At 40.2% G+C, this 70,000-nt stretch overlaps 2 protein-coding genes, 1 non-coding gene and 1 pseudogene across 3 annotated transcripts; 1 reads left to right on the forward strand and 3 right to left on the reverse strand.

The window, feature by feature from the left end:
* Positions 1-1,188: 1,188 nt before the first annotated feature.
* Positions 1,189-29,840, forward strand: LOC127628903 (zinc finger and BTB domain-containing protein 7C-like). The gene is made up of 3 exons (XM_052105869.1): positions 1,189-1,375; positions 16,162-17,506; positions 28,349-29,840. The coding sequence occupies exons 2-3, from the start codon at positions 16,176-16,178 to the stop codon at positions 28,935-28,937; spliced, it is 1,920 nt and encodes a 639-aa protein (XP_051961829.1). The 5' UTR covers positions 1,189-1,375; positions 16,162-16,175; the 3' UTR covers positions 28,938-29,840.
* Positions 29,841-34,676: 4,836 nt separating this feature from the next.
* LOC127628915 (heterogeneous nuclear ribonucleoprotein A/B-like) lies at positions 34,677-41,580 on the reverse strand. The gene is made up of 9 exons (XM_052105896.1): positions 41,499-41,580; positions 40,924-41,082; positions 37,733-37,901; positions 37,494-37,652; positions 37,278-37,409; positions 37,045-37,138; positions 36,728-36,880; positions 36,567-36,652; positions 34,677-34,998 (listed from the first exon to the last, which is right to left on the reverse strand). Exons 2-8 carry the CDS (start codon positions 41,061-41,063, stop codon positions 36,582-36,584), a joined length of 918 nt encoding a protein of 305 aa, XP_051961856.1. The 5' UTR covers positions 41,064-41,082; positions 41,499-41,580; the 3' UTR covers positions 34,677-34,998; positions 36,567-36,581.
* Positions 41,581-43,056: 1,476 nt separating this feature from the next.
* Positions 43,057-60,564, reverse strand: LOC127628598 (guanine nucleotide-binding protein subunit beta-2-like 1; annotated as a pseudogene).
* trnav-cac (transfer RNA valine (anticodon CAC)) lies at positions 50,211-50,283 on the reverse strand. Its single transcript has one exon. It is a non-coding gene; the product is annotated as a tRNA-Val (tRNA).
* Positions 60,565-70,000: the final 9,436 nt, after the last annotated feature.

Consider the following 70,000-nt stretch of genomic DNA (forward strand, 5'->3'; position numbering starts at 1 on the left):
AAGAGTCGAGAAAGTAATTATCACTTGTTATCCTGCACATGCTGCACATTTTGGAAATCCTCCAGGTTTTCTATGCATGAGAATTTACCTCATTATCCGTATAATGCATGAGACTTTACTAAATGCATGTGTAAAATAAACTATGAGAAATGAAACGTTGATGTTGAGTTATGTCCGCTAGTTAATGTTGCCATTTGTTCATTAAGGTGTAATTAACATGATCATACTTCAAAGAACATTTAAACAGCGTTATTCTGATTCTTGTAGATTTATTCTGCATGCAGTTTTATAATGACATCATATTTAATTGAGACAGTATGTAGTATGTTGACAGAAGTATATTAGCATGCTAATCTGAACATAAGTGATGCAGACACATAATAGCGCCGGTACTTTTCTCTCTCTATCGAAACTGTCTCTTCCTCTACTTGTCCCCAAGTTCAAGCTGCAAATCCGTCAGGAATAAAACTAAAAATTCATTTTGTCTGACCCCAAATCAGAGGGTTTGTGCAGCATGAGCTTTATTACATACTGAGCTTAAACTGTGTTGTGGAGGAGGATGGGTATTATTATCCTGAGCTACCCACCCAGCTATAAACTACATCTCTGTACCACCACTCGAGAGTGCGTCCACCTCCTCTCTCTCTCTCTCTCTCTCTCTCTCTCTCTCTCTCTCTCTCTCTCCCTCTCTCTCTCTCTCTCTCTCTCTCTCTCTCTCTCTCTCTCCCTCCATCTCTCTCTCCTCTCTCTCTCTCTCTCTCTCTCTCTCTCTCCCTCCCTCTCTCTCTCTCTCTCTCTCTCTCTCTCTCTCTCTCTCTCTCTCTCTCTCTCTCTCCCTCCCTCTCTCTCTCTCTCCTCTCTCTCTCTCTCTCTCTCTCTCTCCCTCTCTCTCTCTCTCTCTCTCTCTCTCTCTCTCTCTCTCTCTCTCTCTCTCTCTCTCTCTCTCTCTCTCTCTCTCTCTCTCTCTCCCTCCCTGTCTCTCTCTCTCTCTCTCTCTCTCTCTCCCTCTCTCTCTCTCTCCCTCTCTCTCTCTCTCTCTCCCTCTCCCTCCATCTCTCCCTCCCTCTCTCTCTCTCTCTCTCTCTCTCTCTCCCTCCCTGTCTCTCTCTCTCTCTCTCTCTCTCTCTCCTCCCTCCCTCTCTCTCTCTCTCTCTCTCCTCCCTCTGTCAGCTTCCACACAAACCTCTCGGTCTCTTCGTGTGTGTTTGTGTTTTGGGCTTGTAGTTGGATGCTACGGCTTTTTGTGAATGGAGGAGAGACGCTCGGGCTGACAGGATGGACAGACGTCTTTATGTCCCTTAGGGATGGAGATGAGACCGGCTCAGATTTGAGACGACACTCAGGCACACTAGCAGACACCTGCAGATCAGGAGGGGTGAGTGACTTGAGTGAGTTTGTGTGTGTGCGACGCTGAGGTCAAAGTGTGCGTGCGAGCGTTTGGGTTTAATGGCGCGCTTCTGCGTTGAGTTGGCTTTTGTGTTTCAGGTATAGAACAGCACGTTTGTGGGCAGAGATTTGATGAGTCACGTAATTATTTGGGCCGTTCTGTTGATGTCGTCTCCAGAAAATGAGCGTGTGTGAACACAAACTAACAACACAAACAACTAATGACACAGCAACATTAAGTTGTTTATGTACAGTAGAAACACGTTTAAACCTCGAGCCAAAGTGTGTTAAAGCATTTGTTTGTTTGTTTGTTCGTTTTTTTAACGTCATGTCAGTGCATCACAAAATCCAGGTTAAAATATAAAAAAACAGTTCAAACAGCTAAAAACCGATATAGGATGTTTAAAATGCATTTAATTCATACTAAATATATTTGGCACTTACTGTAATACAATAGTTCAAATAGTGCGACGTGTGAATTGTTTTATGATTTATGGGAAATCAAGACAGGAATTATGAAGGAACATGAATTTTCAACCTGTCACACTGAAAAAAAACCGAAACATTTCTGATTTATTTAAACCGTTTAAAGCGGGCCAGAAAATCGCTGAAAATGTCGGTTTCGTTGTGATTTTTGCTTCTCACGGTGTCATCCAAAAAAACTGATCCATGTCAAATATTTGGGCAACATTGACGTCTTTAACTGACTTCATCTGAACCACCAAAACATGAGAAACACTCTAAAATTAAACAGAGTGTCGTTTTACAAAGACAGACAATGTTTCTAAAGGGTGTCATGAAGACCGGTGAGTGTGTGTTTGTGTGTGTGTGTGTGTGTGTGTGTGTGTTTGCGCGTGTGTGAGTGAGAGCATGTGTGTGCGAGCGTGTGTGTGTGAGTGTGTGTGTGTATGAGTGTGTGTGTGTGTATGAGTGTGTGTGAGTGAGTATGTATATGTGAGTGTGTGTGTATGAGTGTGTGTGTGTGTGTGTATATGAGTATGTGTATGTGTGTGTGTGTGTATGTGTGTGTGTTTATGTGTAGTGCAGTGCACGCTGTGAGTGAGAGCGTGTGTGTTTGTGAGTGTGTGAGTGAGAGCATGTGTGTGCGAGCGTGTGTGTGTGAGTGTGTGTGAGTGAGTGTGTATATGTGAGTGTGTGTATATGTGAGTGTGTGTGTATGAGTGTGTGTGTGTGTGTGTATATGAGTATGTGTATGTGTGTGTGTGTGTGTATGTGTGTGTGTTTATGTGTGTGCGTGTGCACGCGTGAGTGAGAGCGTGTGTGTTTGTGAGTGTGTGCGCGTGCGTGAGTGTATGTGTGTGTGCGTGCGTGTTTGCGCATGTGTGTGTGTGTGTGTGCGCGCGCATGTGAGTGAGAGCGTGTGTGTGCGAGCGTGTGTGAGTGTGTGTGAGTGCGTGAGTGTGAGTAAGAGTTTGTTTGTGAGTGTGTGTGTGAGTGTGTGTGTGTGTGTGTGTGTGAGTGTGTGTAAGAGTGTGTGTATGTGAGTGTGTGTGTGTGCGTGTTTGCGCATGTGTGTGTGTGTATGTGTGTGTGCGCGCGCATGTGAGTGAGAGCGTGTGTGTGCGAGCGTGTGTGTGTGAGTGTGTGCGTGAGTGTATGTGTGTGCGTGTTTGCGCATGTGTGAGTGTGTGTGTGTGTGTGAGGGCGTGTGTGTGTATGTGAGTGTGTGTGTGTGTGTGAGTGTGTGTGTGAGTGTTTTGTGAGTGTTTTGTGAGTGTGTGTGTGGAGTGTGTGAGTGCGTGTGTGTGTGAGCGCGTGTGTGTGAGTGTGTGTGTGTGTGTGTGTGTGTGTAAGTGTGTGTGTGAGTGCGTGAGTGTGAGTAAGAGTTTGTTTGTGAGTGTGTGAGTGTGTGAGTGAGTGCGTGTGTGAGTGTGTGTGTGTGTGTGTGAGTGCGCGTGTGTGTGAGTGTGTGAGTGAGTGTGTGTAAGTGTGTGAGTGTGAGTAAGAGTTTGTTTGTGAGTGTGTGTGTGTGTGAGTGTGTGTGTGTGTGAGTGCGCGTGTGTGTGAGTGTGTGAGTGAGTGTGTGTAAGTGTGTGAGTGTGTGTGTGTGAGTGCGTGAGTGTGAATAAGAGTTTGTTTGTGAGTGTGTGAGTGCGTGTGTGTGTGTGTGTGTAAGTGTGTGAGTGTGTGTGAGAGTGTGTGAGTGAGCATGTATTTATCACTTTGTGGGGACCAAATGTCCCCATAAGGATAGTAAAACCCGAAATTTTTGACCTTGTGGGGACATTTTGTCGGTCCCCATGAGGAAAACAGCTTATAAATCATACTAAATGATGTTTTTTGAAAATGTAAAAATGCAGAAAGTTTTCTGTGAGGGTTAGGTTTAGGGGTAGGGTTAGGTTTAGGGGATAGAATATAAAGTTTGTACAGTATAAAAACCATTATGTCTATGGAAAGTCCCCATAAAACATGGAAACACAACAAGTGTGTGTGTGAGTTTGTGTGTGTGAGAGAGTGTATGTGTGTGTGAGTGTGTGAGAGAGAGTGTGTGTGTGTGTGTGTGTGAGTGTCTGTGTGTGAGTGTGAGTAAGAGTTTGTTTGTGAGTGTGTGAGTGAGTGCGTGTGTGAGTGTGTGTGTGAGTGCGTGTGTGTGTGTGAGTGAGTGTGTGTAAGTGTGTGAGTGTGAGTGTGTGTGTGTGAGTGCGTGAGTGTGAGTAAGAGTTTGTTTGTGAGTGTGTGTGTGAGTGCGTGTGTGAGTGTGTGTGTGAGCATGTGTGTGAGTGTGAGTAAGAGTTTGTTTGTGAGTGTGTGTGTGAGTGCGTGTGTGAGTGTGTGTGTGAGCATGTGTGTGAGTGTGAGTAAGAGTTTGTTTGTGAGTGTGTGTGTGAGTGCGTGTGTGTGAGTGTGTGAGTGAGTGTGTGTAAGTGTGTGAGTGTGAGTGTGTGTGTGTGAGTGCGTGAGTGTGAGTAAGAGTTTGTTTGTGAGCGTGTGTGTGTGTGAGTGTGTGTGTGTGAGTGCGTGTGTGTGAGTGTGTGAGTGAGTGTGTGTAAGTGTGTGAGTGTGAGTGTGTGTGTGTGAGTGCGTGAGTGTGAGTAAGAGTTTGTTTGTGAGTGTGTGTGTGTGTGAGTGTGTGTGTGTGAGTGTGTGTGTGAGTGTGAGTAAGAGTGTGTGTGTGTGTGTGTGAGTGTGTGTGTGAGTGTGAGTAAGAGTGTGTGTATGTGTGTGTGAGTGTGTGTGTGTGAGTGTGAGTAAGAGTGTGTGTGTGTGTGTGTGTGTGTGTGTGTGTGAGTAAGAGTGTGTGTGTGTGTGTGTGTGTGTGTGTATAGTCATAGGGCTGAACGCAGATTAAATAAGGTGTAAATTACTGTTTGTAACAGGTGAGGCCTGTGATGCAGGTGTCTGTACAGTCTTGCTTCATATATTCACTAAACAGATGAATTACAGCAGACATCACACAATCACCGTGTGTAATCGTCAGAAGCCTCTAACAGTAATCAAGTGACATATTACCTCTGTTATATTCTGATCTTCACTGTAAGAATCAGTATATGGGTGTACATTTCAGGTCAGCATTATGGCAGAAGTGGTGGTGGCGTAGTGGGCAAATGCACATAACTGGTAATCAGAAGGTTGCTGGTTTGATCCCCACAGCTACCACCATTGTGTCCTTGAGTAAGGCACTTAACTCCAGGTTGCTCCGGGGGGATTGTCCCTGTAATAAGTGCTCTGTAAGTCGCTTCGGATAAAAGCATCTGACAAATGCATTAATGTAAATGTAAACTGGAGGACCTAAAATGCAGAAGTTTATTACATTTGATTAACGTTGTTGATGGTCCCAGTTAAAGTTGGTGGTCTGTAGTCAGTTTGTTTGAGGCTGGTGGACAATAAACATAGACATGGACTTTTTTCCAACATCAATTTAGTTTTTGTATATTTTTAATAAATGTACAAGTGTATATTTTATGTGCAGTAACTGGTAACCATTTCTTTTCAATCTTTTAACAATTTTTATAAACATTTGAGCTTTTTAGAGCGACAGTTTTTGAGATTTAAGCATCAACCTTGATGATATCGTTTTCTTTTTTCCTCCTTGAACCTGTTTTTTAGGAAGGCGCTGATTTTAAAACCTTAATTTGGAAGCAGATTTTGTTTTGGGGTGAATTTTGTGACTTTTTGTTGCAATATTTGTATTTATTTTGTCCCATTTTGCTTAGAGCTCACTTATAAGTAAAGAAAGTAAAGGAAAAAATATACATTTTAATAATACAAAAATAAAGAAGGTATTTTTAATTGTCGTTAACAAACGTTTGAAATAAAAACTACATTAAAAAAACTCTCAATAAGGAAATAAAAACTGCATGTAATATAATCATACAAGAATTAGTCACGTAAACTGTCCAAACAAAAAAATAAAAAATTGCCGAATTTACGAAACTAATTTACCATCTTAATTTAATGCCAGAACCTCAAACATAATTATCAAAATTGTAAAAACATTATAAAAATATCTGATTTTCAAGCAACCTAGTAACACTGAATTAACGTTGCTATAACAACATTTTTGCAAACAGAGTTTTACGTGTTACAACGGCTGATTATGACTTAATAAACACGTAAATGTCAAACTTTTAATCACGCGCTTGTTTTTAGACACTATCGGTTAGGTTTAGGTTAAAGTTTTAGGATAGGGCGGTACATTTCACTCATTCAAACCTCCATCGAATAATCACCTTAAAAACCTCGTCCGATCAAGACAGCATTTCACTCGCTTTTGGCGCCCCCCGCTGGACATTCCGCAGGAGAACTGCAGCAAAATGTGTAATGAAGCACGTAACTTTGCGTCACAGAAAGTTTGCCATCGTCACGTGACGCTCATGAGTTCAGGCTGTTTTCAAAATCATTTCTATCAGGTTCACAGCTACTGAAATGCCATTAAACCCGTCTGCGCCTGCATTTATTGTATGCTAATCATCCCATCCGCTGTATCGCTATTCACCTGCTGGTGTCTCATCAGCTACAGTGCCGACGGGAACCGTATTTAAATCCAGCTGCTCTTATTGGATGATTACCTGCCCATCGCTAAAGCACACGAGAGGGAAGCAGTTCTGTCTGTGTACAGTCTTGGCTAAGTGCTAATAGAGTAAAACCTACAGGTGCCCCTGCAGGTGAGGCCCCTAAATGATCTCCCTCAGGACCCAGGAACCCACGGTTGGATGTAGCCAATTTACCAGCAGTCTGAGCAGCCGTAAGTCTGTTCGCAATGACACGCGCTCCCTCCTGTCTTACACGCAAGCCCTGCATCCCTAAAGAGCCCATGATGAAATATCTTGCACAAATGTGAACGGTTTTAACTTTTGGAGATGTTGTAACTTCACCGAATCAAGAGTTGGTCATCTTTGCATCACAGAGTCAGACTATGCATTCGTCGTAGCATGAAATGCATCAACGTTTTAAAGGGACGGTTTCACATTTTGGCATTTGCTCGCAACCTTGTAGGACAAACACGAGTGAGTAAATGAAAAAGTTTATATAATTGGGCGACTTGGATTCAAAACTCAAAACGTTTGTTCTGCTCGGCTTTTGATCTCTGGAAACAATAATTAATAATCTATACATTCATTTTCCTTCAAACCTCTTAGTTTCTGTTAAGACCATCATCAAAGCGAGTGTGTGTGTTCATTTAGTTCAGAGATCAAACACAGGTGTGTTATTTCGGTAGATCAAAAGAACCGAGGGGGTTGTTTGGGTTTTTACTTACAGTAATAGCGTCACATACATTTTGAGACATGACACATAATGACTGATATTGAACTTACGTCATACGTGAACACGGATATACATTAAGAACAAATAAGAGAATACAAACAAGGTTAATATTGATACGGTAACACGGTAACACTTTACAGTACGGGTGCATTAATAAGCATTAATTAATGCTTAACTAATACTTAACTAATGCTTAACTAATGCCCAGATTATACTGAGTTAATGCATGACACATGATTAACTAACCATTAATTAATGACTGCCACATCAGCAACTAATAACGTGTCTGTCTTATTAATATCTAAAGTTAATTAAGCATTAATTAACACTATTAGTTCATATAATAAGTTGTTGTGCCATCATGGATTAATTCCATATTTAATTAATAGCAATTAATATATGACTTAATATATTAATCAGACTCGTTATTAGATGCTGATGTGGCAATCATTAATTAATGGTTAGTTAATCATGAGTCATACATTAACTCAGTATTATCTGGGCATTAGTTAATGAGTATATGGGTGTACATTTAGGTCAGCATTATTGGCAGAAGTGGTGGTGGTGTAGTGGGCTAAAGCACGTAACTGGTAATCAGGAGGTTGCTGGTTCGGCCCCCACAGTCACCAGCATTGTGTCCTTGAGCAAGGCACTTAACTCCAGGTTGCTCCGGGGGGATTGTCCCTGTATTAAGTGCACTGTAAGTCGCTTCGGATAAAAGCATCTGCCAAATGCATTAATGTAAATGTAAACTGGAGGACCTAAAATGCAGAAGTTTATTAGATTTGATTAACGTTGTTGATGGTCCCAGTTAAAGTTGGTGGTCTGCAGTCAGTTTGTTTGAGGCTGGTGGACAATAAACATAGACATGGACTTTTTTCCAACATCAATTTAGTTTTTGTATATTTTTAATAAATGTACAAGTGTATATTTTATGTGCAGTAACTGGTCACCACTTCTTTTCAATCTTTTAACAATTTTTATAAACATTTGAGCTTTTTAGAGCGACAGTTTTTGAGATTTAAGCATCAACCTTGATGATATCGTTTTCTTTTTTCCTCCTTGAACCTGTTTTTTAGGAAGGCGCTGATTTTAAAACCTTAATTTGGAAGCAGATTTTGTTTTGGGGTGAATTTTGTGACTTTTTGCAGCAATATTTGTATTTATTTTGTCCCATTTTGCTTTGAGCTCACTTATAAGTAAAGAAAGTAAAGTTGAAAAATATACATTTCAGAGCATCGGCTAATGTTTTTTCGATTTTTAATAATACAAAAAATAAAGAAGGTATTTTTAATCGTCGTTAACAAAGTTGCAAATAAAAACTAAATTAAAAAACTCTCAATAAGGAAATAAAAACTGCATGTAAAAGAATCATACAAGAATTCATCATACATAAGTTCATTAGTTAAGCATTAATTAAGCATTAGTTAAGCATTAATTAATGATTATTAATGCACCCGTACTGTAAAGTGTTACCGATCAGACTTATAAATCACACAAAAAAGAAAATGAGGTACACAATGAGGCAAAACTATAACAATACTCTTATATTACTTTAAATGCCATTTACCACAATAAAATTCTCAATCTCTGTTGCTGATACTGCGTCTTTAACGATTGCAATTTAAACAGCTATTCAGTATAGACACATGGCAAAAGTGACGATTAAGATGGTTCTTGACCTCTTTCCCCAAATTTAGAAGATTAGGAACTTCACCAGTTGCCTCAGATTATCTCTGACGGTCCTACAACCTCAAAACAGGACATTTGATACGGTCATCAACGGTTCGGCAAGCTGATCCAAAATATGTGTCCACCTTTAATACGTCTAATGCAAGTGTAACTTAAAAACAACACTCAACATAAGATTTGTTTAGTTAGGCTTATTACAAATGTATACTTAAATAAAAAACAAATCAGGATTAGAGATAGAGGATTAGAGATCAGTCAAACAAAAGGTGGATTTGTGATTGACACTTTAAATATAACGAACGGCCGTCATCATTTATCACGGGCAGCATGTGACACTTGAGCTAAAATAACACTTGGTGGAAAATTATGTCTCAACTATTTTCAAACTTTGTTAGAAACTTCAGAAGTCACATGACACATGCCACCTGAAATGAGACAATAAATATTATATATATACACATACAAAACATCACTTTAAAATAAAACGGCATGTCAAAAATGTATATATATATATATATATATATATATATATATATATATACACATATAAATATTATATGTAGAAATGAATAAATCACTTTAAAATAAAACGGCATGTAATTATTTATATATATATATATATATATATATATATATATATATATATATATATATATATATATATTATAAATAGAAACAATTTACATATACATCATTTTTACATATACATAGATTTACATAAATGTACATATATATATATATATATATATACACATATAAATATTATAAGTATATATTATAAGTATTATATATATATATATATATATATATATATATATATATATATATATATATATAAATAGAAACAATTTACATATACATCATTTTACATATACATAGATTTACATAAATGTACATATATATATATATATATATATATACATATAAATATTATAAGTATATATTATAAGTATTATATATATATATATATATATACGTATATATATATATATATATATATATATATATATATATATATAAATATTATAAGTAAACGAATAAATCACTTTACAATAAACGCACGTAAAAATAATATATATATATATATATATAAGTAAACATTTTTATAGTAAACGGGATAGCTCAGCTGAAATTTGTATTCTCTCAAAATGTACTAATTTTCATGCCGTCCCAGATGTGTATGACTTTCTTTCTTCTGCTGAAGACAAATCATGATTATTTAAAAAAAAAAATATATATATATATATACATATATACATTATATATCTATATATATCTCAGCTCTGTGGATGAGAGACAGATCAATATTTAAGTCATTGTCTTTTTTACTCTAAATTTCCACTTGCATGTTCAGATGTGAAAGTGACACTAAAAAGTGGCCGCATGTGACTACAGAAGTGAAAGTGAAATTGGAGATTTATAGTAAAAAAGGACTTAAATATTGATCTGTTTCTCACCCACACCGATCATGTCACTTCTGAAGACATGGATTAAACCACTGGAGTCTTATGGAGGACATTTATGCTGCTTTTATGTGCTTTTTGGAGCTTCAAAGTTCAAAGTTGCATTGCATGGACCAATAGTGCTGAAATATTCTTTAAAAAATCTTAATTTGTGTTGCAGAAGAAAGAAAGTCACACACATCTGGGATGGCATGAGGAGATAGATCAGTTCTGTTGTCACATACACCAGAGATGTAAACAAGTGCGATTTGTTCACATGTAAGACGTGTGCGAGTGTGTTGAGATGCACACAGTTAGACAGTGTCACACGTGTGTGGAGGGACCAGTCCGCCCTATACGACACTTATACATGTATGTTATAATTATGGGAGTGTGTGAGGAGAGGATAAGTGCATGTACTCTCAGGGTGGGTGGGAGACCTCTCGTTCTCTCTCTTCCTTCTTTTTTCTCGCCCTCCCTACTGTTGTTTTTAGCTCTGAACGCCTATTTAACTTGGCTGGATTTTCCAGGGTGGGGCACATTTCTTCTTTTTTCCTTCTCTCGTTTTTTTGCCCAACCTGTCAGGGAGCTTCTTAGGACGTGGGATCTCATCCTCGTCTCCTTTTCTGTATCTGTTGCTGACTTGAATTTTGTGGTTCACTATAAAAATGATAGGGTCTTTTCTGATAGGGTCGTGGACATTGGATTCGAAACTCTTCGGTATTTTGGTGCAAATTCTTCTGCTACTTGGTAGAAGCTGGCCAAATTAGGCAGATGTTAACATTGACAGGTTGTGTGACATCATGTCCTCAGGCTCAAAAACCATGAACAAAACTACCCAAGCTTAAAAAGCAATACGACTCCGACTATGTTAAATACAGGTGACGGGTTTGGTACCTCATCAGTCTCTGCTCCAACTCTCCTGAAAACTAATCACATTCACCTGATCTCCAATTATCATGTCATCACCGAACACTATAAATACTCATCTCGAGCTCTCGTTCTTTGTCTATTCTCATTTGGACTCGAGTAGATATCTCCAGTATTTATACTGCCTTCGTTTGTTAGTTTAGCTTCATGTTTGTTCAGTGTACCCATGTTTTCTCTGTGTCTATTAATAAACCGATTTTGGGTTCATAAACCTTAATTCAGGTTCTCCACTTCTATCTATTTTTACCTGATCTGACCCATGCATGTAACTTACTTTCGTTGGTGTAACCTAATTTGTAAAATGTAAATTTTGTCAGATTATAAAACATACTTGAAGTCAGTTCCTTTAAATGTTGCGACATGAAGCATATATATATATATATGAATATATTAGGGCTGTTGATTTAACATACGTAAAAATATACATAATTAATCACAACGCCCCAGTATCATAATATGGAAGATTCCTGAGAAATGCTTGCAGTACCACCTGTTTACTCCAGGGGGCAGTAAGTGAAACTTCAGCTGTATCGGCAACACACAGTTTATACAATGAAGAAAACGACCATATGCGTTACATTCTTGTGTTCAAAACACTTGATGAAGCGCAAATCAGATCTAAGGGATCTCAAGATGTGTTCTGAGTATTAAACTATATTTAACTTGACACAGTGACCTAAAAATGTGTTTATGACGCAACGCACACGTGACGCTACACAAGCATGTCTGACGCAGGTGTACATTAATGGGTCCTTAAACAAGCCCTCATAATAAATCTCCAACTGATTGACAAATTCACTTGTGCGTGTGGGTGTGTGTGTGTGTGTGTGTGTGTGTGTGTGTGTGTGTGTGTGAGAGTGTGTGTGCATGTGTGTGAGTGTGTGTGTGCGTGTGTGAGTGTGTGTGAGTGTGTGTGTGCATGAGTGTGTGTGTGTGTGCGTGTGCGAGTGTGTGTGTGTGCGTGTGCGAGTGTGTGCATGTGCGAATGTGAGTGTGTGTGTGTGCGTGCGCATGTGTGAGTGTGTGTGTGCGCATGTGGGTGCATGAGTGTGTGTGCGTGCGCGCGTGAGTGTGTTTGTGTGTGAGTGTGTGTGCATGAGTGTGTGTGTGCGTGCGTGTGCGAGTGTGTGTGTGTGCGTGTGCGAGTGTGTGTGAGTGTGTGTGAGAGTGTGTGTGCGTGCGTGTGTGTGTGCGTGCACATGTGTAAGTGTGTGTGTGTGTGTGTGCGTGCACATGTGTAAGTGTGTGTGTGAGTGTGTGTGCGTGCGTGTGTGTGTGCGTGCACATGTGTAAGTGTGTGTGAGTGTGTGTGCGTGTGTGCGTGTGTGAGAGTGTGTGTGTTTGTGTGTGAGTGTGTGCATGAGTGTGTGTGTGCGTGCGTGTGCGAGTGTGTGCATGTGCGAGTGTGAGTGTGTGTATGTGCGATGGCATGTGTGAGGTATGTGTGTGCGCATGTGGGTGCATTGAGTGTGTGATAAGGCGTGGCGCACGTGAGTGTGTTTGTGTGTGAGGTGTGTGTGCATGGAGTGTGTGTATGCGGTCAGCGTAAAGTGTCGCGAGTGTGTGTGAATGTGTGAGTGTGTGTGGAGTGTGTGTGAAGTGCAGTGCACGTGTGTAAGTGTGTGTGTGTGCACATGTGTACAGTGTAAGTGTGTGTGTGTGTGTGTGTGCGTGCACATGTGTAAGTGTGTGTGTGAGTGTGTGTGCGTGCACATGTGTAAGGTGTGTGTGTGAGTGTGTAAAGTGCACATGTGTAAGTGTGTGTGGAGTGTGTGTGCGTGCACATGTGTAAGTGTGTGTGTGGAGTGTGTGTAGCATGTGCACATGTGTGTGTGAGTGTGTGATGCGTGCACATGTGTAAGTGTGTGTGAGTGTGTAAGCGTGCACATGTGTGTGTGTGAGGTGATGTGTGCGTGCACATGTGTAAGGTGATGTGTGAGGTGTGTGCGATACACATGTGTAAGTGTGTGTGTGAGTGTGTAGTGCGTGCACATGTGTAAGTGTGGTGTGATGTGTGTGTGCATAGTGTAAGTGTGTGTGTGAGGTGTGTGCTGCACATGTGTGTGTGTGAGTGTGTGTAGCGTGCACATGTGTAAGTGTGTGTGTGAGCGTGCACATGGTAGCGTGTGTGAAGTGTGTAGTGCATGATGTGTGTGAGTAGTGCACATGTGTAAGTGTGTGTGAGTGTGTGTGCGTGCACATGTGTAAGGTGATGAGTGTGTGTGCCACATGTGTAAGTGTGTGATGATGTGTATGTGCACATGTGTAAGTGTGTGTGTGAGTGTGTGTGCGTGCACATGTGTAAGTGTGTGTGTGAGTGTGTGTGCGTGCACATGTGTAAGTGTGTGTGAGTGTGTGTGCGTGCACATGTGTGAATGTGTGTGTGTGAGTGTGTGTGCGTGCACATGTGTAAGTGTGTGTGTGAGTGTGTGCGTGCACATGTGTAAGTGTGTGTGTGAGTGTGTGTGCGTGCACATGTGTGATGTGTGGAGGGTGTGTGTGACGTGCACATGTGTAAGTGTGTGTGGGTGTGTGCGTGCACGTGGTAAGTGTGTGGTGAGTGTGTGTGCGTGACGTGTAAGTGTGTGTGTGTGTGTGAGTGTGTGTGTGTGTGTGTGTGTGAGTGTGAGCGTGTATTTATCACTTTGTGGGGACCAAATGTCCCCATAAGGATAGTAAAACCCGAAATGTTTGACCTTGTGGGGACATTTTGTCCGTCCCCATGAGGAAAACAGCTTATAAATCATACTAAATTATGTTTTTTGAAAATGTAAAAATGCAGAAAGTTTTCTGTGAGGGTTAGGTTTAGGGGTAGGGTTAGGTTTAGGGGATAGAATATAAAGTTTGTACAGTATAAAAACCATTATGTCTATGGAAAGTCCCCATAAAACATGGAAACACAACATGTGTGTGTGCGTGCGTGTGTGCGTGCACATGTGTAAGTGTGTGTGTGTGTGTGTGAGTGTGTGTGTGTGTGTGTGTGTGTGTGTGTGCGCGTGTTTGTGTATAAATCATTTTTAAATATTTAAAGATAACTATGTTTAATTATTTCATCATTATATATTGAGTTATTGTTATATGAGGGGCTCTCAGCAAATATTTGAATAAATGTGATTATTTAATCAGGATACCTTGTAATTAATTTGATTAAAAATTGTAATGAATTGACAGCCCTAATATATATATATATATATATATATATATATATATATATATATATATATGTGTTTATTTTTTTATTAATATTATTATTATAAAATAAAAAAAAAGCTTTTCCAGGATCATTTAAATAATGACAACTTGACTATTTGTATTGATTAGTTTTTTCCTCGTCAATCATTTTAATGTATTTCATGTAAATATAATGTCTGTAATTACACTGTAGTGAATAAGTCTATTACAAAGGTTTATAAACGTATATAATTATATATTATTGACCTGTAGGAGTATTGTTAGGTACATGTGCTTCTTCGTTTAAAGATATGTTCAAATGTAATTATAGCAACTGTCTCCTAGCAACAGCAGAAGAGACATTCAAATGTTGAGCTTCAAATTAGAGACAATGAAAAGAGAATGTACAATAATAATGTTCACTGTTAATGTTCAAAACTTTAGTTTATTAACTTCCCACGTTTGTGCGCCACTGAAAGCCAGTGGACAGATTCAGCGGTGGCGGGACGTACGAAAGCATCCATCCACATGCCTGTAATGACCACGGGATGAGAAACACTACGATTAAACTCTATTCATAGCCATGAATGAAGGACAATGCTGCCAAAATGGCTCTTTAAAAAGTCACTGTAAATGTTTTAGGGAATCTACAGGTACCGTTCATGCAGGCCTGAAGTTTAAAACCGTTTGAATGGAGATTCGCTGCCCACATTTACAGAAAAATACAGTGTTTTAACAGTCATTACCTTCTTCAGGAAGAGTTACAAAAATCAATTATTCGCCCTCATGCTCTTTCTAAAACCATATGACTTTATTCCAACACCTTAGAAGATATAATATGTCACATACTGTATACATAATGAATTCTGATTGTTAAGCTATTCATGCAATGCAAGTAAAACTGGGGGCGGTGGGTTACGTTTTTCATGCATTGACATTTTTTCCCCCGCTTAACACAGGAAGGCAAAAGGGGTCAGGCTCTAGTTTCTGCTTTGTCTTCTTTTCTTTCCGAAAGTGACAGATGTGTTTCAGCGTTTTCACCATGCAAAAGATCAGATTTAATTCACTATCTTTGAAAGCCAAAACAACATACTGGCCGCTGCTATCAATATACAGTGCAGAAAGCAGAAATCAGTGGAGCTGCTGAGTGATCACAATCAGAAAGAACCAGCGAGAAAGACGTTCCTTGCACGCTATATAGGAGCTAATGAATTATCTGATTATTTGAAGCATCCTCTTCAACCTCATTGCATGCGTGCACGCACACACACACACACACACACACGCGCGCACACACACTAAACTTGTTTATATATAACTGTGGGGACTCTCCATAGACTTCCATGCATTTTATGGATTTTATACAGAGCTAACCCTCACAGAACCCTTTTTGCATTTTTACATTTTCAAGAAAACATAGTTTAGTATGTTTAAATAAGCCAGTTCCCTCATGGGGGCCGCTGGCTGTGCCTCACAAGGTAGCTGATCTCAGGTTTTACTAGCCTATCCTTGTGGGGACATTTGGTAACTGATAACCATCAAAAAAACAGCTTTATCCAAAAAGCAGACAATGTAAGAAACTTGAGATTTGAAATCGTCGGGGCGATATTTCCGTCTGCTTCTGACATCACAATAAATAGCAGGCATGTGCAGAACACTTGTGCACATCGGATAAGCCGGTAAAACTGCCGAAACATGCAAAATTGGGGTGACGTCCGAAAATCCACTTGCTTAGGTGCTTATCATTTTTTAAAGATGATTGCATTAAATTGGCGACTTCACGAATATTAAGTCTTTCCTTCTCTTTCCACAGATTCCTCGGAGAGGATGGCACACACAGATGAGGACCTGATTGGGATCCCTTTCCCGAACCATAGCAATGATGTCCTGTGCAGCCTTAACGAGCAACGACGGGACGGGTTGCTTTGTGATGTCATCCTAGTCGTCAGAGACCAAGAGTACCGCACCCATCGTTCCGTGCTGGCCGCATGTAGTCAGTACTTTAAAAAACTCTTTACCGTGGCAACCGGTACCGGCAGGGACTCAAACCAACATGCCATCTACGAGCTGGACTTTGTGGCGCCGGACTCGCTGACGGCCATTTTGGAGTTTGCGTACACGTCGACGCTGACGGTAACAGCGTCGAACGTCAAAGAGATTCTGACCACGGCGAGGCTGCTAGAAATTCCTTGCATCGTAAACGTTTGTCTAGAAATTATGGACACGGGAGGAGGCAGTGGAGGAGGGCACGGGGTGAAAGGCGAGGAGTTTGAGGGGGACGATGAGGAAGACGAGGAGGAGGATGACGAGGAAGAAATGGAGGCAGAAAATGACTCAAAAGATGGGGATGATCGTGTAGGTGATAATATCTGTGAAAAATTGGCACAAGGGGAGCTGTCCGAAAACCAGGACAGCCATAAAAGCTGGGATGAGAGGGGAGTGAACAGCCAGCCCTGCAGCTCGCAACAGGGGGTACACCTTGAACGGGACAGCAAATATGCCCAAAGACACCAGTTGGACACCCCGGAAGCCCAACGTGCTGACAAACCCAGAGGCCCAGAGGGATTAGAGGGCCGTGCACTGAAGGATTTCTCTATAGAGTCCCTACTTCAGGAAGGACTGTACCCGAAAGTGGCTGGCTTGGAAAGGGGGGCCGGCTTCTCACCTCTCATCCCCAGCTTTTACGCTCCCATGTGGGCACCGGAGTTCCCAGGATACCCGCAGCTTCTGGAGGCCCGTCACCCTTCTCACCCCTTCCCAACCGCCTCGCTGGAAAACGGCCCGCTGGACCTCGCCATCAAGAAAGAAGTCATCAAAGAAGAGGTGAAGGACGAGCCCTCAAACCCTGTCTTTCACAAAGACTTCCTCAAAGACTTCATGAGTCCAGGATTGAGTGTGACCTCTGACCCTGCTCTCGGTCAGATCAAGGATGGTGCAGACCTGCGGTCTTACCTGAGTTTTCTTTCTGCATCGCACCTGGGCACACTGTTTCCTCCATGGCAGCTGGAGGAGGAGAGGAAGATTAAACCCAAAGCATCACAGCAGTGTCCGATCTGCAACAAGGTGATTCAAGGGGCGGGGAAGCTGCCACGACACATGCGAACCCACACAGGAGAGAAACCCTACATGTGTACCATCTGCGAGGTCCGCTTCACCAGGTGAGTCCGACTAAGGGTTGCTGATTTGAGCGCCCTGGGTCAGAAGAAAATAACAAATGAGAGAGGAGGTTCTTAAAAAGTTGCTTTGAAACCCCAAAGAGTGACAGGCCCGTGAGCCAGCCTAGCCTTTTTTTAAAAAAGTGGACATTTTGCAGTTTTCCCTCATTTTGTATTTAATTATGAGGTTCAAATACTTCATTTTAGTGACTTTTTATGCATTAATTTGTGCTGGATTAGCTTGTCTGATGGTATCTTAATGAGCACTTTTTGATGCACTGAAAATATTTACTACAATGTTATCAAATTGCTTACCAAGTATAAGAACCGTACCCTTTTTGGCATCTTTTTGAACAAATGTTCAATATTCTGTGACCATGGCGCTTCTGTCTGCTTTCTCTTCCGTCTCTCCTGCTCTTTTCGCGCCATATTCACTATCTAGCTGGATCTCGTTGGCCTCACTGATTTAGCGCGGTAAAGTTTGACACTGAGTTAGCGCGGGAAATATTGTCACTGATTTAGCGCGGGAAATATTGTCACTGAACTAGCGCGGTAAAGTTTGACACTGAGTTAGCGCGGGAAATATTGTCACTGATTTAGCGCGGTAAAGTTTGACACTGAGTTGGCGCGGGAAAGTTAGTTTGACGTTCGACATTCAGTTTCGCAGATTTAAGGGACCGTCTGAAAACTCCACTCACTACACTAAAACATAAGAGATGTCCACTCATTCATTCAATTCACGTGCAAGTTATACATGAATAAAAAACAACAACTGTAAAATACATTTTCACATTCAGAATGTTCTTATAACTTCCCAGAGGACAGACAGACACACTACAGGTGATATTTGTACAATATGATCAATTATTTAAGTATTTAAGATTATTTAAGATTTTTTTCTATAAATAAATTAATTACTGTACATATAAAATTGATGATACTGTAATAATCTATTCTGTAATAAGTATTTCTATCCTCTGGGAAGTTACTACAACCTTTAGAATGAGAAAATATAATTTTGGTGAATTTTAATTGGATATTTTTCTAAAATAATTGATTACTGTACTTATATAATTGATCATAATGTATCTATAATGTACATAATGTAATAATATCACCCGTAGTGTGTCTGTCTGTCCTCTGGGAAGTTATAAGAACATTCTGAATGTGAAAATGTCCAATGTCTACAAATGTTTTTTTTTTTCATGTATAACTTGCACGTGTATTGAATTATGGAAGCCCTGAACCGCAAGGTGAAGAAAGAGAGAGAAAAAAAAAAACTTTCTCTCTTAAAATTTGTTTTTTTTTATCTCTTAAATTTTGTTCTTTTTTTCTCTTCAAAAAAAGGAATGCGATACCAACCTTGGCCACCAGGTTCCACTATCAGTAAACATGTAATGCTTTTATTGCTTTCTCACTTAAGTCATGTGCAGACTTTCATGGTGAATTTCAATTTCAGTAAGTGAAATTTCAGCTGTATGAGCAACACACAGTTTATACAGTGAAGAAAACACTTCAGCAGAACAACACAAACATGCATTACATTCTTGCATTCAAAAAACTTGAAGGAGCGCAAATGCGAACTAAGGGATCTCAAGATGTGTTTAAAGATTGAGTATTAAACTATATTTAACTTGAAACAGTGAACTAAAAATCTGTTCATGATGCAATGCACCCGTGACGCTACACAAGCATAGAGACAGAGCGTATTTAGGCCACGCCCACACCGGGGAGCGACAATCCAACCATTAAACTAAGTTTGTTAAATTTCATTTATTTTATTTCATTTAAATTTCAAATTTCATAAAAATAAAAAAAATTCCACCTTGCGGATCAGGGCTTCCGTATTGAATGAATGAGTGGACATCTCCCATGTTTTAGTGTAGCGAGTGGAGTTTTCAGACAGTCCCTTACATCTGCGAAACTGAATGTCCAACGTCAAACTTTCCTGCACTAAATCAGTGTCAAACTTTTCCGCGCTAAATCAGTATCAAACTTTACCGCGCTAAATCAGTGTCAAACTTTCCCGCGCTAAATCAGTGTCAAACTTTCCCGCGCTAAATCAGTGTCAAACTTTCCCGCGCTAAATCAGTGTCAAACTTTCCCGCTCTAAATCAGTGTCAAACTTTACCGCGCTAAATCAGTGTCAAACTTTATCACGCTAAATCAGTGTCAAACTTTATCGCGCTAAATCAGTGTTAAACTTTATCGCGCTAAATCAGTGTTAAACTTTATCGCGCTAAATCAGTGTCAAACTTTCCCGCGCTAAATCAGTGTCAAACTTTCCCGCGCTAAATCAGTGTCAAATTTTCCCGCGCTAAATCAGTGTCAAACTTTCCCGCGCTAAATCAGTGTCAAACTTTCCCGGGCTAAATCAGTGTCAAACTTTATCACGCTAAATCAGTGTCAAACTTTATCGCGCTAAATCAGTGTCAAACTTTATCACGCTAAATCAGTGTCAAACTTTATCGCGCTAAATCAGTGTCAAACTTTATCGCGCTAAATCAGTGTCAAACTTTATCGCGCTAAATCAGTGTCAAACTTTACCACGCTAAATAAGTGTCAAACTTTCCCACGCTAAATCAGTGTCAAACATTACCGCTCTAAATCAGTATCAAACTTTACCACGCTAAATCAGTGTCAAACTTTACCACGCTAAATCAGTATCAAACTTTACCACGCTAAATCAGTGTAAAACTTTACCACGCTAAATCAGTGTCAAACTTTACCGCTCTAAATCAGTATCAAACTTTACCACGCTAAATCAGTGTCAAACTTTACCGCGCTAAATCAGTGTCAAACTTTACCACGCTAAATCAGTGTCAAACTTTACCGCGCTAAATCAGTGTCAAACTTTATCGCGCTAAATCAGTGTCAAACTTTACCGCGCTAAATCAGTGTCAAACTTTACCACGCTAAATCAGTGTTAAACTTTACCGCGCTAAATCAGTATCAAACTTTACCACGCTAAATCAGTGTTAAACTTTACCGCGCTAAATCAGTGTCAAACTTTACCACGCTAAATCAGTGTCAAACTTTACCGCGCTAAATCAGTGTCAAACTTTACCGCTAAATCAGTGTCAAACTTTATCAGCGCTAAATCAGTGTCAAACTTTACCGCGCTAAATCAGTGTCAAACTTTACCGCGCTAAATCAGTGTCAAACTTTATCGCGCTAAATCAGTGTCAAACTTTACCGCGCTAAATCAGTGTCAAACTTTACCGCGCTAAATCAGTGTCAAACTTTATCGCGCTAAATCAGTGTCAAACTTTACCGCGCTAAATCAGTGTCAAACTTTACCGCGCTAAATCAGTGTCAAACTTTATCGCGCTAAATCAGTGTTAAACTTTATCGCGCTAAATCAGTGTTAAACTTTATCGTGCTAAATTAGTGTCAAACTTTCCCGCGCTAAATCAGTGTCAAACTTTCCCGCGCTAAATCAGTCAAACAACGAGTGCGTGACGTCTGTTGCTGCGCACGTAACTCCTGTAAAGTATGATATTAATTATATTAATGAATACACACACACACAGACACACACACACACAAAAACAGACTTAAATGGACCTTTTGAACTGAGAATTCACTTAAAGACATTTCTTCTTTTCAAAAAGCAAGAAAGTTTTAGTGACAGATTTATGAGAAAGGCTTTAGGCTTGTGAGGAGCATCAGTGTTGTCATGGCATCCAGTAAACCATTTTTATTAATCAAACTACTCAATTTCACTCTTTGTCTAGTATAAACGTTCTCTTTGAAGCTGCACAGCGAAGCTTCAGTATTACAGCAGTGAAACTGTACATGGAAACTAGAGCAGCATCTTGAGGACAAACCTGCTGTGAAACCCACATGAGGTTTCCACACTGTAATAAAAGCCAAAGCGGAGTAATATAAGACCTACATTTCACTTCTGTTCTCCGATGCTCTGTAAAGGAATGAAATATCGCCGAGTGAAATCAAGAGTGAGAAACAGATCAAACGAATGCTGGATAACTCATCTGGATACCACATACAAGTAACAATAAATCCCCAAAAAACATGTTGTCGCTACCGTTTAGCTGCCTTGTTGCTGTTGAGCAAGTTGCATCTTTTCAAGTATAAAAGCGTTCACCAGTATGTGTTATTCTGCATGCACGAATGATCGAAGATGTGCAAATAAGACGTGTTTTAAGGTTTTGAAGGCTAAATCAGTGTCAAACGTTACCGCGCTAAATCAGTGTCAAACGTTACCGCGCTAAATCAGTGTCAAACGTTACCGAGCTAAATCAGTGTCAAACGTTACCGCGCTAAATCAGTGTCAAACTTTACCGCGCTAAATCAGTGTCAAACTTTACCGCGCTAAATCAGTGTCAAACTTTCTGCGCTAAATCAGTGTCAAACTTTCCCGCGCTAAATCAGTGTCAAACTTTCCCGCGCTAAATCAGTGTCAAACTTTCCACGCTAAATCAGTGTCAAATTTTCCACGCTAAATCAGTGTCAAACTTTCCCGCTCTAAATCAGTGTCAAACTTTCTGCGCTAAATCGGTGTCAAACTTTCCTGCGCTAAATCAGTGTCGAACTTTCTGCGCTAAATCAGTGTCAAACTTTACCGCGCTAAATCAGTGTCAAACTTTACCGCGCTAAATCAGTGTCAAACTTTCTGCGCTAAATCAGTGTCAAACTTTCTGCGCTAAATCAGTGTCAAACTTTACCGCGCTAAATCAGTGTCAAACTTTACCGCGCTAAATCAGTGTCAAACTTTCTGCGCTAAATCAGTGTCAAACTTTCCCGCGCTAAATCAGTGTCAAACTTTCCACGCTAAATCAGTGTCAAATTTTCCCACGCTAAATCAGTGTCAAACTTTCCCGCTCTAAATCTGTGTCAAACTTTCCCGCGCTAAATCAGTTTCAAACTTTCCCGCGCTAAATCAGTGACAAACTTTCCCGCGCTAAATCAGTGTCAAACTTTCCCGCGCTAAATCAGTGTCAAACTTTCCCGCGCTAAATCAGTGTCAAACTTTCCCGCGCTAAATCAGTGTCAAACTTTCCCGCGCTAAATCAGTTTCAAACTTTCCCGCGCTAAATCAGTGTCAAACTTTCCCGCGCTAAATCAGTGTCAAATTTTCCCACGCTAAATCAGTGTCAAACTTTCCCGCTCTAAATCTGTGTCAAACTTTCCCGCGCTAAATCAGTTTCAAACTTTCCCGCGCTAAATCAGTGACAAACTTTCCCGCGCTAAATCAGTGTCAAACTTTCCCGCTCTAAATCTGTGTCAAACTTTCCCGCTCTAAATCTGTGTCAAACTTTCCCGCGCTAAATCAGTTTCAAACTTTCCCGCGCTAAATCAGTGACAAACTTTCCGCGCTAAATCAGTGTCAAACTTTCCGCGTTAAATCAGTTTCAAACTTTCCCGCTCTAAATCTGTGTCAAACTTTCCACGCTAAATCAGTGACAAACTTTCCCGTGCTAAATCAGTGTCAAACTTTCCCGCGCTAAATCAGTGTCAAACTTTCCCGCTCTAAATCTGTGTCAAACTTTCCCGCGCTAAATCAGTGTCAAACTTTCCCGCGCTAAATCAGTCAAACAACGAGTGCGTGACGTCTGTTGCTGCGCACGTAACTCCTTTAAAGTATGATATTAATTATATTAATGAATACACACACACACACACACACACACACACACAAAAACAGACTTAAATGGACCTTTTGAACTGAGAATTCACTTAAAGACATTTCTTCTTTTCAAAAAGCAAGAAAGTTTTAGTGACAGATTTATGAGAAAGGCTTTAGGCTTGTGAGAAGCATCAGTGTTGTCATGGCATCCAGTAAACCATTTTTATTAATCAAACTACTCAATTTCACTCTTTGTCTAGTATAAACGTTCTCTTTGAAGCTGCACAGCTGAAGCTTCAGTATTACAGCAGTGAAACTGTACATGGAAACTAGAGCAGCATCTTGAGGACAAACCTGCTGTGAAACCCACATGAGGTTTCCACACTGTAATAAAAGCCAAAGCGGAGTAATATAAGACCTACATTTCACTTCTGTTCTCCGATGCTCTGTAAAGGAATGAAATATCGCCGAGTGAAATCAAGAGTGAGAAACAGATCAAACGAATGCTGGATAACTCATCTGGATACCACATACAAGTAACAATAAATCCCCAAAAACATGTTGTCGCTACCGTTTAGCTGCCTTGTTGCTGTTGAGCAAGTTGCATCTTTTCAAGTATAAAAGCGTTCACCAGTATGTGTTATTCTGCATGCACGAATGATCGAAGATGTGCAAATAAGACGTGTTTTAAGGTTTTGAAGGCTAAATCAGTGTCAAACGTTACGCGCTAAATCAGTGTCAAACGTTACGCGCTAAATCAGTGTCAAACTTTACCGCTAAATCAGTGTCAAACTTTCCGCTAAATCAGTGTCAAACTTTCCCGCTTAAATCAGTGTCAAACGTTACGCGCTAAATCAGTGTCAAACGTTACGCGCTAAATCAGTGTCAAACTTTCCGCGCTAAATCAGTGCCAAACTTTCCGCGCTAAATCAGTGCCAAACTTTCCGCTAAATCAGTGTCAAACTTTCCCGCTTAAATCAGTGTCAAACTTTCCGCGCTAAATCAGTGTCAAACTTTCCGCGCTAAATCAGAGTCAAACTTTCCGCGCTAAATCAGAGTCAAACTTTCCCACGCTAAATCAGTGTCAAACTTTCCGCGCTAAATCAGAGTCAAACTTTCCCGCTCGAAATCAGTGTCAAACTTTCCGCTCTAAATCTGTGTCAAACTTTCCCGCTAAACCAGTTTCAAACTTTCCGCTTAAATCAGTGTCAAACTTTCCGCTTAAATCAGTGTCAAACTTTCCGCTCTAAATCTGTCAAACTTTCCGCTTAAATCAGTGTCAAACTTTCCCGCTTAAATCAGTGACAAACTTTCCCACGCTAAATCAGTGACAAACTTTCCCGCTCTAAATCAGTGTCAAACTTTACCGCTCTAAATCAGTGTCAAACTTTCCCGCTCTAAATCTGTGTCAAACTTTCCCGCGCTAAATCAGTGTCAAACTTTCCCGCGCTAAATCAGCGTCAAATTTTCCCGCGCTAAATCAGCGTCAAACTTTATCACGCTAAATCAGTGTTAAACTTTATCGCGCTAAATCAGTGTCAAACTTTCCCGCTCTAAATCAGTGTCAAACTTTCCCGCGCTAAATCAGTGTCAAACTTTCCAGCGCTAAATCAGTGTCAAACTTTCCCGCGCTAAATCAGTGTCAAACTTTCTGCGCTAAATCAGTGTCAAACTTTACCAAGCTAAATCAGTGTCAAACTTTACCAAGCTAAATCAGTGTCAAACTTTCCCGCGCTAAATCAGTGTTAAACTTTACTCGCGCGAAATCAGTGACAAACTTTCCCGCGCTAAATCAGTGTCAAACTTTCCCGCGCTAAATCAGTGTTAAACTTTACTCGCGCGAAATCGGTGACAAACTTTCCCGCGCTAAATCAATGTCAAACTTTACTCGCGCTAAATCAGTGTCAAACTTTCCCGCGCTAAATCAGTGTAAACTTTACTCGTGCGAAATCAGTGACAAACTTTCCCGCGCTAAATCAGTGTCAAACTTTACCACGCTAAATCAGTGTCAAACTTTCCCGCGCTAAATCAGTGTCAAACTTTCCAGCGCTAAATCAGGGTTAAACTTTACTCGCGCGAAATCAGTGACAAACTTTCCCGCGCGAAATCAGTGACAAACTTTCCCGCGCTAAATCAGTGTCAAACTTTCCCGCGCTAAATCAGTGTCAAACTTTACTCGCGCGAAATCAGTGTCGAACTTTCCCGTGCTAAATCAGTGTCAAACTTTCCCGCGCTAAATCAGTGTCAAACTTTACCACGCTAAATCAGTGTCAAACTTTCCCGCGCTAAATCAGTGTCAAACTTTCCCGCGCTAAATCAGTCAAACAACGAGTGCGTGACGTCTGTTGCTGCGCACGTAACTCCTTTAAAGTATGATATTAATTATATTAATGAATACACACACACACACACACACACACACACACAAAAACAGACTTAAATGGACCTTTTGAACTGAGAATTCACTTAAAGACATTTCTTCTTTTCAAAAAGCAAGAAAGTTTTAGTGACAGATTTATGAGAAAGGCTTTAGGCTTGTGAGAAGCATCAGTGTTGTCATGGCATCCAGTAAACCATTTTTATTAATCAAACTACTCAATTTCACTCTTTGTCTAGTATAAACGTTCTCTTTGAAGCTGCACAGCGAAGCTTCAGTATTACAGCAGTGAAACTGTACATGGAAACTAGAGCAGCATCTTGAGGACAAACCTGCTGTGAAACCCACATGAGGTTTCCACACTGTAATAAAAGCCAAAGCGGAGTAATATAAGACCTACATTTCACTTCTGTTCTCCGATGCTCTGTAAAGGAATGAAATATCGCCGAGTGAAATCAAGAGTGAGAAACAGATCAAACGAATGCTGGATAACTCATCTGGATACCACATACAAGTAACAATAAATCCCCAAAAACATGTTGTCGCTACCGTTTAGCTGCCTTGTTGCTGTTGAGCAAGTTGCATCTTTTCAAGTATAAAAGCGTTCACCAGTATGTGTTATTCTGCATGCACGAATGATCGAAGATGTGCAAATAAGACGTGTTTTAAGGTTTTGAAGGCTAAATCAGTGTCAAACGTTACCGCGCTAAATCAGTGTCAAACGTTACCGCGCTAAATCAGTGTCAAACTTTACCGCTAAATCAGTGTCAAACTTTCCGCTAAATCAGTGTCAAACTTTCCGCGCTAAATCAGTGTCAAACGTTACCGCTAAATCAGTGTCAAACGTTACCGCTTAAATCAGTGTCAAACTTTCCCGCTAAATCAGTGCCAAACTTTCCGCGCTAAATCAGTGCCAAACTTTCCGCGCTAAATCAGTGTCAAACTTTCCCGCTTAAATCAGTGTCAAACTTTCCCGCTTAAATCAGTGTCAAACTTTCCCGCTAAATCAGAGTCAAACTTTCCGCGCTAAATCAGAGTCAAACTTTCCCACGCTAAATCAGTGTCAAACTTTCCCGCGCTAAATCAGAGTCAAACTTTCCCGCTCGAAATCAGTGTCAAACTTTCCCGCTCTAAATCTGTGTCAAACTTTCCCGCGCTAAACCAGTTTCAAACTTTCCCGCGCTAAATCAGTGTCAAACTTTCCCGCGCTAAATCAGTGTCAAACTTTCCCGCTCTAAATCTGTCAAACTTTCCCGCGCTAAATCAGTGTCAAACTTTCCCGCGCTAAATCAGTGACAAACTTTCCCACGCTAAATCAGTGACAAACTTTCCCGCTCTAAATCAGTGTCAAACTTTACCGCTCTAAATCAGTGTCAAACTTTCCCGCTCTAAATCTGTGTCAAACTTTCCCGCGCTAAATCAGTGTCAAACTTTCCCGCGCTAAATCAGCGTCAAATTTTCCCGCGCTAAATCAGCGTCAAACTTTATCACGCTAAATCAGTGTTAAACTTTATCGCGCTAAATCAGTGTCAAACTTTCCCGCTCTAAATCAGTGTCAAACTTTCCCGCGCTAAATCAGTGTCAAACTTTCCAGCGCTAAATCAGTGTCAAACTTTCCCGCGTTAAATCAGTGTCAAACTTTCCACGCTTAAATCAGTGTCAAACTTTACCAAGCTAAATCAGTGTCAAACTTTACCAAGCTAAATCAGTGTCAAACTTTCCCGCGCTAAATCAGTGTTAAACTTTACTCGCGCGAAATCAGTGACAAACTTTCCCGCGCTAAATCAGTGTCAAACTTTCCCGCTAAATCAGTGTTAAACTTTACTCACGCTAAATCGGTGACAAACTTTCCCGCTTAAATCAATGTCAAACTTTACTCGCTTAAATCAGTGTCAAACTTTCCCGCTAAATCAGTGTAAACTTTACTGCGTGCTGAAATCAGTGACAAACTTTCCCGCTTAAATCAGTGTCAAACTTTACCACGCTAAATCAGTGTCAAACTTTCCCGCTTAAATCAGTGTCAAACTTTCCAGCGCTAAATCAGGGTTAAACTTTACTCGCGCGAAATCAGTGACAAACTTTCCCTTGCGAAATCAGTGACAAACTTTCCGCGCTAAATCAGTGTCAAACTTTCCCGCGCTAAATCAGTGTCAAACTTTACTCGCGCGAAATCAGTGTCGAACTTTCCCGTGCTAAATTAGTGTTAAACTTTACTCGCGCGAAATCAGTGACAAACTTTACCACGCTAAATCAGTGTCAAACTTTACCACGCTAAATCAGTGTCAAACTTTACCACGCTAAATCAGTGTCAAACTTTACCACGCTAAATCAGTGTTAAACTTTCCCGCGCGAAATCAGTGACAAACTTTCCCGCGCGAAATCAGTGACAAACTTTCCCGTGCGAAATCAGTGTCAAACTTTACTCGCGCGAAATCAGTGACAAACTTTCCCGCGCTAAATCAGTGTCAAACTTTCCCGCGCTAAATCAGTGTCAAACTTTCCCGTGCTAAATCAGTGTTAAACTTTACTCGCGTGAAATCAGTGACAAACTTTCCGCGACTAAATCAGTGTCCAACTTTACTCGCACGAAATCAGTGTCGAACTTTCCCGTGCTAAATTAGTGTTAAACTTTACTCGCGCGAAATCAGTGACAAACTTTCCCGCGCTAAATCAGTGTTAAACTTTACTCGCGCGAAATCAGTGACAAACTTTCCCGCGCTAAATCTGTGTCAAATTTTACCGCTCTAAATCAGTGTCTGAAGTTCTGCATGCACGAATGATCGAAGATGTGCAAATAAGACGTGTTTTAAGGTTTTGAAGGGATTAGTGGACCCCATCTTTAAACGTCTGTCGTCTCTTTTTTCTCTTCCTTTATCAGGCAAGACAAGCTAAAGATTCACATGCGCAAGCACACCGGCGAGAGGCCGTACATCTGCCTGCACTGCAACTCAAAGTTTGTTCACAACTACGACCTGAAGAACCACTTGCGCATCCACACGGGTGTGCGGCCGTATCAGTGCGAGCATTGCTACAAGAGCTTCACGCGCTCCGACCACTTGCACAGACACATCAAACGGCAGAGCTGCCGCGTCTCGCGCCCACGACGGGGCCGAAAACCCTCCGCCTGGCGCTCCACCAGCTTCCTCTTTCCTTCAGACCCCAACCCCCACCAAGGAGATCGGACCATGCGGTTGCCCGCCGCCGGTGCGCCCTTGCTATCTCAGTTAGCTGAGAGACAGGCAGCTGGGCGGCCGCTGGAGGACGTGGATGGTGGAAGCGGCAACAGCCGCGAGAGCCTGACGGACAGGAAGCACGTCTCAGAGGATGTGGAGAGGAAACGAGGGGTGTTCGCTTTCGCCTTGGCAACGGAGGACGTTCTGCCTCACCCACCCTTCTATTCCGTGACCTCTGACCCCTGGGCCGTGAGACTGGAACGAGCCCCGCCCATTCCCGAGGCTGCAAAGTGACTTTTTTTTAAAGTTTCCCGTTTAAATCCTGAGCTCTTAACCTGAACAAACTTTCTCAGAATAGGTTCAGAAAATAATAGACTTTGGCATTTTTAAATGTCAGATTCAAAGGGGACGACAAGGATTTTAAATACTTGTTAAATGATCAGAGGTGGACATGTCACAGGCCAAGTTTTTGGATGCTTCAGCCTTTGCTAACAAGGGTAAATGAAACAGAAAGTGAGATTTGCTCATAGCCTGTTCAGTGCAATCGGTATGTGAAACATTCATGCAAAAATGTAAGAATCAGGTAATAAAGAGGAAAACGTAAGTCCTGCTGAAATACGTTATAAGCTTTGATGCATTCTCTCTCTCTCTCTCTCTCTTTTTTAATTGAACAGATTTAAATGAAGGCATTTCAGAAATTAAAAACGAATGAAATTACAAACGTAACACATTTTATATCCACTATGCAAAATATGATAAAAGTGGGAATATTTTTAGAATTAAAACAAATTAGAAAAACTGTAATCTCAGGATTTGACCGATTGTTTTTAACTGCCAAATGTAAATAATTATGCATAATAAGATGTCAAATAAACAACAACAACGAAAGAAATCATTGAGGTTATCTTAATCTTACACGAACACTTTCTTACTATTTTACGCTGCGATCAGCGCCTCGAATCGACTCTTGATCAGGATGCTTTCGCCAGCACCATAATGCATAATCGTAGTGATGTCATGACATCGCTGACTTTATTTCTATACTGAACATCTGTAAAACAACCAAAGATGTGTTGTGAGACCCAAACTTGAAAGGCTTTTTAAAATCCAACTTTATCTCTTTGCAAAGCAGGAAGTCTTTTTCCACATATGAATTGTTGCTTTAAGTGTCTAAAGCTGCGTACACACTGCCAGGGACATCGCTACGACATCATAGCTTGACTCCATCACATTTTTATTTATTTATTTTTATTTGGTATCAAAATCACACAATAATTAAATAGAGAATGATAATAACAATAATTGCAACAAAAACAGTATATAAAAAACAACAACAATATTATTACAAAATATTACAAGTAAATAAAATAAATTAACAACAAAATAAAATAATTAAGAACTATATACATATCATCCATCCCATTCATTTTCAATGAGAGCACAGCGACTTCCATCGACACGAGCTGTCGCGACCGTTGGCGACTAGATGTGGGCGTGTCCTGCGACGTGACAAAGTTGAGACAAGTTCAACTTTATTCAAATGAAGAGCGACTTACAGCGCCCCCTGGCTCTTTGTTTGTTTAATATGCTATATTCTGTATTAATGCCGTTTTTGTATGTTCTTACTATTTGGTTTGTTAAACTTCAATAAAAAATAAAAATAAAATAAATAAAAAAAAGAGCGACTTACGGAAGCGACAGCCAATAGGAGAGAAGACGGGAGAGCTCACGTGATCCTTCTCTCTCAGCTCCTGCAGTAACGGAAAGACGGATGAAAGGCTAATTCTTGCTGTTAGCAATTTTCCAGTGCTCTATGATATGTCTCTTCCCACATACAAGGACATGTTTAAGAAAAATACTGCGTGGAAAGGTGCATCTGAGATCGCGGGGATTCCAAGTAGGTTTAAATAATCAAATAGTCTGTCAAATTAACTATTAAACGATTTGTTTTGAATATGTGTCACATGTATGACAGCAAACAAAACCATATAAATTATCAGATATTGTGAATAAACGTACAGCAATGGAATGACATCTGTGAATGTCATTTATAAACGTTACTAGGCAACCAGTAGTGGGAACGCCCACTAAGTCGCTGGCAGTGTGTGCGCAGCTTTATAGGTGCTTGTTGTGTATGGGGGGTTTGTCTGAATGGCTATTGTAATTCAGCATCGTTTAAAATTATGTTAATGGTATTTATGCATATTTAAATAAGCCGTGGCTATATTTCACTATGTTTTATAAAGACACTAACACTCTTGTGTTCTGATTGATCTGATAGGGGACGCCCCCAAATGTGTGTCAGTGCAGTTTTAGGATATCCCTCTGATTTCGGTATAATTCAGTGATAATATGGCATTTCAGAGAAACACATTTGCAGATTTTAAAACATGTACCGTTGGCATTTTGACTTCGAAAACACCCACAAACCAAATAAGAGCCCGTGTAGAGACATGGCAAATGTCTGAAACAGGCTGAGGATATAAGATCAATATTTCGTTTTTTTTGACTTGGCGTGCAAAACGCCATGTTTTCAATGGCCATGTACAATACAGGTGCTTAAAGATCTGTGTATAAATAAAGCCCCTCTGTGGCTGCTGGTGGGAACTTGCACTATTTGTTTGATGATGTTTTAATATCGCTAACAATATATTCATATGTCAAGTTTTAAAAACATTCAAAATGACATGTCTATGAAATGCACTTTACTCTTTACACAAGAACAATTTCAGTGGACGTCTTTATACATGTGTGTGCTCTTTGTATATACATTTAATCCCTGGTTAAACAGAAACGGATTCATTCAAGGACTGGAAAACTATTAAAAAAAGACTTTTTTCAAGAACAATTTGTGTCTGTTTTACTGCATTTCCTTTCCGTTTTTCAAGGGAATTAGTAAAGTGTCAAAAACTGGGTCATTTCGTGAAGTTTTAACCCCCATCTGTGGCGAGAAATGCAACGAGGACAGGTGCATAATCTCAGATTATCTTAAAGTTAAGAGCCGTTTGACATCCAAAATAAAAACTAGCATGAATTATTTCCTCAAACGCCATAAGATATCAAAATAAAAAGCGTGCATATTTATAAAATCTTTTGCTTTACTTAATATTCATTAATTTGTGCAACAAATGAGCAATTATAAAGTGAACTTTGATCATTGTGAGTTCTTAAAAATCCATACATTGAAGGATTACTAGTCTCAAACCATCAAGTACACCATTGAGGTTGAGGGATTACCCATAATCCCTTGCGCTTGAGTAAATTAAGCATGTCTGTTTGGTCAAATGGAACTTATTGGGGCAGTTTAATTAGTTGTTATTAAAAATTCGTAGGGAATTGAGCTATTTTAAGCATTAAGTTTGACTGTAAATGGCCGTTTCTTGTAAATTAACCATTAGCTGCTCCATAAGTGGTCAACTTGTATCATGTTCATTGCATGCACTTCTTTGGGGAATCACATTTAACGCATGAGCTCGGTTATTATTTTCTTTTAGAGCCAAGTAATTAAGTAGAAACAGTGATATAAATGTTCATTTGTAACATTTGAGTGACATACATTTTTATAATAGTGTGTATGGCAAGCTCAATTTCAATTGGTGCAGTGACACCAATGGGTTACTCAAAATGAGCACAAAATATAATCTTAAAATCCCAATTCAATATAGTTTTAGGGTAAATATTCTTATTAACATCGGAGCAGTTTCTAGCCTTTGAAATCACATGTATTGCTATCTGGCGCCCTCTACTGGAGGGACAAAAGAATGCACACGTTACAAAAATGGGCCTTTAACAGTGTTGGGTGTAATGCAATACCAATTTTTTTCATTGAAAAAGTAAAGTAAGGGATTACACTTATTTTTCAGTAATTTAATTACAGTTACTTCTGATGTAATCGCATTGCATACAGTATAGGCTATAGAACAATTCTATATAAAACAAGTGAATTTAATATGTTTATATGTTTTCTAATTTAACGCTGCACCTTTAAATTCCTCGGCCAGTTCATGAATAATTTATATGATTTATTTTAAAGTATTAAAAGAACTGTTTCATGTCTATCCTTGAAGTTTTCATCTGGTCGAGGCTGATATTGGGTTTTTAAAAGTACTTATTAATAAGTAATGGTATTACTTTTCAGACAGAGTAATTAGTACAGTAATCTAATTACACTGTAGAATATGTAATTAGTGGTTTGTAATTAATCAATTAATTTTTAGAGTAACTTACCAAAGAATTTAAACCACTTGCATGCTAACGCTGCTCGAAAAACTCACATGTCTTTGGAAAAATAAAGTTATGCCCATCTTAAACTTCGGTTCAGTTCTCAAACACCTGTTTAACTACAAACATGCGAATCAGTTCCGCGAAGGAATCATTCAACCGGTTCTTTATAATGATTCCGTCGAACCGATTCGCGAAGCATTTGTACATCATTCTCTGAACGTGATTCGCTTGGTTGAAGGTCTGTGTTTTTGAAAAATAAAATTTTCAATAAACTATAATGTTTTGGTGAACACTGTGTGCAGTGTTTGTAAATAGATCGTTTTATTCGTTATATCTCTCAGGAAATGTTTCGATTCGTTGCAGCTCCGAGAAGTCCGAATCATTTCAGTTCCGGTCACTTGATACCGGAAGTACTTGAGCAACAACGGAGTTGCTAGTTATAAAGTATTACAATTAATAAATACATTTGGAATTTAAAAAAAAAAACAAACAGTTACTAATAGTAACAAATTAGTACATCCTTAATTCAATAGACCTTTACAGTAGCGCCATTTGTTTTATTTTAGACGTGAACAGATAGCACCTCTTTAAAAAGTCTGCTTTCGTTTCATATGGAAAGCATCATCAACTGCAAAATATCTTAAAACTAGATTTGTAAGATTTTCTGAGCGGAACGATCCACAACATTTTAAACCTTGTGTCCATTTAAAAAAAAAAGTTACTCAGAGGTCCTTGGAAGACAAAAATGTCTGCGTCAAAAAACTGCCATAATATTATTTTCCACTCTCAGGGAGTTATTTCCTATGCCACTTTTTTATTTTACAGACATGTACGAAAAACATGCATTTGCTCCATAGGCTAAACAACGAAAATGGCGCCACCTGGAAGAAAAAAATAAATGAAGCGGGAATGAAAGCATGTCGTCATAGAATTCATGATGTTATGCTTTAATGGCACCGGGATCAAATATTGCCGTTTTAATTGGGACATTTGTCCTGAGTGTAACCATTTTGTGTACACCGTGTATTATAGGAACGGAGGTTGAAATATCAAAAATCCACAGAAAATACACACCTTAGCAAAATGTATGCCGTTGGCATTAAAAGCCAAATTTAAACAAAAAAAAAAAAAAAAGTCCCGAAGGTCGCACAAGGGATAAAGAGTACAAGCCATTACTCCCGCCAAAACTGAAAAATGGCGCTACTGTAAGTAAGGTCAATAAATGGTTTGAGTTACATAGATCATAGACTGGCCAATGTCTCACCTTTAAGGATTCCAACATGTCATCCACCTCAGTTTCCTCCAACAGTTGAAGAACATTCATCTTTAATTTTTCCCTGAAAGACCAGGCAGCTAAAGGCAAGTCTCCATATTTTTGTACTAAGAGCTGCATTTTGACAGTAACTCCCTGTGGTGACTAAGGAGACAGACATGGGCTATTGTACATTTAAAAAAAATAAAATAAATTTAAGATTGACAGATACTGTACATTAACCAGTAAACAGAACACTCCCAAAATCTTACAAATCATTTATTTCTACCAAAACACTATAGGAATGAGATTTGTGAAAAAAAACAATCGGTTCACTAGTAAGCTTTAGCTTCATTACAACAATGGGAGAAAGAAAAAAAAAAAAAAAATATTATCCAAAATGCTGACATTGACTATTACTTGCAGGGATACTTAACTCTTCCTATTTATATATAAAAAAAAAAAACGCATCACCTCTCCTATTCTATGCAGGTTTGTAGCTATGCAATTCACTGGAACATAAGCATAGTAAACATATGGAAACACTGGGGGAAAAATTACGCAAATTGTTTTATTTCAAAAGCTCTGGCAGCTCCTGAACCTCATGTGGCAAATCCAGTAGACATGTAAAATACAACCATACAATACATCATTCAAAAAAGGTACCAAAAAGTACAGTAAAAATAACACTTCCAACTCTGGAAATGCACGTGGACAAAGGAAAATAAAATTAAAATAAAAATGTGGATAAGGGACATTGCTTCCCCCATTAGTCTGTTCTGTACAAATGGATCATGATCTTGTCCTGTAAAGGAGCCAAAGTCTGTGTGTCCAGCTGTTGTCACCATGTCAGAATCTTGGTTTAAGAATACGTCAGTCCTGCAGAGACAAACATGTTCACATTAAAATACCGCCAATAATCCAAGTGCAATCAGCATAAATTAGAAGAATCAGCATTAATACCAAGTATTATTACACATACAAGGAATTTGTCTTGTGACGGGAGCTTCCAGTACATAAATACAGCAAGAAGACATGGATAATACAAATAAGTATATATAGAAATACACAAGATGACTAATATATACACACATGCATGAACCATATACAAAATATTATACACCGTGCAAAGGAATGTAATGGCAGAAGAGGTATGGTATGTTGGAGATAGATATACATCTTCCTGTGCCTGACAGTTCTGGTGATCAGAGCGCTGTAGCGCCGGCCAGAAGGCAACGGTTCATTAAGGTAGTGGGCTGGTTGAGTGGGGTCCTGAGTGATTTATCCCCAGCCTTTTTGCAACCAGGGTGCAAATAAATAATCCTCAGCAGTCCGAACTGTTCGTTGTAGTCTTCTGATTTCGTAGCTGCACCAAAGCAGATGGTTAGAGCTGTATCAGCAGCACCTGTGGCAGGTCGAACCTCAACTGGCAAAGTACAACCTCTTCAGGGCATTTTTCACAATGTGGGTCTCCCAGTTCAGGTCCTGTGAGATGGTAGTGCCCAGGAACCTGAATGACTCCACAGCTGCCACAATGCCGTTCAGAATGGTGAGGGTGGGAGGCTCAATTTTGGGGTGTTCCTCCTAAAGTCCACAATCATCTCCACTGATGAGCGTGTTCAGCTGCAGGTTGTTTTGACTATGCCAGTGAGCCAGCCCTTTCAACCTCCCTTCTGTATACGGATTCATGGTCATCTTGGTGGCCGATGACTGTTGTGTCATCTGTAAACTTCAGGAGCTTGACAGAGGGGTCCTTAGCGATGCAGTCATTGGTATACATGAAGAGTAGTGGGGAGAGCACATCCCTGGGGGGGCACCAGTAATGATTGTACATTGGGGAAATTCAATTCCACCACATCTCAGTAACTGCTGCCTGTCCATCAGAAAGCTGGTGATCCACTCAGACCGACGTGGGAACAGAGAGTTGGTGTAATTTAGTCTGGAGCATAGCTGGGATGTGTTGAAAGCCCCATGTTGACTGTGCAGTCATCCATAGACCCGTTTGCCTGCTAAGCCCATTTAAGGGGATCTAGTAAGGGTCTAATGATGTCCTTCAGGTGGGCCAACACCAGTCTCAAATGACTGACCACAGACGTCAGAGCGACGGGCCTGTAGTCAATAAGTCTAGTGATTCTGGGTTTCTTTGGGATGGGAATGATTGAGCATTTGCAGCAGGGAACTTCACAGCGCGCTCCAGTAATATGTTGAAGATCAGTGTGAAGATGGAGGCCAGATGGTTAGCACATGATCCAAGACACGCAGGAGAAACACCGTCTGGGCCCTGTGCTTTCCTTGTCTTTGGTTTCTGGAAGACACGGCACACACCCCCTTCTTAGATCTTAAGTGCATGGAGTAGTGGGGGGTGTGTTTGTCGTTGTTGCATGTTAAATAAGTCCTATTACGCATGCACATATCCTCACAGAAACCGATCAGACAGGGATACATACCGGTTCTACATATGATCAGTATGGCTTGTAGCCAATCTGGTTGCCTCCACGTCTGGGCTGCTTTCCCATAGCTTTGATTTCCTGGTCTGGAAGGGGAAAATAAATAAGTGAATAAGTAAAAAGTTAGTGATCAAGAAAGCATTTGAAAGTGGTTCACTTACTATAGTCATATCCACCATAACTGCCATAGTAGCCAGAGGAATAGTCATAGTTGCCATATCCACCATAACTGCCATAATCCTGCTGGCCACCATAGCCTTGGTTGCCATAGCCCTGGTTCCAGTAGCCGTCATATCCCTGGTTCCAGTTCTGACCTGATACCATAGAAACTTTATTACATTAATGCTCATTTCAACAGTGCCCAATCAAATTACTCTGGCTGATAAAGAGAGATCGCTTATTGAATGATATTAAAATTGTCTAAACACTACAAATGTAGATGTATAAATACAATCAATTCTTCATAATCCAATCTTACCCCCACGGCCCCTGCCACGACCGCCAAAACCTCCACGAGTCCCGTACTGCTGCTGCTGGTAGATCTCCTTAGGCTGGGCGACTTTAATCTCACACTGAAATAAACAATGGAAACGGGTGAGACAAGGGCTGCAATTTTTAAAACAGGTCGACAAGAAACTCAAGGCAAGTGTTGACGTACCAATAAAGAGCCATTACTACTGGGTACATTATGCAAACAATTAATTTAGTTACCTTGCTTCCACAAACATCGTGGTATTTATTTTCAAGGATATTCTTAACCGCAGCTTCATCCTTGTATGTGATGAAAACAAAGCCCCTCCTTTTGCTGGTCTTTGGATCAGTTGGCAGTTCAATAGTTTCAATCTGCAAAAATCACAAACAACCCATTAAATGTAAAGCCAGAAGACGAGACGTAGACTTGTTCACAGACCAGCCGTTGAAACCCACCTCTCCGAAGGCCCCAAAGTATTCTCGGACCTTCTCTTCGGTGGTTTCAGGGTTTAAGCCACCAACAAAGATTTTCTTCATTGGCTCCTTTTTCATGGCCATTGCTCTCTTAGGATCGATCTGTCGCCCGTCGAGTCGGTGTTCATTCTGCTGTAGAACCTTTAAAAGAAAACAAGACATTTTATCATCTGTTACTAGGAGTTCACATTCTTGAATTCTCAAGTAGAGGGAGTCCGCACCTTGTCAACACTTCCTGGATCATTGAACAAGATGAATCCAAACCCTCTTGACCGGCCAGTGTTTGAATCTATCTTTATGGTGCAGTCGGTCACCTCCCCAAACTTGGAAAAATAGTCCTTGAGATCTTTCTTGCTGGTGTCCCAGCTGAGTCCTCCAACAAACATTTTACTGTAAATACAATAACAAATAGGTGCAATTAATGCCAAAAACGTTCACCAAAAGGTATCGGAGAGCTTGACAATCATGTTAACACAAATTGATATAGAAATGCATATAGCGAGTGGTACAATGCATTAATAAAAAAATAAACGATGCTTATTAGGTCGCTGTACACAGTATATGGAGTGGCTGTATATAAGGGCAGTCAATTTCTCTATTTGGTGCGATTAATGAGGTCCATGGACTGTACTGTGGAATATTCCTAACATCAGTACCACTTGTTTTCAGCAGGGGGCAGTAAGTGAAACTCCAGCTGTACAGACGAACCACTGGGTTGCTTGATGCAGCAACAGCACAAGATGAGAATGTGTACTTGCGCTCAAACTCAGCTGGATATGGCACAATTCTGAATGAATAGTGTTTTTCTACATTTCAAACTATGTTTCTGACACAGTGACCTAAAACGGCATTTATGACACGACGCAAGCAAATAATCCATTTGACACATGCACACTGACACAACCTTCGAAAAGCCCTTCTAAATGTCTGACAAATTGCAAAATGGATTGCAGGTCAATGGGTTCAGAAACATTACTTTCTAAAGCCACTTTTGGTCTTCCCAATGCTTCACTCATCTGCCACAATGTGATGCATTTAAAATTCAGAATTTTTATATGCATAGTGCATAATTTTTATATATATATATATATATATATATATATATATATATATATATATATATATATATATATATATATATATATATATATATATATGCAACATTGCATCACTTTTCCACCACAAAATGAAGGCCCAGAAAGGTGATGACCCATTTCCATATAAACTAATTTAAATGTACTCCAACACACTTTAAAATCATACCATGCAGCATATTCAGACCCCCGCATAATTTTTCATAGTATGGTATTTTGTTGTGACAACAACGAATTAGCTCATTTTGTCCCATTGAATCAAAAGTGGGAATTGAAAAAAAAAAATAAAAAAATATCCTAAGCTCGTGATTTTTATGTCATGGCTTCCATGCATCATATTTGCCATGTTGCACGTTTTATATTAAAATTATGAAAATATATGGTTGCTAGGCAACCATAAAACGGCTTAAAATTACCTACAAATGAATATAAAATGGTAAAAAATAAAACCACCAACAACAACTGTACACACATATGACTGTGCCATCAATGCCATCAAGTTTGCGGATGATACGACGGCGGTAGGTCTGATCACTGGCAATGATGAAACCGCTCCAATCAACATCAGCAAGACCAATGAGCTTGTGGTGGACTTCAGGAGAAAAGACAGGACACAGCCCCATCAATGGAGAGAGTCAGCAGCTTCAAGTTCCTCAGTGTCCACATCACTGAGGAACTCACATGGTCCGTCCACATGGAGGCTGTTGTGAAGACGGCTCACCAGCGCCTCTTCTTCCAGAGAAGGCTGAGGAAGTTTGGAATGAACCACCACATCCTCACACGGTTCTACACCAGCACCGTAGAGAGCATCCTGACTGGCTGAATCACCACCTGGTACGGCATCAGCACCGCCCTCAACCGCAAAGAGTGGCGAGCTTCCCTCCCTCCAGGACAGCTACACCAGGCAGTGTGTGAAAAAAAAAAAAAAAAAGCTTGGAGGATCGGAGACTCCAGCCACCAGAGCCATGGGATGCCCTCACTGCTACGATCAGACAGGCGATAAATCGCAGCATCAGGACCCGCACAAGCAGATTCATGACAGCTTCTTCCCCCAAGCAATCAGACTGTTGAACTCTTGATCAATATACATCAGCACTGCACTTTAATCTCACACTGGACTGCCATAAATTGTATTCTCGCTCAACACACTGGCAACTGACTAATATATACATATCTATATGTAAATTGCATTGTGTAAAGATGTTTATTGTAATTGTCATGACTGCGATATTGCTTGGAAATGCACCAAATACTGTCACACAATGTTGCACTTATGTACATGGTTGAGTGAAAGTGATTTGATCTTTTGAAAATGTGCCGTCTAATCCACCTTATTTTGCAATGTGTAAGTAAGAAGCGGCTGCACTTCTAGCGAATGTGAGTTCCGCTGACATTGATCGCAGCGGAAATAACTAGAAGGTTAAAACACCAGAGTTAGATTATCTGCCCAGATCACCATCACACAAACACCGGATGTACAGCAGAATTATGTGCCAATAACTGTAAAAAGTTAGCATTTATATTTAAAAAAAATATATAAACGATATTGTTGGCGTGTGTTGTATTGACGAGACTAATAAAATCTCCATGTAAAACTCCGTTCAGATCTACCTGCATAACCTCTGATGCTGCATTTATTTCCAAAGGCGATGCTGAATAATGATATGGGTGTCTGTTTACTATACACACACACCACTAAGAGAGAACGCTCTGACAAGAACGGAAAGTAAAATGCATTTATTATTTTGCAAAGATGATAATTGTAAGTTTTGCTGTTTTGGTGCAAAGTCGCAGCATTTTACGCTCTCCTGGTTGTGTACTCTCTGCAAGTTTGTGGAGGCGTGTCAAGACGGCGCAGGATGGTCCTTGTCAGTGCCTGATTTAATTAATTCTGCCTGTGCAACGGTGCCGATTAAACGATGGCAAAATGCGATAAACGGTAAAACTATCTGCGCTCAAATGCAAGGAGTTTAAGAAAATCGTAATTGATAATAAGTCTACATTTATTGCCTGACTGTAATATAAAGCAGCATAATGTAGTTTTTTTACATAGCTAAAATAGATGGAAGTGGCCCACATTCAAGGTTGACAATGGCGGCGCCCTAATTTAGCTGCAAAATAAGATGGATATTTCTGCAGCTGTAGTGTATATATATATATATATATATATATATATATATATATATATATATATATAAAAAAAAACTTACAGAACAGAAACAGAACCCCAGCCCCCGTTAAAACATATGGCCACAACAATGACTGTATGGAGTCAGATTAATCTCAAGAACAGAAACACAATTAAATGCTAAATATACCCGGCATCTTCCTCGCCCTTGCTGGCGTTGATCTGTCCTCCCTCCGCGCCTCCGTTCTCTTCATCCGCTCCGGCCTCCGTGAATTCCGCTCCGTTTCCATTCTCGGAGGTCTCCATGAACTGATTCTCTGCGTCGGCCATTCTAGTAGTATTTGATCTCCTTTAAATAAGAAACGTTTACATTTATATGAATAACGTGAAATACCAGCGTCAAACCGCGTAAGAGAGCGGTAGCATGGACAAAGCCAAAATAATTTAATGTAAACATATACATTAAATTATTATTTAGCTTCTCTCTGGCAAATACATAATACAACAATTAAATCAGGCGTTCAAAAGCGATAAAAACGCATAACCTCAATAGCATTTTAAATAAGTTTAATTAGAGGATTATAGAAAGCTAAAGAAGCATGCACGCATAGCTAACCCGGCTACATGCTAACATCCAAACCCATTAAGATACAAACAAAGGAGGTTATTCTAATCACATTTGTTATTGCGCATTGATTTTCTTAACATATAACACAAAAAGACACACGCACAAAAAGCGGAATAAGCTCAATTAAAAAGGCTTACCGTAAAAACAAAATATCGGCGCTGAAAGAACCGTTCTCCAAGATGGACTCTCGCTTGTAGTGCCAACTCGTGGCCTCTTTAATAGCACCGGATGCGCTCGAGGTTGTAAAACGAGCTCTGATTGGATGGGTCAGAGAGACCTAGGATTTATGGCGTCGTTTGATTGGTCAAGGACGGTAAGTTCACCGCCCTCTTTCCGGTTTCCTCTTGCGCACTTATTCAGCAGTATTCAAACGCTCGAGCACGAGTTGCTCTAGGAGCGCGCAGCATAAACTCGGAATGTTTAGAACTCAAACCACTGATCTATATATAGATTAGTGACTAATAAAATGAGCTTATATTAACATAATTTTTTTTATATACACCGATTAGCACAGCTTTTGATCAATTATTTTAAAAGCATATGCATTTTTAAAAATGAATTTATAGCGATTGCTCTAACGAAGGGAAAATACTAACACAATATTTTAGAGCTGAGCACAACTACATAAAATGTATATTCAATATGCAGTGTAAACTCAGCATTTTAGACGTAAAATGTTGTATTTTTGTGCCAAATTTTCATTACTTGTCCAGGCTTGAAAATTAACATTTGATTATTTATTGCTGTATCCATTCATATCTCAGCTCTATGTCCATATAATGCAAGCGAGTGGTGACAAAAAAATAAAAAAGTAGCATAAAAGTAATCCGTACTACTCCAGTGGTTTAATCCATGTGTTCTGAAATGATCTAATAACTTTTGCATGCGAACAGACCAAAATATAACTTCTTTTTCACTGTACATCTTGCCATTGCAGTCTCTAGGCACGATCATGATGCATGCACAGAGCGTTGGATGGAGCTAGGAAGTGAAATCATGATCGCCAATGAGATTGCTGACGTCAAGATTTATAGTGGGGAAAAAAAAGTGTTATAATTAGGTCTATTCTCACCCAAAACCATCTGGATTGCTTATAGATTACTTTTATGTGCTTGTAGGATCTTCAACGTTTTGTTCACCATTCACTTGCATTGTAAGGTGAAATACTGAAGAAAGTCATACACTTCTGGGATGGCATGAGGGCGAGTAAACGATGACAGAACTTTCATTTTTGAGTGAACTATCCCTTTAAAAGTGATAGATATTTTATAAAAACACATCCAATTCATACTATACTAAAACAAAAAAGACTAACTCAGACATTTTAAAAAAAAAAAGCCAGAAATTTATTGAAATGTTATGTAAGAAATAAATGAATCAGACAGCAGTTTTCTACATTTGTCTGTTTCTCTCAAACACACAAACAAACAAGTTTTTACAGGATCCACTGAATCCAGCCCTTCCAAATCAACTGCTGTCGCACACCGAAGTATGTACAGCATTATACGGCAGCAGATTAATATGACATCAGAACATGACAAATAAAACATATTGCCTCTCCCTCGCTTCCATTAGATAAATATTAAGAAATGTCTAAAATAACAATTCCAAAGTGCTCCATGTGGTACAACAAATCACCATTATCAACACCAAAGTAAAAAATGCTAACGAGGACAAGATGCGTTTCATTTTTATTGTTTACATTTTCCACCCTTGGCATTCATCTGGTTCCGATGGTCACCTGCCAAACTCTGATCAGGTTGTCTGTGTATCCAGCAAAGAGAGTCTGAAAAAGAATACATATATTGCGTAATTAATAAAGCCGTTTGTCTGTTTATCATTACACATATCAGCGCTTTCTGCCGGCACAAATATTTACCAACCAAGCTGACATAGATTACCAGTAAAACGCCAACATCACACAATGTGTACTCTCTGGGAGACTCTTACCTGTCCATCAGCAGACCAGGCTAGACATGTGCACTGTGGCGGCTCAGCCTTGCTGTTAGTGGTGATGACTTCCTGTCTAAGCTCATCAACAATGATCTTTCCCTCCAGATCCTGTAGAGCCAACAGTGTGAGACTGGCAGTGAGACTGGCAGTGAGACAGGAAAACGGGTTGCAATATATAATCATGAACCCTAGATCATCATTAGGAGAGAGAGCCGATCATACCCAGATCTTGATGCTGGGCCCTGTGGCGGCACACAGCCAGTATCTGTTGGGACTGAAGCAGAGAGCGTTGATGACATCACCACTGTCCAGCGTGTACAGATGCTTTCCTTCATTTAGATCCCAAAGCATCGCCTGTCCGTCCTGAATCCGGAGACACAGGAGTCATCAAACCTCCAAAACAAACTATAATGAGCACGTACAGCATAACAGGACTGCAAATAATATCTAAATAGCCATCGAGATTTGCAGTTTGCCATGGCAGATAATACACTTCAGGATCGGATCCCGGACGAGCCCCCAATTTGTGAAACTGACCTTTCCACCAGAGGCACACAGAGAGCCATCGGGGAGAGACGGTGACGGTGTTCAGGAAGCCCGTGTGTCCAATGTGATTGGTCTTCAGCTTGCAGTTGGCCAGATTCCACACCTGCAAGTGTCAAAACATAGTTCACATGATAGTTCAGAGATGTTGTGCTTTAGGAGGGGGTACCAAACTGTAAATCCTGAACAAAACATTTTGGTGAATACATGTTTACACATTAGCTTCCACACAACTGACAAGGCATGAAAGTAGCTATGTCGTTAGCTAGTTAGCTATAAGCTTGTTGTCATGGAGCATTGTGTCTCACCAACTCAGTAATAACGTAGCATGAAATCAACACTCAACAGACATAAACAACCACCGCACTGTTGTCTGCTGAGCTGCAAAAAGATGCTCTAATGTTTACCTTTCAATCTGCTACATTACTGACTGCACTGACAAACTATAGCTGCTAACAGCAAACAGACATGAGTGACATGGTTATCAGGGACAGGGTTAATGTTATATTAGTTATATTGAACAGGGAAAATGATGGGGTCATTGTTTATTAACTTTCCAGTATGTATTTCACTAGTTAGCAACTTGCAGAGAAGACACCGCTTAATACCGCCCTGTCTGCAGAGCCACCGTCAACTCAGCTCTGTAAACAATGGAGTTGGAGCTGGACAAACAACGTAATGACACCAATTCTGAAGCATTTTTTTCTGGATTATATGTTCTGACGTCCGGGCACCATTCATTATTCAAGGGACCTACTTGTTAAATAACGGACATATCAATTAAAAAAAAATTATTAGATCATGTGTGACATTTTAGTTTTTTTTTAATTTTTATAAATGTGGCATCAGGTATTACATCCATAAATATGGTGTATTTCAATTGCTTATATTATATTGCATATATACAGTACAGTATATGGTTACATTTTTGTTGTTTACAAGTATTTACTTGTATATTTAGAACAAGTGCTGAAATGGTACTGTCACCAAGACCCGTGGTAGGTACTTTGACAGTATTGTTTGTGTGGTCGAATGGCTTTTTTACAGCATCCATGCTATGTGTGATTAGAAATAAGGGGCAGCTGTGGCTCAGGTGGTAGAGCAGGTTGGCGGTTCGATTCCTGGCCCACATGACTCCACATGCCGAAGTGTCCTTGGGCAAGACACTGAACAACATGTTGCTCCCAATGGCAGGCTAGCACCTTACATGCAGCTCTGGTGTGTGTGTGTGTGTGTGTGTGTGTGTGTGTGTGTGTGTGTGTGTGTGTGTGTGTGTGTGTGTGTGTGTGTGTGAATGAGTCGGTGAACTCAAGAGCACACAGAGAAAAGATCTCAATGCTGAACTTTTATGCCACTAAATCTCTCCAACACTGGTGAGTGAAATCTAACAAATTACCAGCCAGTGGCTAATCACAGAAATCTTTTGTAGCAAATGGGAAGCATTTATGCACATATGATTTTTGGGGATTGCAGATAGAAAGAGAGTGATCTTGGCATGCTAAGAACCGAAATTGGGATCGTGCAACTGATGATTAAGTAGAAAATCAATATATTTGCCCGGCCCTAGAACCAAACATATCAGGGTTTCTGCAGGTTTTATGAAGCTAACTTTTTAAAAACCTTTTTAAGACCAACTAAAGAAAATTTAAGGAATCGAATGCATTTTGTTTTTATTTAGTATTGCCCCAAAGAAGCTTTTTGACATAACACATCCTCATATTTATTCAACAGGACAAAATAATAATTGAATTTACACACACGATACTGTTAAGAAGATTACATTCCCCCAATTTCTAACATGGTTTGTCGCTTCCTTGATGATCAATGACTGTTTGTGTAATAGTTCATGAATCCCTGCTTTGTCCCGAGCAGTGAAGATGTCCACTTTTCTTAAGAACAAACTACAGTAAAATGATTTGGTTTCTCAGCATCTTCTGCACATTTGAGTTCTTTCCAACAGTGGCTATATATGAGGTCCAGATTTTGACAATTGAAAGACTAATACACAACTATTACAAAAAGTTTTTGGGATGCCCAAGAAGGCAACATAAGCAGAACAAGGGTTCTCTCATATAACATTTAATGCCATTATCAAATGAATTTAAGACTTGTTGCTCCGATTTAAGCCCTTTTTAAGGCCTTATTTTGCCAACGGGCAACTCAAGACTTTACGACCCGTGGAAACTGTGTATGAGAGAGGTCCAGCATGTCCGTGAGCGAAACTGTGAATCCTACAGGATCAGTTTGTCTCTTTCGTTCCTTATAGAAACTATACATAAATATCACAATACATGGAACGAAGTATTGATACAATATATATCACAATATATCAATATTCGATTGGATGATGTTGCTGATGATATAAAATTAGGCAATATCATGATTATTTTGAGATTTTTAAGTTTCATAAAGAATGCTTCATAATAAGGCTGATACTGATTAGCTGACTTTACCCTTTGTGTTTTTAGCACTTTTAGAGCAGTTCACATGCATTGTGAATGTAATGCATGGTCAAACATTCGTGCAATTCCAAACATTAGTAACCACTACAAAAAATATACAAATATATCACTTGTACAGTTGAAGTCAGAAGTTTACATACACATTAGCCAAACACATTCAATCTCAGTTTTTCACAATTCCTGACATTTAATCGTAGAAAACATTCCCTGTCTTAGGTCAGTTTGGATCTCTACTTTATTTTAAGAATGTGAAATGTCAGAATAATAGTTGAGAGAATTATTTATTTCAGCTTTTATTTCTTTCATCACATTCCCAGTGGGTCAGAAGTTTACATACACTTTGTTAGTATTTGGTAGCATTGAGTTTAAATTGTTCAACTTGGGTCAAATGTTTTGGGAGCCTTCCATATACATCTCACAACAAGTTGCTGGAATTTTGTCCCATTCCTCCAGACAGAACTGGTGTAACCGAGTCAGGTTTGTAGGCCTCCTTGCTCGCACATGCTCAGATTGAGGTCAGGGCTTTGTGATGGCCACTCCAATACCTTGACTTTGTTGTCCTTACGCCATTTTGCCACAACTTTGGAGGTATGCTTGGGGTCATTGTCCATTTGGAAGACCCATTTGTGTCCAAGCTTTAAGTTCCTGCCTTATGTCTTGAGATGTTGCTTCAATATATCCACATCATTTTCCTTCCTCATGATGTCATCTATTTTGTGAAGTGCACCCGTCCCTCCTGCAGCAAACACCCCCACAACATGATGCTGCACCCCCATGCTTCACAGTTGGGATGGTGTTCTTCAGCTCGCAAGTCTCGCCCCTTTTCCCCCAAACGTAACGATGGTCATTATGGCCAAACAGTTCAATAATTGTTTCATTAGACCGGAGGACATTTCTCCAAAAAGTCAGATCTTTGTCTCCATGTGCACTTGCGAACTGTAGTCTGGCTTTTTTATGGTGGTTTTGGAGCAGTGGCTTCGTCCTTGCTGAGCAGCCTTTCAGGTTATGTCGATATAGGACTCGTTTTGCTGTGGATCTAGATACTCGTCTACCTGTTTCCTCCAGCATCTTCACAAGATCCTTTGCTGTTGTTCTCGGATTGATTTGCACTTTTCGCACCAAACTACATTCATCTCTAGGAGACAGAATGCGACTCCTTCCTGAGCGGTATGATGCCTGTGTGGTCACATGGTGTTTATACTTGCGTACTGTACAGATAAACGTGGCACCTTCAGGCATTTGGAAATGGCTCCCAAGGATGAAACAGACTTGTGAAGGTCCACAAATTTGACTGATTTCTTTTGATTTACCCTTGATGTCAAGCAAAGAGGCACTGAGTTTGAAGGTAGCCCTATACATACACAGGCACACCTCCTATCAGAAGCTAATTGGCTAAAGGCATGACATCATTTTCTGGAATTATCCAAGCTGCTTAAAGGCACCGTTAACTTAATGTAAGTAAACTTCTGACCCACTGGAATTGTGATATACTCAATCAAAAGTAAAACAATATGCCTTTAAACAATTTTGTCCTAAACGACGTGACAAAACTATAATTTGCTAATATTAAATCTGTGGAGTGGTTAAAAAATGTGTTTGAATGATTTCATCCTAAGTGTATGTAAACTTCGGACTTCAACTGTACATAAAACAAATCTAATCTACACAATTCTAATGCTTTTTATTAAGCTATTGTGTACTGTGATTTACCCGCATTGTCAGCCAGTTCTCACCTTGACCATCTTGTCCCAGCCACATGAGACGATAATGGGGTTGCTGCTGTTAGGGGAGAAACGGACGCAGGAAACCCACTCTGTGTGACTTTCATCCTGAGAAACAACACCAAACATTTTGCATGCTGTGATCAAACCTTAATTATCTGTCCTGGTAAATCAAGAAGAACATGATGGGTGTCCTTCAAGTCACTCTAGCAAGAAGGCATCAGCTTAAAGCTGTGTACACACTGCCAGCGACATCGCGCAAGACAGCGACACCATCCCATTAATTTTCAATGAGAGCTTTCGCAACCGTTGTCGACCAGATGTGGGTGTGTCCAGCGATGCGACAAAAATGAGACAAGTTTAACTGTATTCAAATGAAGAGCGACAGCCAATAGGAGAGAAGACTGTAGAGCTCACGTGCCACTCACGTAGCAGCTCATCAAACTGGGTCCTGTCAAGCCTGAAGTACTGCTGGAACCGGACTTCATCCAGCCACAGCTCTTGCACCGGCCGGTGGTACTCACCGTGCCGACTCCGAGATTGAATGGTTTTGTGGACCCAGACAGACCGGTGTTTGCGTTTTCGTCGCAGATAAACAGCCGCTATGGCAAAGAGCACGCCTTGTTTCTCATTCATCTTTGATATAAAGCATTTTATGTACCGATTCCATTTATATTTAGTCTTTTCCCTCCAAAATGTTTGAGCAAGAAAACTGATTCGCTGTCAACAGCATTGGAATGGCATCTGTGAATGTAATTGATAAAGGTTACTAGGCAACCAGTAGTGGGAACGTCCACTAGCGACCTAACCGCCAGCCACTGGCGACCTGCCGCTGACAAAGTCGCTGGCAGTGTGTACGCAGCTTACTCTCTATGCAACATCTCATCTGTGCAGGTCTCACCTGAATAGTGTACTTGCAGACATCCAAAGTGTTCCACAGTTTGATGGTCTTGTCCCGAGGGGCCGACACAATCTGACGGTTGTCAGCAGAGAAGGTGACACTCAGCACATCTTTAGTGTGACCCACGAAACGACGGGTTGTGGTTCCACTACGAAATTATAAACGATAAATCACTATCCCCAGTTACTGTAATCAAACATACGGAGCATTTTTCTGTCTGTACTCACGTGGTGAGGTCCCACAGACGCAGGGTGCTGTCCCACGACCCTGACAGCGCAAACTGACCATCGGATGAGATTACCACATCACTCACAAAGTGCGAGTGTCCGCGAAGAGCTCGCTGAGGAATGCCGTAGTTAGTCTCGGTCCCGGTGAGTTTCCACATGATGACGGTCTTGTCTGGAGAAACGTGACAATGAACCAAATATGAAAACATCAGAGCTCATGAGATTGAGAAAATGACTGGGCAAACTTCGACTACTATTGACGTATTGATACAAAACCCGTACTTCTGTAGCAAGTCGTTTCTAAAATAAAAATTAATAAAGAAAGATTTAACGATACCGGTGTTTCTGCAGTACCAAGCACAGACTCCATTCAATCCCTTCACGCTGCCTGACTGCAATGGACAATGAATCAAATTAAAATAGTGATATCCTGGTGTGATTATAAATAAACACTGTGATTATTAAACCACCGATTTAATTATATAAATACAGTCTGCATGTGCTGCGCGCTTCAGCACAAACATTTACATTTATTCAGTTGGCAGACGTTTTTATCCAAAGCGACTTACAAAAGAGGAAAAACATAAGCGAATCATCTTCAGGAGACATTTGTATGAAAAGTGCCATATTACAAAGTTTTACTAGCATCAGAATAGCATTCAAAACAGATATGAGTGCAACTCAACTTTTATTAGTGACTGGTTAAGTGCTCTTGGAAAAGATGTGTTTTTGTTATTGTTATTATTTTGGCAGCCATTAAAAAGTTTAACTTCTAAAGACATGAATTGAAATTTTGCAATATAAGTAGGAAATCATGATTATTCACATTAAAATGAAGACTCCAGTCATATCAGTAACCTCATAAAAGCTGTTTTATTCTTCATGGAGAGGGTCCGCACATGGGGGCGGCCATGTTAGAATCACATGACCAGCCGAATACCACTCGCTTAACTCGTTGTTAAATCATTTTTGTGAGACTGTGTGTCAAAGTCCACAAGACCATTCCTTTCCCAGTGTTAACTAGGGCAAAAAACAAAAAAAGTGTTTCTGCCCGGTTTCGAACCGGGGACCTTTCGCGTGTGAGGCGAACGTGATAACCACTACACTACAGAAACCACATGAAACACGACTAATGAAAATAATGGTTTTCAAGTAAGCTGTATAAGGTTTCCTATAATTAACTCAATAATTAAATAATTTAATTATCCTAATTATCCTAATAATTAAATCAACACAATAAATCCAGAAAAACTGACTGTGTGTGTGTTTATTTAATGATTTCGCAAATGTTGTCTCTTTAGAACGGAAAAAAAGTTTATCTTCTGTTCACAAGAGGGCGCCGGACACAAATATTTGATGCCGAAAGATGATGAGTATTACATTATCTGCCTCCAAAATATTACCTATTTGTCAGATGATGTCTATAATAATAGGGCTATGGTATTTTGATGGAACTAACACCTTTAATAATACTTTCTTTAGAAAGATAAATATTAAAGGCGCATGTAGTCTTACACTGACACCTAGCGGTGAGGGTGAAGCATCGTTCAGGTTAAGCGAGGATGAGTGTACTGGTCACGTGATTCGAACATGGCGCCCCCCATGAGGGGACCCTCTCCATGTGGATTTAAACAACTTTTATGTTTCCTGGTATGACTGAAGTCTTTATGTGAGTGGTCATTATTTTATACACATTTTTATTTTTTTAATTACAATTAATATCTTCAGTAATAAAGCTTTTTTAATGAGGAAAATTAGTTTTTTTTTTAAGCATGGCTTCATGGTATAGCTGGTCTCAAAACTCGTCTGCAACATTACATCCCTTAGAGGGCCTGTTCTTACTGCCGTTTGTATATACAGTCAGTCAACCCTAATATAATTATATGTTTGGGGGGGAGACGCATTTGTCTTTGTGGAACAAAGCAGTGGGCAATCGTGAGCCAGCACATCTGCGTTTTCGACAGAGAGTTTGGGTCTTTTGACCCCCCTGCATCAAAACCACATTCCTTTTATATGCTGGTCTTACTCCAGACCTCCTCTCAGGGTGGCTCCTGCTTCAAGGCCAACCGCATGTCTAATATACTACTTCTCTAAAGCTCAAAGAGATAGTCTCCCCCACTTCCTAGCTTTCTATTTTGATTCATACCAGCGGGGTAGTCATTCAAGTCATTTAAAAAATCGGTTTAAAAGAAGATTTAGTTTGGAAATCAGACATTTGATTCAGAGCATTTGGGAGAGATCGTTTTTTTGATCCCTTGTTGTACAAGAGATATCTATCCACTAGATAGATCAATCAGACCAAATTAGTTCCTTAGAGACCACATTAGACCTCATCAGACCCCCTAAAGACCAAATCAGCCCACATTAGACCACATCAGACCACATTACACCTAGTCAAGCCACAGTAGACCTCATTAGACCCCCTAGAGACAACATCAGAGCACCCTAGAGACCACATCAGACCACATTAGACCACATCAGACCACATTAGATCACATCAGACTACACTAGACTTTATCAAACCACATGAGACCTCATCAGACCCCCTAGAGCTAGAGATCCCATCAGTCCCCATTAGACCTCATCAGACACCATTCGACAACATCAGACCACATTAGACGTCCTCAGACACAATTAGACATCTTAAGACCATATTAGATCTAACCAGACACCCGAGAGACCACATCAGACCACATTAGACCTCATCAGACACCATTCGACAACATCAGACCACATTAGACGTCCTCAGACACAATTAGACATCTTAAGACCATATTAGATCTAACCAGACACCCGAGAGACCACATCAGTCCATATTAGACCACATCAGACTCCACAGAGACCAAAATAGACTACATTAAATCACATCAGACCACATTAGACCTTATCAAACCACATTAGACCACATCAAACCACATTAGACCACATCAGACCACATTAGACCTTATCAAACCACATTAGACTTTATTTATCAGATCCCTAGAGACCACATCAGACTACATTAGACCTTATCAGATCCCTAGAGACCACATCAGACCACATTGGACCTCATCAGACCACATTAGACCACATCAGACCACATTAGACTTTATCAGATCCCTAGAGACCACATCAGACCACATTAGACCACATCAGACCACATTAGACTTTATCAGATCCCTGGAGACCACATCAGACCACATTAGACTTTATCAGATCCCTAGAGACCACATCAGACCACATTAGACTTTATCAGATCTCTAGAGACCACATCAGACCACATTAGACTACATTAGACTTTATCAGATCCCTAGAGACCACATCAGACCACATTAGACATCAGACCACATTAGACTTTATCAGATCCCTAGAGACCACATCAGACCACATTAGACTTTATCAGATCCCTAGAGACCACATCAGACCACATTAGACTTTATCAGATCCCTAGAGACCACATCAGACCACATTAGACTTTATCAGATCCCTAGAGACCACATCAGACCACATCAGACCACATTTGAACTCATCAGACCCCATTAGACCTCTAAAGACCTTATTAGATCTATTCAGACACCCGAGAGACCACATCAGACTCCACAGAGACCAAAATAGACTACATTAAATCACATCAGATCACATTAGACCTTATCAGACCACATTAGACTTCCTCAGATCCCTAGAGACCAGTGCTCAGATTTGAGATCTTAAAGCAAACTCATTTCTCATTAAATTCTTTTAAGACCGCTTGAAGTGAGCCATACTTTCCACATTAATTCACTCATTTGTGTCTAATTTTATTTGTCCAAAGGTGTTTAGAAAAGACATCTGAGAGAGAGTAAGATACTCTGACATGATACATCTTAACCAAGCGCTCCAATCATATCTTCAGAGCTGTGAAAGTTTTACGCTGGTTACTGCAACGTGAATTTTAATCAATCGGTCAAACATCCATGAAGAGTTCATCAGTTGCATCCTTTGAGGAAACTAAAGAAACAATGTAGCGCCCCCTGAGCTTGGGCCCATTGTGACATCATCACGCAGGGACATCGTCATGGGGATGATGTTCTAAAGACCTCCACACAGGAACTTTCCTCACAATGGCCTTTGTAGTCTTATCAACTAACACCAAATACACTCAGACCTTGAAGTCTCAAGCTTTTTTAAGTAAAGTCCTGAGTCTTTTTTCAGGGAAGGGGCGGAAAAGAAGATCCCAGTGGGGTTAATTATAAGTTCAGATCTGTCCGGGTCTAAACTGCACATTTCCTGAGTCAGCTCAAGATAGAAAATATTCAACACCCTCTATTGTTTCACAACATAATGATAACAAATCAGTCACAAGGTCATTAATGAACACGCACATTCACACAGGAGAGTGTTATATTCACATTTATGCATTTGGCAGACGCTTTTATCCGAAGTGACTTACAGAGCACATATTACAGGGACAATCCCCCCGGAGCAACCTGGAGTTAAGTGCCTTGCTCAAGGACGCAATGGTGGTGGCTGTGGGGATCGAACCAGCAACCTTCTGCTTACCAGTACACAACCACCAGTTGTGTTGCCTGCACTTTCCTAGAGCAATCGACAGCATTTGTGGCATAATGTGGATTACCACAAAATTTAATTCCGACTCGTCCCTGGGTTACATGTGTTAGCATCATGCTAACACATGCTAGCAACACCTAGCAAAGTGTTAAAACATGCTAAAAATGTGTTAGTATCATGCTATTACATGCTAGCATCACCTAGTGAAGTGCTAAAACATTCTAAAAATATGTTAGCATCATGCTAACACAAACTTAACACCTACATGCTACCATCATAAAAAACACATTCTAGCAACATTCTATGACCATTATTTTAGTGCTTAGCAACTAGTTAGGAAATGCTATTTGACGAGTTTTGCCACGGCAAGCACCACTCACATTTTCTTCAGGAAATGTACCTATCTAGTTTTCATTGCTATTTTTAAACTAAAGGGCTTTCGAGGGTCAGTGTAATTGAAGACGTCTCACTGAAGTCACAGGAAGTCTATTGCGCTCCGTTACATTTAACCCCATTTACCTTCACCTGATTCAGACTTTATGTCTCTCTGACGCCAGATGGCACATTTCTGGAATATGATTGACAGGTGGCACTCACCGGATGAATCTGCATCACATGATCTGTGTTCTCCAAACTCACGTAGAACCGGAGACATGATGGATGTTGCTATGCAGTTGCTATGGTGTTCTAGTTGGTTTCTAAGATGTTCTGGGTGGTTGCAAACAGGTCAAAATTGTCAATAATATGTCTGGTCTTGAGTCCCTCTTCTAATGTACAGTCGTTCTAAGGGAGTTTTCTGCATTTTGTCATCTGTCTGTTGAAAGTTCAACAAGCTGCACGAGTGTGGGACAAGTTGCACGTCTAAGTGTGATACTAGGGTTTCCAAGAAGTGTACTGCTTTTTGGTTTTTACAGGAATGCACAGCAAAGGAAAAGGAGTGTAAACATACATCTGTTTAATATCTCACACATATATTAAATAAACGTGAGTCTTCAGATAAAACACCCATAACTGACATGGAAGCGATGATAACACTAATGCATCTCGGACCATTTTAACACAGTACAGAGAACTGCATTACATTGCGATGTTTTCATGCATTATTTAAAGTCTTTCTTGCTTTCCTCTCATTTGTTTGTTGATATTCTATAACGTAGATTTATGTATGAATTCAGCCCATTTGATGCATTTGATGTCCAGCTTGTGTTATTTGATTGCATTATTAAAAGCACTCAGATTCACGGATGTGCAACACAAAATCAAGTTTTATGCACAACAGTCATAAAGCTAACAGTGCATTAGCTCACACACATATATGCACCATCATTTGACTTCCTGAAAGGGATAGTTCCCCTTAAAAGGAAGTTATGTCATCAGGTTCACCCTCATTTTGTTCCAAGCTCATTTGACTTTCGTTCACAGAGCACAAAAGGAAATGTTCTCAGACTCAGTCACCATTCACATTCATTGCATCGAATAAAGATCTTAGAACCTTTAAGGGTTCTGAATATGAACTTTTGCACATCTTGTTTGCTACCTCAATTCATATTCAGCAATTGAATCAGATTTTAAAAGGCATTTTCAGTTTAGTTGTGAATGGTGCACAACCCTGTTGCATGTCACATCACGCCTTGAACAGAGAAAGAACACATTTGAATACTCTCTCTCTCTCTCTCTCTCTCTCTCGCTCTCTCTCCCTCTCTCCATCTTTCAGCATCTCTACAAGGCCGTGTGAGCTCTTCCACTCTTAGTTGGACTCCGACTAAAGGACAAGGATATTACAATAATAGTGGAGAAGGAGAGAGAGAGAGAGGGAGAGAGGGAGAGAGGGAGAGAGAGAGAGAGAGAGAGGAGAGAGAGAGAGAGAGAGAGAGAGAGAGAGAGAGAGAGAGAGAGAGAGGTTAATGTACCCATTACCCGGAGAAAAACATCTCCAATGTTAATGTTGGATTCAAGTCCATGACCAAAATCACCAATTAATTATTTACTTACTTTCTTTTGTTTGTTAGTAAGTACATTTTTTCTTTTGTTTGTTCTTTCATTCTTGCTTTTTATTTGTTCTTTCTTTAGTTTATTCTTCCTTTTGTTCATTATTTCTTTTGTTCGTCCTTTCTTTTGTTAGTTTATTTATTTTATTTGTTTGTTCTGTCTTTATATACAGTATTTTGTTTGTTTGTTTGTTTTTCTTTCGTTTCATTTGTTCATTTTGTTTGTCCGTTCATTCTGTAGATTGTTGTTTCTTATGTTTTATCTTTCGTTTGTTCATAATTTCTTTAGTTTTTTCATTCTGCTTGTTCTTTCTTTTATTTGTTCTTTCTTTCGATTGTTTGTTATTTCTTTTTCTTTTTTGTCTGTTCTTTCTTTCTTTCTTTCGTTCGATTATTCGTTCATTCTAGCTTCCTTTTGTTTGTTTGTACACTCATTCTTTCTTTTATTTTATTTTCTTTCGATAGCTGCCAGCCAGCTGCACTAGTCTTCTTTCTTTCTTTCTTTCTTTCGTTCGATTATTCGTTCATTCTAGCTTTCTTTTGTTTGTTTGTACACTCATTCTTTCTTTTCTTTTCTTACGATAGCTGCCAGCACGCTGCACGAGTCGGTGTTTGTTGCTATCCTGCTAAGCATTGCTTATTCCTCTACATTCATTGTTTTATCCTTTCACCATTTTACCATGTGTTTTTGTTTTCCACATTTCTACTGTTTCAACTGTTTGTATATTACCGCACGCAGTCATTTTCTGTTCTTTTTCTTTCTTTTTTCAGCTTGTCTACATATCGTATTTCGACTGCATGCATTTGTTTTCTCGTCTGTGTTTTTACATAAATCTCAAACTTATGCTGATCAGGAAACACCACAACAACAGCAACTATTTGCATGAGAGATTCACATCGATCTCAAACCTTCACCACTTAAGAACAACCATAACAACAACAACAAACAATTGCGGTAAGTCATGGCATCCACTCATGTTATCGCTTCATGCATTGCATGCCACATGTTTACTATAGCTTCTTCTGTCAACAGTAAGGGATTCACGTGTGATAAAGTTAAGGAATTAGTCAGGCTGACAGAGAAGTTTAATGCATCTGAACACTAGTGGAGGTCAGTGAGAAAGAGAAGCCGGTAGATTCTGATTCGGCATATAATGAAAATGATACATTGGGATTAGCATTTATCAATATTCTCAACTCTCTTGGAGTCAGACAAAATGTGACAGGACCAACTCATCGCCATCATCATATGCAAGATTTAATTCTGACATATGGAGTTGATACAATAGAAATACTGCCACAGAGCGATGACATCTCGGATCATTACCTCGTCTCTTGTATTCGGCAATCAGCTAATGTCACTCAATCTACTCCACGCTATTGTTCAGGTAGAACTATTCTTTCGACCACTAAAGATAGCTTCACTAATAATCTTCCAGATTTGTCTCCTATACTCAGTAAGCCAAAAAGTCTAGAAGAACTTGACGTAATAACAGAAAATATAAATACAGTGCGGTGCGGGAAATGGAGCTGTAACACAGTTAAAGGATGGGCAAGGAGGAGGCGAGAACCGGCTTGTCAATATAAATCATAATTGAATTAAACTTAAACCAAAAGCACAAACATAAACACACACATGACGGACATGCCCGTAATTCTCTCTCTCTCTAACCATCGTCACCGGCCGCCTTTATCCCTTGCGATTCCAACCCGGCCCCACCCCCCTCTGCTCCACAGGAGCACAAGTGGAGGAATACAAAATTAGAGGTATTTTGCAGTGCATGGAAGGATAGTGTGTGTAGCTACAGACAGGCACTAAAAGCTGCCAGGCCAGCATATTTTAGCAAAGTCATAGAAAATAACCACAACAACACTAGGTGTTTATTCAGTACTGTGTCTAAATTGGAATAAAGCCTCGAATGAACCAGATATTCCGTCACAGCACAATAATAATGACTTCATGAATTTCTTTACTAATAAAATTGAAATAATCAGAAATAAAATTGGAATTATGCAATCATCTGACACAGTCCCACAGAAAACTGTGTCTCATAATTTTCCTCACAAGTCATATTTCATGAAGAGTGAACAAAACATCAAAAGCCACATCATGTTTGTTAGATCCAATACCAACTAAGCTCTTAAAAGAGGTATCCCCTGTAATCTCAGAACCTCTTCTTAATATTATTAACGCCTTGCAATCTTTAGGACATGTCCCAAGAAACTTTATAATGTCTGTTATCAAACCGCATATTAAGAAGCCACAGCTTGATCCTGGAGAATTGGAGAATTACAGACCGATTTCAAATCTTCCATTTATGTCAAAAATACTTGAAAATGTAGTGTCCTCCCAACTATATTCCTTTCTACAGAGAAATAGTATTGTGAGAAATATGAAATTGTACATGCTGTTCTGCTCCGTGTGTGTGTGTGCTTCTGACCTTCCATGTGTGTTCAGTTGACCCCAGATGCAGGCTGCAGTGCGCACGATAGTGAGTCAATATATTTAGCAACTGCTGACCGTTTTTATTTTCCTCTTTATCATGTTCTGCATACTTATTTCTGTGATCTGATTAAGGTCACACCCGTCCACAAAGTCAACCGTAACGTAATCACGGCTGGAACATCTGTATATGGCCTCTACACCCATTTTCTCCCCCTAGACCCTAGGCCTTGTTACTGCTTTCCCATTGGCTGTTTATTGTCTCATGAAAATATAAATGACTTGCCGGCTCTAATAAACATTGAATAGATTGAATACAGACCGAGTGTGTGTGTGTGTCATTCTTTCTATTTCCTTCGTGAAGTCTACAGAGACTCAGACTCATGACTGCGCTTCACTGGGCACGAACATAGGTAGACCGGGGGAATTGGAGATCGCGACCAGATCCAAAATATTCCTAACAGTTTGGGGGCTCGTCCGGGATACCTCACAAACAGGTAAGGTCAATTTTTTGACAAACTTATGTTGACCTGTTTGTTGAGGTATCTCTGAACCGTATATTGCGTGCATTTGTTGGACTCCCTAAAAAGAAAGGGAAGGTTATTGCTCTGCCAAAGCTGCAGAAAAGGAGCTGATCACTCCAATTTGAACAAATGCACATCGAAAAATTTTAATTGGAAAGGGTTTCTCTGCATTAGTGGGCCCCTGGAAAAGGGAGCATTTGCTCTGTGAAATACACAGAAAGGAGGTAAAATACCTCAGATTGACTGTAGCAGTTGAACAGCCTCACTAAAGTGGGAAGAGGACAGATTAAGTTCTACAAAAATACAAAAAAAGGTGCCCAGTCCAGCAGGCGTTAGAACTGAGTGTTTGGAGAATTATATGTTATTTGTTACCTGTTTGTTATAGTTTCACTTTTTGGTGTGCTTGTGAGAATATCTGTAAGCCTGAGAATTATGACTGAAGCATGAGTGCATATGAGAATGTGTAATATGTGATGAGTCCATATACTGTATGTAAAAAGAGGAACAGAGAATGTATTTTAGACGAGCCCTGTAAATAGGGGGACAAGTGTGAATATAAGCCCTATAAAGGGACATGATGAAAGTGACTGTTGTCTGAATAAAGACAAGATCATCTTGTATGTATTGAATGAATGTTGGGAATTTCCTTTGTTAAGAGAAAAGTATAAAAACGCTCAGAAATATAAATACAGGACCATACCATAGAAGGTTATACCTTATTTTATCTGCGTTTGCAAATCTGATAAGTTATGACATTTTTAGATTACAACATATATATTTAAGCTCTGATACATACATGGGATATGTGTATGGTTACAGTCACACCTCGATGGTTCAAACTGATAAAATGCAAGTACAACCTGGCACTCAAGTAATAACGTTTCCATTAGATATATAGATTTGTTTTTTTTTTAAAAACCCGCTATTGACATGGTTGCCCGATCTGGAGGGCCCCTGGTTTTCAACACAATGTCAATACGCAATGAAGAACATGATAAAAGGATAGACGGTCTGAAAGGAATAAACGCCTACTGACCCATTACAATTTCAGAGAGGAAATACCATCCATTGTGACTCAGCCATCAAATTACAGAAGTTGGATTACTTTTGAATTAACACTATTATAGCATATGCATAATAGTACTGTACATGACCATACAATTTTGATTAGGATCATAAAATTCCTATTGTAGTTATGTTTAAAGGGCACCTATTATGGCATTTAAAATGTTCCTAATATTGTTTTGGGAGTCCCCAACAACAGTTTTACATGCATGCAATGACAAAAAACACTTTTGTTGTCTTATAATATGCATTTATGTTTACCTGATTTGCTCACCGACTCCCAAATGATTCGTTCAACGACTCATTTTTCCAAACCCCTCCTTTGCGTGACGCTAATCTGCGGTGATTGGTCAGATGACCCAGTCAGTTGTGATTGGTATACTCTGTGCAGAGTTTGTCGGAAATGGAACGCCCATCACCGCTTTGTAGTAAAAAAATCTAAATCAGAGAAGGAATTTGAGTTGATTTATGTTAGCGATCATAGCCCAAAGTTCGGTGGTAAACACCCAATCAGTTATTGTTTGCGTTAGCCCAACGCATAAACATATTGATAAAGCACTGCATTACTACAAGTTATTGCTCTATTCTTTATGACAACTCCAATAACATCGACAAACATTTCACATATTTCAAAAACATTGACATTGGAGACCTAGAAGCTGCTCTGAGCGTAACGTACACAACACACACAAATACTTATTAAGCATGCTAAAAAAACACATAAAAGCAACAATTATTAATAATACTTACAGGTTGTGATTCAGAGGAGGAAGCTGATCCAAATAAACTTGGTACTGAACCTTCCTTCAGTATCAACTGGCTCGCAAATCCACACTTGAAAGCGTTCATGTTCGTAAAGCAATCGTCATTAAAATGAGGCGAACACCGCACAAGGTTCGGGCGATACTTGTGTGGTATAGTTTAAATATAAACTTCAGAACACAGCGTCTTGTTGTCGACATGATGTTTTCAGGTGGGCGCGGCCAATTTGATAATTTTTCGTCTTGACGTCACAACGAAAAGGAAAATGACTCATTGGAAAAACGATTCATTACATTGACTCAGAGTCGTCTACTTTTGAGAGACAATGACTTTTTTTACGGTGAACTTTCATATTTAAAACTTTGCAGGATGTTTTTGTTCACTTAAATCTGTGTTACACACTACATGAAAGGTCATTTTCAAAATTCCATAATAGGTGCCCTTTAACTGCAATAATCGTTCCACAAACTATGACAGAGGCACTAGCAAAAAAAAAAAAAAAAAAGAAATTACCTGACCCAGTTAAGTATCTTCTACAATACGTGAATGTTTTAAAGAAACTTACGACTTACAGTCAATTGACTGGACGTGATTATAGATTCATACTGTCCAAAACCTTACCTCCAGAAATAACTGAATTGATATTAATTGATAAAGTGTCTTTGGTGGATACAAAATTTGATCGGCCACAAATAGAGGAAGGAAGAACTAGGTCAGATAAAGACTTTAAAAGGAACCACGTAGACTAGGCATGGGGAGACAATGACGCTTTTTAAAGACCTCCTCACATTGCTGCACAGTATGGCAGCATACAAACAAGATATTAATTTTACCAGAATCTCCATTCTACTTATTAGTTCGTGATCTGGTGCATAAAATTGGGGCTAAGATAACATTTGACTCTAACTTACATTTACATTTATGCATTTGTCAGATGCTTTTATCCAAAGCGACTTACAGTGCACTTATTACAGGGACAATCCCCCCGGAGCAACCTGGAGTTAAGTGCCTTGCTCAAGGACACAATGGTGGTGGCTGTGGGGATCGAACCAGCAACCTTCTGATTACCAGATTACCAGTTATGGTGATAAGACCACTACACCACCACCACTCCAGGTGTAATGGTCTCCAATTGCTGTTCCCATCAGTATATTCCCAGTCTGTGAATCCTCAGCAGCAAAAACAGAACTGCCAAATGTCGACCAGGCACTATGGGCCGCCAACAAAGACGAGGCAGGCCTCAATGATTGCAAAACTCCGCTCTGACATGTCGGTATACTGCAAAACAATACCCACTATCCAAGGAAAAGGAGGAAGCTATAGGTCCCATAATACAACAATGATTCTGAGTAAAGGTATTATAAAACCTAATAAACTCTCCATATAACACTCCAATTAATCCTGTAAAGAAGGCCAATGGAACTTGGCATATAACTCAAGATCTGGGAAAGATTAATGATTTATTCATTCCACTCTCACCGCTGGTGCCTGATGTGTGTACAACTATCACACTCATTTGACTGTAATCGACTTGTGTTCTGCCTTTTTCAGTGTACCAGTATCTCATGCCGCACAGCCTCTGTTCGCATTCACATACGGGGGCCAATAGTACACTTGGTGCCACCTGCAACAGGGTTTCCGAGACTCGCCTGCTGTATTCTCCGCTGTAGTGCACGCCTCGCTGAAAGACACAAAGCTTCCACCACAGACTTGTTTGCTACAATATGCAGACGATATTCTAGTTTTCGGCCCCGATGCTGCATCCTGCACCGCTGCCTCAACTATTGTCTGCAACGTTCTGGCACAGGCTGGCTTCAAAGCTTCCAAAGAGAAACTGCAATGGGAAACTGAAAGTTGACTATCTCGGTCACGAACTGCAAAAGAGCCTGGGTGCCGAACTGCTCTCTAGACAAGATTCTGAGAGAAGCCACACTCTCAGGGGCCGAAGAACCCATTAAGTGGACAGCTGAGATGGACATGGCTTTTAAGCATCTCCGGAGCAGCCTTAGCTCCCCACCAGCTCTGGGATTACCCAACGATGGTGAAACATTCCACATTTACGTGCACGAGGCGGCAGGTACAGCAGCAGCGATCCTTGCACAATCCCATGGCGGCACCTACAGCAAAGACCCTTGATTCGGTAGCCAAAGGCCTCCCTGCGTGTCTGCGAGCCGTGGCTGCTGTAGCATTGATGGTGCAAGATGCGGAGCGTATTGTTTCCGCTCATTGTTCTGCTCATTGTTCCGCTCATTGTGCACACATCTCACCAGGTAGGTGATACACTGTGATACACGGTCCGAAAATCTTCTTACACAAATTGCTTACCAAAGGTGCTTTTTCTAATGACTCTCATGACAATCTAGACCGTATAAACAAATGAACTTCCTGCAGGCCAGATGTTTCATCATCTGCCCTGGAGGAGGGGGACCATCGGTACATCGATGGGTCCTGTTCGAAGCTAAATGATTCCGTATACTGGTGCGGCTACGCCATAACTAAACTTCCTAATCGAATCATTGAGGCCTACTCTTTCCCATAAAAATCGGCACAGCCCGCTGAACTATTTGCATTAATTAGAGCAAGACAATTGGCGAAAGGAAAACCCATTAACATGTACACAGACTCAAAATATGACCCCACTGGAGGAGCTGAGCACGCAGCATCAGTGGCTAGCATAACGCAGGAGCAAGAACATAAGTAGACGGGACCGGGGGAAGTGCCGCCTTCGAAACGATAGATCACGACATTCTCTTGAATAGGCTGGAGAATTATGTTGGCTTTTGTGGAATTGCATTAGCATGGTTTAGGTCCCATTAAGCAGACTGCTACCACTTAGTCTGTGTAAACAAGGAATTGACAAATAAAAAAGTTAAGTATGGAGTGCCACAGGGATCAGTTTTAGGGCCTCCTTGTACATGCTTCCACAGGGAGATATTATCAGGAATCGTGGACGTTTTCACTGTTATGCCGACGAACCAGTCGGAACCAGAAACATTGATCATAATCTATAAATCTGCAATCAATTGAATGGCATCTACGCTAATATTATTCTATTTGTTTCCCTGTCTCAACCTCGGGATTCATATCCAAAGGTTACCAGAGCCGGACAGATCCAGCTCCGTTCCTGCTTTGTGTCGGACCCCACTGTTATGGGTCTCTGAGTGATGACTACTAAATGGAGCCGGTGCCAGCCAGACATCACTTCAGAGGATGAACTGATGCCAACTCCAACCATAAGACATGGGATACTTCGTATGACCCTGCCTGAACCTTAGTATTGACCTCATGCACCTCACTGATCTCTGCCTGCATCACCTCGAACTAATGATGGACTACACTCTTGAAATGGCTTATATAGACTATTAATAAATTGCCAAAAAAAAGCCTTCATCAGCCAACTATCTGACAGTGCATCTACGAGCACGTCTGGGGTTATTCCAGTCTGAACTTCAAAGACAAAATCTATGTTTAAACACTGGCCCTTAACACTTACTCAGTTTACTAATTTTAAAACATGACCTGCACTGCACATAAATAACTATTGACATTATATTCATGCCTTAATGTTGTTGAGCGGGGGTGTCACCAAACTACATTGTGCAGCCTTAAAGCCCAGGGCAACCCCGGGCAGTCAAGGGCCCCCTGGTACTCAAGGGCCCCTGGGCACTGGCCCCACTGGCCCGGTGGGTAATCCATCCCTGTTGCAAATGTCATGGTTTCAATTCACAAAGAATACATATACTGTCATCATTTCCTCACACTCATGTTGTTCCAAACACGTATGATGTTCTTAAGTGTTAAAAGGAGATGTTTAGAAGAATGTTAGGGACGGACAGCTTTAGTCACCATTCACTTTCAAAGCATCTTTTTTTTTCATACATTGAAAGTGAATGGTGACTGACCATGTACCAGTACCTATCATCTTCTTTTTTCTTTTTGTGGTGAACTGTCCCTTTAAATCCACAGTAAGTATCTACCAAATGAATAAATGTAAATGTATCTTTTTCTTTGCACTAACTCATTATCCCTTTCTAAAGTGAAACAGACCTAAGCTAAGAGAGTTGCACACATTGCAAACACCTAAAGAGTTCAAGCTGTGCAAGAGAAATAATCCAGCATCATATTAATAGCACTGACTTCCTGTTCCTGCGGGCAGCATAGTGAAACATATGACTTCATTTTCAAAAGTTCATAACAGAAGTCACGTTTACAATCTTTGAAGTTGCCTTTTCATAACTCTTGCATATTTATATTCAAGTATCAAAACTTTTTTGCAAAAGAAATGACGTGCTTCATTGCAGATTTCGCTGCAGGCGCCAAAGAGGAGTGAAAGTCATAATCAGATGAGGTTTTTAAGGGGAATATTAGGTGGAGGTTGCAATGATTAAAACGTACCTTCCTCACCTAAAACATTAACCTTAACCTAACCAAGAGTGTCCTAAAAGCAAATGGGCGTTTTTCGATTTCATGACACATTAGCAGTGCGTGAGTAATAGTGCAAATTATTACTTTTAATAAAAAAGTCATAATCGGGGGGGCCTGGGTAGCTCAGCGAGTACAGACACGGACTATCATACCTGGGGTCGCAAGATCGAATCCAGGGTGTGCTGAGTGACTCCAGACAGGTCTCCTAAGCAACCAAATTGGCCCGGTTGCTAGGGAGGGTAGAGTCACATGGGGTAACCTCCTCGTGGTCGCTATAACCCGGTTCGCTCTCGCGTGATGGGACGCGTGATGAGTCGTGCGTGGCTTTTCGCTGCTTGTTAAATAAAATATAATTTTCATCATAACTATAAGGTACATTTTACATTTCTAAAAAATTATTATTATTTGTATTTTATTGTTTACAATATTTTACAGATTTGTTAAATAATATATTTGTATGGTACACGGTAAATGTAATAAATTATAAAAAAATTTTTACATTCTTTCGTTCCTTTAAAATTCGTTTTTTTGACGAATGCAATTAAAATTTTTAAGTTTGTGTATTTCCTATTGAAACAGGAATTCAATTTGAAATGTGTGAGAGAGAGAGAGAGAGAGACAGAGAGAGAGAGAGAGTGAGTGGAGAGTGAGTGGTATCAGCAGCAGGTCATGATCCACATGAGCTCCTGAAACTTTACAATTTTTTAACCTCTGGAGTGAAGCAAACCTAACAAAACGTATATCAAACTGAAGATAAAAGCAAGAGGAATATTAAGAGAAACTCTTAATATTAATACTGAGGCAACTGGGAAACACCAAGGCAGTGCAATCGGGAGGAGAACTGGTCAAAACAGAAGATACTGGAATCAATTCACATCCAAAAAAACAGGCAAGACTGATTCTCCATCTACACTACATTTACTGTAAAAGACTGTTGCAAATTAGTGAACCAGAACTAAAGAAAAATAAGTTAATTCTTGGTCAAGTGAAATATATTGAATAATATAAAAATAGCATAAACAACTAGCATCAGTCTGACAGTGACAGTTGGAAAGTGACAGTTAGAGAAAATCAAATCAAAACAATGGAATGCAATGCAGGGGAGCCCCTCCCCCACTCCATCACATACCCTCAGACTGTCAAGAATGCAAAGGACAAGAAAGCCTTTAAATACAGCCTGCTGAAGAACAACCCAGAGACTCTGATGGCAGATGTTTCACAAAAAGGGGACAGAGACATCATCACTAATCTGCTCCTCTACACCACAGACTGTAATGTTTGGCACAAGATAATCTGCCAATATTACAAAAGTTATAGAAAATTAGGCATCTGTAATGGCAGACAAATTCAAATTTACGAAGAAAATGACACTAACAAGGCATTTCTAACTGTAAATATCTACCATAATGGAACCATAATGTTCCAGGGGACTGAAGCATGTCTCAGCTCTGTCCAGGCAAACTTTACCAGCCTAAAAGCTCTGGCAGATGCTGAGAAACCAACACAGGGAGCTGCAGGAGACAGTGAAGCCCAGAGCTCAAGGGAGGGGGCGGAGCCTAACACTGACGACGGCGACTCACAGCGGGAGCAGTCTGTCACTCAGATCAGAAACAGTCTCTCCCTACAAGAGGTAGAGCTGGTGGAGCTCAGGGAACTAGCACTCTCCTATGCAACATCCAATGAGCGCTTACAACACCTGGAAAATAAACTCAGTCACCTCACAGGAGACTTTGAAGCTAGTGTTAAGGAGTTAAGAGGAGAGATACAAAATCTGCAGCAGGACAGAGAGACCCTGAGTAAAGAACTGAAAACAGTCAGGGAGGTGCTGATGCTCAGAGAGGGAGAAATGCAATGCCTGAGAGAGCAGACAGAGCTCCTCACACACACCTGCAAGCAGCAGCAGCCCAGCTCTCCCACCAGCCAGACAGCAGCAGCAGCAGTCCACACTCCGACACCAAACTCCAGCTCTCCCACCAGCCAGACAGCAGCAGCAGCAGAAGCAGTCCACACTCCGACACCAAACTCCAGCTCTCCAGCAGCAACACCACCACCGATGTCACAGGCAGAGGCCTCTGAAGGCCCCCAAGAACAAGAAAATGCCCTACTGAATACAGAAATCATCATTCTAATTGATTCAAATGGTAAATTCATAAATGAAAAACAGCTCTTTCCTGGCCACAAAACCTCAAAACTCTGGTGCCCAAAAACAGATAATGCCCTACAACAACTGAACAAAGACAATCTGGGTGAACCTAGCCACATCATCATCCATGTGGGCACGAATGACCTGAGGGCACAACAAGAGCGAGTGGCAGAATCAGTGACACGGGTGGCCATTAAAGCAACACAAACCTTCCCAACTTCAAAAGTAGTTATCTCCACCATCCTACCAAGATCAGACTTCCATCCTCGCACCATACACAGAGTAAACACAGACATCTCATATAGATGTGCTGGAATGCCAAATGTTCACCTGGCACATCATCCCACACTGGACATCCACCACCTCCATGACCACGTCCACCTCCATAAAGACAGTGTTCATATGTTTGCAAAAACCCTTAAAGACGTGGCCTTGGGCCGAACCCCTGGCAGCCTCCCAAAGAACGCCAAAGCACCCACTACCCCTCAGCCAGCGAGACGGTTTATTCACGCAGCACCACAAAATATCGTCTCTCCACACTCAGCTGAGCCCTACACTACAACCCCTACCCAGAGACCTGCACCCTATCGCCAACTCACTGTACCCCCACCCCCCCGCCTGGGCCTCGCCACCCACATCCTGCCCCCCTGCATCTGCATCCTGGACACCACCGCCCACGGCCTGGACCTCCACACCCTACTCTCTACCACCATCAGCAATACCCTGCACCACAGGACCATTTCTCCTGGCACCACAACCACAGAAGACCCAGAGCAGCTCCAGCGAGGAACAGCATCTCAGCAGAACAATGGCCCAGTCCACATCCACACCCCCACCGGCCCGAGCAACAGGAGCAGCTGAGTTATGCTGCAGCCCTGAAAGGACCAAGCCACATCAACCTAGTAGAGATTAAGGACCTTCTCAAACTTATATGCACACGTCTGGAACAGTAGTCGTGAGTAAAAGAGATGCATACGATATATTTAGAAAAAATAAAAATAAATATATGTGTGTGTATGTGTATGTGTATATATATATATATATATATATATGTATGTATATGTGTGTATATATATATATATATATATATGTATGTATATGTGTATATATGGGTATATGTATGTGTATATATATATATATATATAGAGAGAGAGAGAGAGAGAGAGAGAGAAGCGCAGAGAGAGAGAGAGAGAGAGGGAAGAAAAAAAAAAAAAAAAGAAAGAAAATTGGTTTACACATGTATACTTTGATAATATGTTAGACATAGGTTTGTATTACTCTAGAGCTTTATTAAGATTGTAGAATTGTTAAACTTGACAAAATGAAATCATTGACGATTACAATGTGGAATATTCAGGGTATTAATTCATCCAGTTTTGGTAACAAAACCCAAAACTTAGATTTTAAGAAAAACATATCAAACATGGACATAATCATACTACAGGAAACTTGGCGCAGAACTGATAAAGTCACTCTTTGTCCCTCAGGATACTGTGAAACATCTCTATCCTCTAGAAAGCACGAAAGAATCACACGTGGGAGAGATTCAGGGGGCATCATAATCTGGCACAAACAAGAAATTGATAATTACATCCAAACAATTAAAAAAGAAGAATCACACATCTGGCTCAAAATCAACAAGCACCTTCTCCAAATATCAAAAGCGTGTTCTTATGTGCTCTTTATATTCCTCCCCCTGAATCTCCCTACTATAATGAGAACATCTTTGAATCTCTCCACAGTCAAGTCAACCACTTCCAGGCCCAGGGAAGTGTGTTGATCTGTGGGGATCTCAACGCCAGAACAGGATCCCTACTCGACTACACTACAGAAAATGGGAATAACCATATTTTTGGACAAAACTTCCCACAAAACACCGTAAACTTCCCAAGGTTTAATTCCGATGCCCAAGTGAATAAAAACGGGAAGCTTCTGATTGAGCTCTGTCAAAGCCTCGGTCTGTACCTCGTCAACGGCAGGGTGAGGGGGGATTCTCTAGGGAGGTACACCTACAGTTCATTTCATGGTTGCTCAACAGTAGATTACATGATCACAGATTTAGATCTATTCTCTTTCAGAGCATTCACGGTCAGACCACTAACACCCCTATCAGATCACAGCCAAATTACTGTGTATCTAAAAAGGACAAAACATTTGAACATAACTTCACAGCCCAGTAAGCTGTACAACATCAGAAAGAAATACAGATGGGCGCAAAACAGCACAGAAAAATATGTGACAGCAATGGACCACCCAAAAGTATGCGACTTATAAACGACTTCCTGTGCAGAGTTTATCCTCATGATGGAGATGGTGTAAATCTGGCCGTGGAGAACATCAATTATATATTTGATTATTTGGCAACTATATCTAACCTCAAATCCTCCAAGAAACACCATAAAACCAAACAAGAGAATGAAAAATGGTTTGATTTAGACTGTAAAACAATGAGGAAAAAATTAAGACAATTATCAAATGAAAAACACAGAAAACCAAACGATGCAGATCTGCGCCATCAATATTGTGAGGAACTTAAACAGTATAAAAATACACTCAGAACAAAGAGAGAACAGTGCACGCAAAATCAGCTCAAAACTATTGAAGAATCGATACACTCAAACAGTTTCTGGGACAATTCCCTGAATAAAAAACATCATGAACAAACAGCCATACAAAATGGAGACATCTGGAAAAATCACTCTGAACAACTTTATAGTGAAATAAAAATGAACCCAGAACAAACTCAAATATATGAAAAAATGATCAATATGGAACATACAATTGGTAAATACCAAAACCCATTAGACTACCCCATCACAGAACATGAACTGATTGACAAAATCCAGGCCCTAAAAATCAAAAAAGCAAATGGACCAGATGGCATCCTCAATGAAATGCTGAAGAACACACAGCACACATTAAGATTGGCCTTACTGAAACTGTTCAACTTGGTTC

Source organism: Xyrauchen texanus, chromosome 35 (genome assembly GCF_025860055.1).
Source record: "Xyrauchen texanus isolate HMW12.3.18 chromosome 35, RBS_HiC_50CHRs, whole genome shotgun sequence".
NCBI lineage: Eukaryota > Metazoa > Chordata > Actinopteri > Cypriniformes > Catostomidae > Xyrauchen > Xyrauchen texanus.

Excerpts from the sequence above, each read along its gene's own strand:
- LOC127628903 (XM_052105869.1), top strand. The coding sequence starts at position 16,176 with ATGGCACACACAGATGAGGACCTGATTGGGATCCCTTTCCCGAACCAT. Across the intron at positions 17,507-28,348 it reads TGCGAGGTCCGCTTCACCAG|GCAAGACAAGCTAAAGATTC; the intron begins GTGAGTCCGACT and ends TTCCTTTATCAG.
- LOC127628915 (XM_052105896.1), bottom strand. The coding sequence starts at position 41,063 with ATGGCCGACGCAGAGAATCAGTTCATGGAGACCTCCGAGAATGGAAAC. Across the intron at positions 37,902-40,923 it reads AAGGGCGAGGAAGATGCCGG|TAAAATGTTTGTTGGAGGAC; the intron begins GTATATTTAGCA and ends TTGTATTTACAG. Across the intron at positions 37,653-37,732 it reads ATCCAGGAAGTGTTGACAAG|GTTCTACAGCAGAATGAACA; the intron begins GTGCGGACTCCC and ends TTTCTTTTAAAG.